Source organism: Pteronotus mesoamericanus, unplaced genomic scaffold (assembly GCF_021234165.1).
Source record: "Pteronotus mesoamericanus isolate MK-2021 breed Mesoamerican mustached bat unplaced genomic scaffold, CSHL_Meso_final contig_25, whole genome shotgun sequence".
Lineage (NCBI taxonomy): Eukaryota > Metazoa > Chordata > Mammalia > Chiroptera > Mormoopidae > Pteronotus > Pteronotus mesoamericanus.
The window spans coordinates 20,663,335-20,735,423 of NW_026555105.1; the positions used below are offsets into that span (position 1 = coordinate 20,663,335).

General features: G+C 38.4%; 1 protein-coding gene and 1 pseudogene across 1 annotated transcript; one reads left to right on the top strand and one right to left on the bottom strand.

Annotated features, from left to right (window-relative positions):
• The first annotated feature begins 21,964 nt into the window (after positions 1-21,964).
• Positions 21,965-26,466, top strand: LOC129070489 (beta-defensin 116-like). The gene is made up of 2 exons (XM_054573453.1): positions 21,965-22,031; positions 26,246-26,466. Exons 1-2 carry the CDS (start codon positions 21,965-21,967, stop codon positions 26,464-26,466), a joined length of 288 nt encoding a protein of 95 aa, XP_054429428.1.
• Positions 26,467-32,216: 5,750 nt separating this feature from the next.
• Positions 32,217-33,301, bottom strand: LOC129070490 (RAD51-associated protein 1-like; annotated as a pseudogene).
• Positions 33,302-72,089: the final 38,788 nt, after the last annotated feature.

Genomic DNA, 72,089 nt, shown 5'->3' on the forward strand with positions numbered 1-72,089 from the left:
GAATGTAACTGGGAGAGAAAGAGGAGACACAGGGGCCCGCAGCAGAGAACAAGGGACACAGACTCTGGGGAACAGTGTGAATACCACGCAGGAAGAAAGAGGGGAGAAAGGACTCTTGCTCGTGGGCCATGAGAAGGGGCCACATGGTTATGGATTAAGAGCTGGAGATCGGGGCGACGCAGTGGGTGGTGCTGAGACCCGCGAGAGGCCTGCCTAGCCGAGCCTCAGACTTCTGTTCTTTTTCTTCTGAAGGACGGTACCCTGACTGGCCTGACTGGGCAAAGCGGGGAAGGCAGGACGGTGTGTGGGCTGGTGATTGTTTTGAAGAGATTTTGAGGTTTAAGGGTGACATTTAGCCATTAATCAAACCTGTATAACTTTTGAATAAATAGCTCCTTTTCCTTTTCACCAAACTCTGCCATTCAGAGCCATAATTCCAAGGGCGGCGGGCAAAGGACCCACAACCGAGGGATCCTGGGGAAGGAGGGCGTCGTTGTTTTGGTAACAGCATCTGGGCATCCCCCCAACGGGTCCTTTTGTTCGGTAACAATCAGAGCAGTCAGTTGTGCTGATCCCCTCAGAGTTCTGGACTGGGTGAGAGAGAAGTGGACCTTTTGGGTAGTGCCCTGCACAGCTGGGGATGCGGGGCACTCGCAAGGCTCTCAGTTTCCCCAAGGGAGAAATTGCAGAGCCAGGTGGTTTCTTTCAGCACCGACCTATGTAGCCTTGGGGAAGGGGTAATGCAGGTAACTTAACTTTTTTACCCTTTTCATTGCATTTATTCTTTAAATAATTTTTTTAATCTTCACCTGAGGATATGTTTATTGATTTTAGAGACAAAAGGAGAGAGGGGAGGGAGGAAACAATGATGTGAGAGAGAAACATCAGTTTGTTGCCTCCCGTACGCGCCCCAACTGGGATCGAACCCACAACATTTTGATGCACAGGATGACGTGCCAGCCAACTGAATCACCTGTCCGGGCCACATCTACTCTTGTGTGTGTTTTTCCTTCAATGGGGTATTGGGACCCACCTGCTGACAGAGCAAAGAAATACATTTCTATACATACGAGGCGGGACAAAAAACTCCCAGAATTTATTTTTTTAAAATTGTGTATTTATTCTTACATATTTAAACATCAGTCACCTTCAAAGTACTCTCCATTTGATGCAATACACATACTGAGATCTTTTCTACTGCTCAAAACAGGTTTCGAGCTCATTGATTTTGATGCCTTTTCGTGCTTCTGCTGTCTTTCTTTTTTTTCCATCTCTTTCACACCAGCAAAACATTTCCCTTTGAGGACTTTTTTTATCTGGGAGAAAAAAAGTCACCTGGGACGAGATCAGGTGAATAGGAGGGTGGGGCACAGGGGTCATGCTGTTTTTGGTCAAAAACTGCTGAACATTCAGTGTAGTGTGGGTAGGTATGCTCGTACGTCAACTCATTATGAAACTGGCAAACACAAGGAAAGAGTCTTCAAAAAAAAAAAATCCACTTGAAGCACAATGCAGCCTCTCACAACACCACCAGCTGGCACACTGATACAGATGGGTTCCTAGAACACTCACCTAGTGGGGGAAGCCTCTACTACAAGGGGCCCATCTTCCAGAAGATAATTCCATTTTTGGGGTCCCCCCTCGTACCTCAGGTTTCTTCTTTTCTGAAGTGAGACTGTAAAATGTACATCCTGTGGTTGTTATAAGAGATCTAATAGGATAATGACTAAGCACTCTGTAGGAATGTTTTTGTTTCATTAACCACATCAAAAATACATATCCCCATGGGGAGTGACTTCATTAGCTAAACACAGTGCTTATGTGCAGTTCTTTTGCCTTTAAAGACTCCACTCATTTCCAAAGTTATTTAGGTTAGCCCTTACCCCCTCATCCCCTTTAATGAGGTTGTTTCACGCATTTGTAAAACAGATTAGATTCTTTGTCACAGTCTGCATTCCATCCTGGGATCTCTTATCTCCTAAACAATTTAAAAAGTTTGTACACATTTGTTTGCATACTGTCTAGAAAAATTCTATGGGTTTTGACAAAAGCATAATGTCATGTATCTACTGTTACAGTGTCATACAGAATAGTTTCACCACCCTGAATATCCTCAAAAATATGCTTCACCTGTTTAACCCTCCATACTCGCCCCCAATACTTGGCAACATCTAATCTTTTTATTGTCTCTAGTCTTTGCTTTTTCTAAAATGGCATATAATTAGAATCATACAGCTTGTAGCCTTTTCAGACTGACTTTCACTAAATAATATGCACTTAAACTTCACCCATGTCTATTTATGGATAATAGAGCATTTCTTTGGATTGCTGAATAATATTCCATTTATTGTTCTGCTACAATTTGTCTATTCACTTATTATAGGTCTAGTCGTTATTTCAAGCCCAGCAGCTGCCTGTGGGATTGAAATAACTGAGCTTTAGGGTGAAGCAGAAACTATGGGCACTGGCTTTTGTTCTGACTTAACTGAGGACAAGGTTGGACTTTTTCCATAGAGGGATGGATGGAGTTGGGACAGAGAGGACCCAGGGGCAGCCTTCCACACAAATAAACCGTGCCACATCACAACTTCCCACGCGTGGGTCCGTGGAATGCTTTCCTCACCATCCAGTGGAAGAGCCTAATTTCTGCCAACAACACAGAGACCCATTTTTCTGGGCCTCTGGTCGGAAAGACAGCTTCTTCCAATGGTTTTGCAGCCTATACCTGCTGATCAAAAGTTGGGGGAAGAAAGAGGGAAAAATCCTTGAGAAAATCACCCAGTTACAGGACATGCCTTAGATTTTGGTTCTCATCTCCAATCCACCTACTATTTTTAACTCTTTACTTTCTTCAGGTCATCACTTCCTGTTTTTTTTTTCCAGAGTCATAAGTTTTAATCAGTAGAAGGGATAGGCTGTAGTGGACTCACTTCAGCTTGATTAGTACCCAAAGACTCCATATTCTTTTTTCTTTTTTTGATGTTCAAATTATCATCACCTTGGCCAGTGGGTGCCCCTCAAACTGATTCCTTTGTTCTTTTAATCTGAGCCCACTAAATTTTGTAAGCTGCCCTGGCTGGTTCTCTGAGGAGGGAACTTTGTTGCTATTCTCTGGCCACAGATGTTTGCAGTTCTGAGTGTTGATTAGTGTAGAATTTTATCTGCTTCCAGGCAAATGAGTTTTCTTTGTGAGAATGTGCCTCTATTGTTTGGGAACAAGGATTGGAGTACAGAAGATCCCAGAAACAAAACCTTGAACTCAAAAAGTTACCCGTCCTCAGTATCCGGGAACTGCTGCCCCCTGGAGGTCAAGTTTTATTCACACAAATCTCAAAGCAGCTTAATGTGTTTCCTTTACCAAACAGATGTTCATTTTCCTTGAAAAATAAGGGTTGCTCTATAGTCTCCAGCTTGCCTAAGAATGTATAGTTTCTTCTGCTGTTTGTGAGGCTTTTCCTATGTTTGAATTTCAATTGAGAGACCAAGAGTGGAGGATCCTAGTGTATCTGCGCAGAAACTTCATTTCCTTAATACGAAATTTTCTTTCCTTGTGATTCATACTGGCCTCAGCCAGCTCTCAACTCACCAGCCTCCTTCTCTCACTTGCACGACCACTCCCTTAATCATTAAGCCCTCAGGGTAGAGGTTCTGCTTGGCAACAAATAATCTTAGGAGCAAAGCTTCAAGACCCTAGAGACAGGTTCAATCAAACTGAAGATAACACTTAGACCTCCTTTGTGTTTCAGCTCCAGGACCAGGGAAGCAGTGAAATCAGAGGAAGTGACACTACGGGCAGACATTAGGGCCAGATGCACTGATCAACCACTCCTACCCTAGTGCAGACCAATCAGTAGGGATCACGACCTTGACCACAATCCTAACTCCCGTAGTCAAGATGATTAATGATTTTCCCCTTTTGTTACCCACGCTCTGAAAGCCACTGGGGAATCAGGTCTTTGAGCATTAGCTCACTTGTGTCCCCGGGGCGGAGCGGAGGCGGGGGTGGGGTGGGGCGAGGCGGGGGGACGCGCAGCGTGAAGGAGGGGCGGGGAATGGGCCACTTCCTAAAAAAAAAACTTGTATTTTGGACTGTAAATGCCTATTTATGTCTTATTGGGCTTTGATACATGCAGGCAAATGAACCTCTTTAGTCCAGCAACACAAGAGGATTTTGTCCTTGAGCCTTTGTCTTCCTGATGCTTTCTGATGCGACCTAAGTACAGGACAGTTGCAGAAGTCACATACCTTGAATGTTGATGGAGACAGGCTATTGTAATGGGACACAGCAAGGGCCACCCAAAGGGTATTTGTAATGGGGTCCAGAAATTAGTATGTCCAAGAAAAATATATTCTCCCCACCCCAAGACAGGCCGCGATGGGAGACCTGGAGCAGGGCCTTTGAGAGTCACTTTGCATGTCAGTAACAGCTGTATAGCTTCATTCCTCTTATGCAAAGATGGTTATTTTGCATCTCGACAAGGATAACCCGGAACTTATAATACAGAATGTAACGGAGAGGGAGTGGGAGAGACAGGGGCCTGCAGGAGAGACAGGAACAAAGACTCTGGGGAACAATGGGAAGGCCACGCGGGAAGAAAAGGGGAGAAGGGACTCTTGCTCGTGGGCCATGAGAAGGTGCCATGTGGTTTTAGACTAAGAACTGGAGATCGCGGTGACGCAGGGGATGGTGCTGAGACCTGCGAGAGGCCTGCCTAGCCGAGCCCCGGACTTTTGTTCTTCTTCTTCTGAAGGGCGGCACCCCTGACTGGCCTGACTGGGCAAAAGCGGGGAAGGCAGGACGGTGTGTGTCGGTGAGTGTTTTAAATGGTGGGAGCTTTAAAGGGATTTTGAGATTTATGAGCAACATTTAACCATTAATCAAACCTGTATAACTTTTGAATAAATAGTTCTTTTCCTTTTCACCAAACTCTGCCATTCAGAGCCATAATGCCAAGTCGTAGGGCAAAGGACCTAGGACTGAGGGACCCCTGGGAAATGGGTCGTTGTTTTGGTAATAGCATCTGGGGACCCCACCATGGGCCCGCTGTTCTGTAACAATATGACTGAGAAAAAAAAAGGAGTTTCCTTTAAAAGGTATCTCTAGACTAAATAGGTGAGGCTGCCTATAGAGGTTATTGGAAAGTAAAGATTTTATAAAAGCCCAGGAAATAAAAATATGAACCCCAATTCTAATACTTTAGCCCTTCAGCCTAAGAGAAAGCAGGAAGCATTTGAAGAATTGAGCCTTAAATTGAACTTTGTAATATGTGCAAGTACATTATATAAGTTAAAGAAAGCTGTCTTCAGAAGACAATCTTATAATGGTTTTCTACTTGAAAAGGCTTTCTACAAATGAAATAATTAAAGTATTGAGTTGTTTAAAATCTTTTAGTCAAAAAGGATATTATACTCTTTCTGGGATAAAATAAAAATATATGCATAAGTAAAAATGTATTAAGAACCCTGCAAAATCATAAAATTCTTAAAAAAGATTTAAATGATGTTCTTGTGTTCTAAAATATATCCTTTTAATTGAGAATATTTTTGAATGAGAAAAAGGAAAATCTAATTTTACTTAAATGATCTATGTGTACCTGCTGTGTACAGTATGAAAAAAAGATATGCAAATTGACTTTAGACTAATAATGAGTTACCATAAACATACATTACAAAAGTTTGTTACGTAACTTGTTTAACAAAGAGATTTTATAGTTACATGTAGTTACCATCAATATTCCCAATCAAGAAAAACCTTTTCATTTTTATTTTTTGATGAAGTTTTGGTTAAAAGAACTCCATACTTATTCTCTTTGAATTTGCCCCAGTGGCAAGTAAAAATACAAATGTGACCTTTTTAGTTTATCCAAGATATTTTATGGTTAATTATTTTACAAAATAGTTAAATTAAATACTTAAATTCTCTATAATTTTTAGGTCTGATAAATTTTTAATTACAATAATAGTTAAGGATATAAAATGTAAACTTAGGTCTTCAGTTAAATAGGCCGTAAGTTAAAACATTTAGTGTTTATAAATTTGGTTCTTGTAAACTTCAGATAATCCATTTATGTGGCTTGATAGTTTCACCACTTATATCATCTGGGTCCAGTTTTTCTAATTTTTATTTTTTAAAAGACTTTATTTTTTTTTAGAGAGAGGAGAATGGAGGGGGAAAGAGATGGAGAATGTATGGTTGCATCTCATGCATTCCCAGGGGGGACCCGGCCTGGAACCCAGGCATAGGCCCTGATTGGGAATCGAACAGGCAACACTTTGGTTTGCAGGCCAGCACTCAATCCACTGAGCCACACCAGCCAGGGCATGGGTCCAGTTTTATGATGTCCTTGTTTCTCAGTCAAATTGCTATTATGAACTGTAATTTCATTGTCCCTTTAACTTTAAGGATCTATAGAACAATTTGCCATTATGGCACTTGAGTAGAAATCTTTATTTTGATACTTAAAAAAATTAAAATTTGGAGAGACAGGGAAAATAAAATCTATATTTGCCAGATAGCTCTCATTTTTGAAACTTATATTTTTTATTAACTTCAATTAATCTGATCTTCAAGTCATCCAGTTAAGGTAGTCATATCAATCAAACTGATATTCTTAAATATTTTCTTAAATATTTAGATTGTCTTAAATTATGCTTGATAAGATATTTTATGTTTTAAACATTAAAATTTACATCATCATCTAATCATTTGTGTAAGTACATACTGTATATGTACATGTGAGTACATATCAGGCTATTTTAAAACTAATGAAAATAATTTGAATTAAGTGGAGGAGAAAGGACTGGTATGTCAAAGGAAAGTTGAGCTCAAAAATTGTAGCCTGTTCATAGTATGAATAGGTGTATATTTTTTGCTCTCTTTGTGTTTTGTAAAGGTGGCAGACCTTTCTTCATTAAGTGTGTTTTCTCACTTGAAGAACATGATTCGCATTAGGCATTTAGGGTAGTTTTTAGACAATTATAAAACTAATAAGTATTCCTCCGCTTTTGGAGTAAGCTAAAACTTCTAATGACCCCTCTCTTACCATCCACAGTGATGATTCTAAAACATCATGACTCCAGATATTCACACAGGCAAGACTGTGGCCTTCTCTGATCTCATGCACCTGGGCTCTGATAATCAACCTCCCAACCTCCCAACCTCCCAGGACAGGGCTCACAGATACCACCCTTGTCCAAGGTCAGGGCTCCAATTTTGACCTTTCGGTACTGATGGTCATCTTTTGTACGTAGGCCAGCTTTAGTGTTCATGGGAACTGTTTACTTGCACCAAAGAATCATTCTCTCACTTCGCTTCTGCAGCCTACGGCATGACACACGGAAAGAAAGAACATTTTAGGATTAATTAGACTTGATTAGTATGTTTTAGATTCTTTCAGAATTGCTCACATAAAAGTGGTTTTATTTTCATGATGATTAGGCAAAGAAAGCAATTCATATGTACATTTGAAAACCTATTGTAAATCCCTGGAGAGATTTTTGTACATGTGCGGTGTGGTCTAGGTAAATGTTTTCTTTTTTGTTTTTAATTGGACCAAAGTCTCTTTATTAGAACAGCTTTCTTCCCCTCGCTTTTAAAATTAATCAACTAATTATCACAAGATATAAATAACACAGGGCATTATTTTGGGAATGGCAGCTTCTTTCAGCAGAGGGTGACTCCCAGACCCGCCCTCAGCCAGCACTCCGGACAGCTGGCGGAGTGAAGGCTGCGGCTCTGATGGGCCCCCTAGCTGGTGCTCCACAGCTATCCGATGAGGTGTAGCGTTGGCGGCCTTTCTGGACACCTGGTTGTTGACCAGTTAGGTCTAGTAGACCGTCTGAAAAAGCTGTGGGTAACCAGAGTGGTCAAAACTTGTGCTGGAAGAAGACCAAGGGCAGAAATTGATTCTCAAAGATTAAACTCTATTTTATTTTTAAATGCATGCAATGATTTATTAAGTAGTCATTTGTTGGCTGGGCTGAGGAGGTATCCATTTTGCAGATGAGAAGTAGCCTTGAAGCCCCAGTTTACAAATCCTCACCCAAAATGGGCATCTGGAAGGAGGGTGGAGGCTTGACATTAATTGGCCTCTTGTACAAATTCACATGTAAGTGAGAGATTTGCAGTGACCCTTATTACCTGATTAAGAGAGAATTAAGAAGTTTTCAGAAAAGTTTGAGTGTATCACAGGGAAAATGGAGGAGGAAAAGAAAAGTGCGAAATATCCCGAAGATGAAGTTCTGGTAAGAGAAAAGTGTATATAGGAGGTTCTGAGTATTTGGAGACTTTAAAGAAAAGAAAGGAACTTTAAAAATCCAACACTTAGCTTGTGTTTTCTTGACTTTAAAGTCTACAGAATAATAATGTTGCTGGAAGAAGCATTTTATATTTAACAGTGACACTTTTGTAATGTTGCCTAATTTGCTGCCTTAACTAATAAATAACAAATGTTCTCACGTGAATATTGTTAACAAAATTAAACGAGTAATTTTGAAGATCTAATTGGCTTTATTAAGTGATTCTTGAATTGGGCAGCATCTCACCTAACAACTAGAAGGGCTCTCTGAGGGGTTGTATAAAACCAAAGGTTTTTATAAGAAGAAGGGTGGGGCGAGGAAACTATTAACAAAAGAAAATAAAGGATTAGTTTTAGACCAGGACGTCTTTTGGAGGGGAGAGAACGGGCAAGGGTTTTTTTTTATCATGCAGATTACTTCTTTCTATGGGAGTAGGGTGGGGAAATGGGGAGAACCCAAGTAACAGATTGCTTCACGGGTGTTGACCAGAAAATTTCAGACTGGCTGGTTAGGATTATATTTTGGGGAGAGGTTGAACCAACAACTAGGTGAAATATTAAATCTAGGTTTGGTATCATGGGCTTTAGCACAAGTGATGCCATTTTGGGCCCCTGATTTTTCTCTTTAATAATATTAAAGAGTAGTACATTATAGAAAAAGAACTTGGGGAGAAAAGGAAGTTAAGGGTATTTTCTGCAAATTCAAGTCTAAGGTAAAGTGTCAATAGCAAAAGAGAAGGGAGTTGTGAACGTAAAACTTTACATTCTCTATGTTTTATTTGTTAAAAATTTGTTTCTGTCTGTTTTAAACTTGCTTCTCCACCCTCCTTGGTAATCATCAGATATCCAGCACTTGTCCTAGAAACCATAAATCCTACTCACTCTTGGCAAGATAAATTTCAACAAGATTAGGAGAAAATGTTCCCTTCTCTCAGGAAGTCCACTAACAAAGCAGAAAATATCCAGCTTGATACAACTATTCTCATGAAGATTAATGCTAACAAAGAAGTTTTGTAGATCATCCAGACTTCAAAGTTTGTTGCTATGTCCTGTGAAATTAACCTTAACCTCCATGACGTCTGTAATTCCAATTGGTTGCCACATTTATTATATTTGTAGTATTTATCTTTTCTTAAGATAAAAAGCCAGAAATGATCGCCAGATCTTCCAACTCCTCTCATAAAATGAAACAAACAAAATGACTCTACAAGTTTCTTATTGACACCAAAACTTAGATATATTTAAATTAATAATGGCCGTTAGGAAAAATGGATTCAATAGTATCATTTTATAAATATCGCTTCTACTGGATTCCACCTCATCCTGTCTCTGTGAACAAAAATGTACTTTGTTCAAGACTTCAGATAAATCTGCAATCCCATCCTTGTTTTCAGGAGCTTCCTGGCCTTGGGAAAGTGAACTCCTCTCTTTGAACTTCCGTTTCCTATTTGTATTGGCGCATGCTGTTGCTGAGAACAGAGCCTGGCACCAAATGGTGCTTGATAAATATTAATTGACCCTCCCACCTGCCCTCATTCCCTCTTTTCCTTTTTCCTTCAATTTTTATTCCACCTCTGTGCCTTCTTTGTTCTTACTGTGCCTAGCAGAAGCCTGAATGCATGAGAAGTGCTCTTTGACTCTTGACAGGAGGGTAGGGACAATTTATTAATTAATATTACTCTTTTTGCGAATGGAAGAGGCTATGTAATAAATTTGATAAGCCCAGTGACTAAAAGTAACCTTGCATCATAAATTCCTAACTGGGCAGGTCCTGGTGGGTACTCATGCCCCAGGCTTATAAAAGGCTTATCTTTGCCTTAAGCAAGCCCTGTTCATTGTCTTGTGCATCTAGGCTAATACCTTAAAATGACAATGTGATCCTTTTCCAGATCCCTCAGAGGTGTAACCAACCCCAGGGAGTCCAAATCTTGTTAATTATCCAGTAATCCAATCATATTTCCCACCTAGCTTTCTCCCACCTTCATGTAATCTTCTTTATGTGTCCTCCTTAATTCCAAATATATAAAAAGAACTGCGACTAATTTGAATAAATTAAGTATTTATCCTGACTCTCTAGTAGAAGCTGAATTTCTAGTAACCAAAAAGCTCTAGTTGATAAGGAAAAGTTCTATTGTACTGAGCTGTATCCAGAAACTCCTGAAAGAATTTATTGACTCAGGCAAGGCTTTAACTTGTGCTAAAACCACTAAGTGTATGATTGACATGGAATCAGACATTTGTATAGGCAAAAGTGGCACTATATACAATAATAGGTTGCTTTAAATATAGAAGGGGAAGACCAGCACCATTCAATAAAAAGAACAGGCAGTCATCACTTTAATTCAGTTGTGAATCTGAATATTAAGTGATGTCCACATATTAAGTGAATCCAGATGTGTTGCAATATAGAGACTACAGCGTCACCTCTGATGCAATTTTGTCAAAAATAATAACCAGAATTAATAAAATCATTCGAACTAACTTCCTATTTACATGGTATATTGATGAAAAAGCTAAAGAAAAACAAGAGAAAGGGGGCCACCGTTAAGAATAACCGGCCCAATGTCTTCCACAAGCCAGTGTTTGATGAGTCAGTATATGCTAGACTGACAGAGGTTGAAGTGTATAAAATCACAAAGTGGTTTGGGCATGCAGTGCTTTACAGAATATTTTATTCTAGTATGAGCACATATGCATAATACATTTGAAAAATACTTCAAAGCAAAACAACCCATCAAGAACAGCCCTGGAAGAAATCCAAACCTGAACAGATCAGTGAGCCATGAAGACAGGGAATGGTACTTGAGAGCCTCTCCCCCTCCCACGAAGTCCCAGGCACCAAGTACTGACATCGAGTTCTAGTTGTTCTGCTTAGAATTGTTCACGCTCTTTTGCGCCAGCATAATATTTAATAATGCTCTCCTTTATTCTCGACCGTGTCCTGTTTACATTAATTGCAGATGAATTACATGGTCACCACAGATCTTGCAAACTTTGAGGGAACGGTTAATTCCTGTCTTAAACAAGTTGTTCCAGAAGAAAGAGGAAATGTAAAAGCTGCCCAGATGATTTTAGGAGGTTAGTATTATCTTGATTTCAACAACAGATACAAACAATAAATAATAGAAAACAGTAGGCCACATCTCTGTATGTATGTGCCAAATTCCATATTAAATTGTAAAAAAACAAATTTAATGTGTTAAAAATATGCTATTATCAATTAAGATATATCTAAAAATGTGTAGATAATATAATATCAGAAAATCTAACAATGTAGTTCTCTACATTAATAGAAGAGGATTATAGAATTACTTTAAATAAACCAGAGAACCTATTTTATGAATTTTTAAAAAAATTAGTAAACTATCTTAAGAAATTCAGTTGAAAAGAGAACTTACTAAACATGCTAATTATTAAATGCCAGACTCTTGGGGGAAATGCTATATATTTTCAAGGAACTTGAGGTACACTCTCTTTAATATTGGAAGGAAAACAGGGATTCCCACTAATAAATGTTTATTATAACAGTGGAGGTCCTGGTCCATGCTATTAGGAAAAATAAGAATTAAGTGCAAGAACTGAAAAGGTGGAGATACAATTGTCATTATTTGCAGAAGATATAGTCACTTGTAGCAATCAGTCAAAGAACAAACTAATAAAATTCAAGAGAGAGTCCAAGAAGTTTTCTGGATATAAGATCAATTTACGAGAATCAATAGCATTTCTCTATGTTACCAATGACCAAGTGGAAAATATAATGTAAAATAAGGTATAATTTTCATTAGCCACAGTCTTTAGGTTTTATTTTGTCTGTACATATATATAAGACTTCTATAGAGAAAACTTTAACATGCTAATAAGGACAGAGGTGATGAGACTTCCGTGCTCCAAGATAAGATGACTTAAAACATCCACCTCACCCAGATAGATCTATGACTGCAATACATTTTTAATACAAATTCTGAGTTAGTTTATCTAAGCAAACTCAACATATTTTCTCCAAGATTTGATTGAATAGTTAAGATTCATGATTAGCTAAGTCAAACTTGAGAATGACTAGGAAAGATTGAGTCTGGCCTTGAGTATTGTTCCTCAAGCATATACATCTTACATATATATAAGTTTGTATATAATTACATATATTATCTTTTCATTATATCACAAGTATTATCAAGGTCTGTACCAAAGATTGATATTACAAATATTTAACTGTAAGTATAATATAAATTAATATGTAAATAAATATATGGAACAAATATTTTACATGCTCCCTTTTAGTTACTAAATAAACTCTACAATATTCAACAATTTACCATATAACTTAAGAGGAAGCAGAATCTTCTCATCTAATCATTCTAATAATTTCCAAATCATTCATTAATTTTTATAAACTGCTGATGTAGTGTTCTATAATATTTCATGTGGCTGTTACGGGATTAATGTTGTTTTGGTCTGAGCCATGGGTTGGAATAAGAAAGTGCACCCAACTCTTCTCAAAAGGCCCCTTTAAAAATGATAATCATTATGACCCTGGTGCTTCATTGTCGTCTGTGGTGTCTGGGTGGTACATTTCTGCTCCATAGATACATTCACTTGCTACAGGGCCCAGGCTTGAGAGCCCATACTAGTTCCCTGACAGACGCCATCATTGCCCATAACACATGATCAGCACTCTCCTCTACAGCCCCCAGAAACGAGGGTTTTCTTGGATCAGTTGGGGCAACTACTCATGCCCATGCAGCTGTGCTCACCACTTCCAGTAACTGCTGGATGGTCTTGTACCCCTTCCCCCGTATTTGCCTGCTCTGTCACTGATTTCAACTGATTCCACTGCGTGAAGCCATGTTGTAACATGGTATCTCAATAACTAGAGAATTTATTTTTGTCATTTAATTGGTACTGAGATATCTTAATATTTTACAACTGATGTGGCCAATCTGATGTGTGGCTGACTACTAGCCCTTCTAGAACCAGTACTGGCGTAAATCCCTATCCAGGTGCTTGCAAAAGTGCATAGCACTCACAAATATCTCAGAATTTTGTGGAGAGTTCAAATAAACCCTGAGTTTTTCACTTTGGACAGACTCTGCTTTTCTAAATGCATCTCCATCCGAAATACCGAGGCGAGCTATTCATCCTCCTGAGCTTCTCAGCCTTCTGGCTACATTTAGTGTTCTGAGGAGCCGAAGATAATCTACACCACAGTCTACATTTTAGTTCATTTTTGAAAATTTTCTTTTGAAGGGTGAACAGTTCTTGAGACGTAGAGGGTGCTCATTAATTGTCAGCAATTATCATCGTTGTCCTTATTATCCTCACAACAATCTGGGCAAGTAGGAATTAATTCTTACTTATGTGTCTTTGCAGAAATTAAGAAGAATCTACAAGTAAACTACTAGAACTAATAAGGAAGTTTATTAACTTTTCCGGATACCAAGTCAACAATCAAAAAATGAAGTTAGATCATACAGCAGGAACAGGAAGTAGAATGGTGGTTGCCTGCGGGTGGGGGAAAGGAGGAAATGTTGGTCAAAAGTTTACAAACTTTCAGTTATCAGATGAGTAAGTTCTTGGGACCTAATGTACAGCATGGGCATTATAGTTAATAACACTGTACTGTATCCTGGAAAGTTGCTAAGAGGATAGATCTTGTATGTTCTCACCATGAAAAAGAAACAGTAATGGTATGACATGATGGAGGCACGAGCTAATGCTACAGTGACAATCATTATGTGATATAAATGTAGCAAATTAACACATTGTACACTTAAAACTTTCACCATGTTATATGTCAATTATATCTCAATAGAGCTGTAAAAAACGTTATTAGGATTACCTAAGATATTTCCTCCCTTTTTAGTAAAAACGATTTACACAAATGCACCTGTGTACTTGTCTCCTTGAATGACAGGCACCTATCTAACATATTTATTCCATGTCAGTATAAGCAAAAGCTTACATACTTAGTTATATTCAGTAGTTTCAATGTGCAAATACCAACTTTCTGCTTTCATGCATATGATACGATCAAGCTTTTACACATCCTTAAATCTTTCCATAGGTAGTACCATGCCCAGTAATCGTTCCCATAAGTAGGTACAATCCTGTAGTTCAGCACTAGTCAGTATATCCTGTAGTTGTTGAATAGCTAGTTGTTTGGTTATACAGGGGTGGACTTGTGACATTTTTTTAGCTATATTTTTTTCTAGCGGTATTTTATTTCAAAGTTTCTAATTCCAAACCCTTAATTTCATTCTAATTTTGCTTCTACTGCTAAATCCTATATTAGACAATGATTCCATCTGTTTGCTTCTGAATTGCATGTTTCTGCAATTGCCTCGAGGTAGATTAAGTTGTTTTCAGTATTTCCATATAATAAGAGTTCGCATTTCCAATCCTGGTTCTGATTTAGTACTAAATGTCTTTTTTCAATTTGATCATGGCCCTTTTCACTCCTCTGTCAAAATTTTCCAAAATGGGTAGGTCTATTGTATACCATTAGTAAAATCAATGCTTATTAGCAGCAGTAGTATTAAGAGATATAGTTCATTTAATTCTCCTAGGAGCCTTAAATGTGAGAACTAAAAATTACAGGTTATTAAAAGGGTAAACTCATTTTTATGAAAGATATATTTTGGATGTTTTGGAGAAACCAGTCTCACCATTTGGGCTCAGATATTTTTTCTCATCTTTATATCCATCTTTAGTTTTGTTAAACTGGGCTTCAATGGCTAGAAAAGATAATGAGCAGATGGAATCCTGTGGAATATAATTGAGTATAATTATATTCAGCTTGATGAATTAACAGTTCCTTGCAATTGGTATATTAAGTAACACAATGGGAGGTGCTATTTAAGGTTATATAATTTAATATTTGGGTAATATCCATTTCAGTCTTTGGGAAGATATCAACATTTTAGATTTCCTTTACATTTAAACCACTCAATTAGTGGGTCTGATGTGTGACAAAGTGATTTCTTGAGGTTTTATTCCATATTCAGGAAAAATTTTAGTTGTTATAAAATTCACGAGGTTGAATACTTATTTTTAAGACAGGAGGAATAAAACTATACGCTCTATATTTAACTGGTACAAATAAAATATAATGATCAAGATAACTAAAAGAAAGTAACAACAGTCTGTTTCTCTTGAAGAGTCCATATAGACTGTTTTTTCTTCACTTTTCTTCAAATATACTTGTCAGTTACTTTCTGGAGACTATAACCTAAGGTCCTTAATGGGAGTTACGACCCATTTAGTCATAGGTGCTGGTCTCACGTGTGAAGCATGTACCCAGCTATGCTGCCTCTTCACTTTGGTAGCGGTGTGAGTTATTAACAATATCTGGTCGGCCCTCCCCCGCATGAAGACAGTCCAGCCTATCACTAGAAGACACTGATGTAGACTTTGTCTCCTGGGTTGGCCACACGATGGTGTAATGAGCCCAAAGAAAGAAGAAAACCCATTATAGCTATTTGATTATAAATGTTTTTTGCAAGGAAGGAGCTAGGCTTAACTCCTAAAACCACAGAGCTTCCAAACATTAACTCATGCTTGCTGACAGAAATTGACCTCAACCTTCATAGCACCAAGGCTAAGTCTGTCGGTCACTGTATACCAGTGGTTTAATATTATTTAGTCAAAGAATTCTTTAGGGTAAGGTTCATTCATGCCACTTGTCCAGAAATCTGGGGATGGTAAGGAATATGACGAGGTATCAGCATTTGTAAGGTTTTACAGAGCCCCTGATTTACTGTAGAACCAAAGTGACTTCCTCTATTAGCTTCTAGATGTTCAGGAATGACAAAGATTGGGGTGCTATAATTCAATAAGGCTTTGATCACTGTTTAAACACCTACATTAGCCAATGGGGATACCTCTGGCCTTGCAGGCATCATACATAACATTACTAAACAGCATTTCTTACCTCCTAGTGGCAGAAACTCTACAATGTGCATTTCCCACCAAGTCCTAGGTAACATGGGCCTCAGTGGGCTTCTCTGACGTACTTTGATGTATCCTGTAAGGAAATTTTCTGACAAACAGCACATATTTGTATTATTTGGTCCTTATATGGGAGTGGTATGATTCCAAGATTTTCAGTATGTTTATTTTGTCTGAATGATATTGCTGGTTAGATGGCATGAAAAGCCACGGATATGTACAAGTGGCATACAGGAATGATATCACTGGGTAATCCTCATGTTCCTACAGTGCTCTTTGTAGCTCTCCTGGGTTTACAGTTTTCCTGTCTGGGGGGAGTTATGTATTTCAGAAACTTAGAATAAGAGTCCCTGGATAGAAGTAATGGGACTTGGATTTACCCAGCCCAAATTTAAATTAACATTTTTAGGTAAATTCATTTCTTTTTAGTTATTTCGTCTTGTTCAGTAGGAGTTCTACAATAAATTACATAAATCTGTTTGGGAAATTGCAAGGACTCTAATAAATCAGTTTCCATGTGGTATTTTAGTTCTTTCTTGTATTTAATTTAATTTTTTTTAATGTGTTGTAAGGTTTCTTTAAAAATCATTTTCATTTTTCAGTTCCAGTTGCTATACAATAGTATATTGGTTTCAGGTGTACTGGGTTAGTTCATTGGTGTTAGAACGCGTCTGTCCATCCAAATTAGGTCTGTAGTATGCAGACCTCACACATGTATTTACTGTCAGTAGAGATACTCCCTTTAAGGCTGGTAGCTAATTTAAAGGCTCTCCTAGTAGTTATGAGTGTGGCTACCTGGCTGATTTTATATTTGGGAGAATATAAGACTCTAAACCCTCATGAGGACTATTATACTTTTATATAACAGAATATGCTTTTATATTTCTCTGTGTGCTCTCATACAAGATCCATTAGTGAACTATATTAAGTCAGCATTGGGAATTAAAATACCAGATATAGCAGACCCAGGTCAAGCATCTTCTATAACTGTGAGGCAGTTCACTGCTTACTTAGGATCTAACAGTTGAACAGTTGGATTCAAAAAGCTACACTTGACTGGGATAGCATTAGTATTAGACAGACCCTGTGACCACTGACCAATAACTTGCCATTCTCCCCTTCCTGCCCCCTCTCCAGACCCTGGCAACAATCGTTCTATTTTCTGTCTCTGTGAGTTTGACTATTCTAGGCACCTCCTATAAGTGAGAGTATACAATATTTGTACTGTTGTGCCTGGTTTATTTCACTTATCACAATATCTTCAAGATTTATTCATGTTGTAGCATGTGCTAGAATTTTTTCCTTTTAAGACCGAATAATATTTTATTCTATGTATAGATAACATTTTGTTTATCCCACCATTTGACTATTGTGAATAACATTACTATGAACATAAGAGTATAAACGTCTGTTTGGATCCTTGTTTTCTTTTTTTTTTTAGTATATAACCAGAAGTGGAATTGCTAGGTCACATAGTAATTCTATATTTAATTTTTTTGAGGCATGACCATATTGTTTTCCATAGGGCCGCACCATTTACACTACTATCAGCAGTGCACAAAGTTACTGTTTCAGCATTTGTCATTTATTTACTTATTTTTTAAATAAAACCATCCTAATGTGTATGAAGTGGTATCTTACTGTGATGTGCATTTCCCTAAAGATTTGTGATTTTGAGAATTTTTTCATGTGCTCCTGGCCATCTGTACATCTCTTTTGGAGATATATGCATTGAAGTTCTTTGCACATTCGGTTGTTATTTTCCTGGTGTTGAGTTGTAGTTCTGTATATGTTTTGGATATTAATTCCTTATGGCATATTATGATTTGCAAATATTTTCTCCCACTTCATGGGCGGCTAATTTAATCTTTTAATAATGTTTTTTTAATGCAAAAATTTTAATTTTGATCAAGGCCAGCTTATTTATTTTTTCTTTTGCTTTTCTGTGCTTTTGGTATCATGTCCAAAAAATTATTGCCAAATCTAATGTCATGAAACTTTCTTTCTATGCTTTCTTCTAAGAGTTTCATAATTTTCACTCTTAGACATTTTTTTTAAATCAAATTTAAGTTAATTTTTGCATATGGTATAAGGTAAGGATCCAATTTAATTTTTTTTGCATGTGGATATCCATTTTCCCCAACACCATTTATTAAAAAGACTGTTCTTTCTCCATTGAGGGGTCTTGACATCCTTGTTGAAAATTATTTGAATATATATGCAAGGATATATTTCTGGGCACTCTATTTTATTCAATTGGTCTATATGGAAGTCTTTTAAAATGTATTTTTAAATTAATTTTTAGTTATAGTTGACATACAATATTATATTAGTTTCAGTTGTACAACACAGTGATTTGACATTTAGATACCTCACGAAGTGATCACTACAATAAATCTAATAACCATCTGTCACAGTTATATGCTGGTCTTCATACTAGTATCATACTGTTTTGATTACTGTAACTATGTAGTAAGTTCTAAAATCAGAAAGTATGAGTCTTCCAATTTTGTTCTCTTTTGAGATTATTTGGCTATTAAGGATCCCTTGAGATTCCACATGACTTAGGATGAATTTTTCTTTTTTGCAAGCCGAGCTGCTGGGACTTCGATAGAGATTATATTGACATTTTTAAAATATTGTCTTCTAAAATAAACTGAAGAATAAGTGAAAGCTTATACTATGTTCATGGATAGGAAGAATTAACATTGTTAAAATGTCCATACTGCACAAAACAATCTATAGACTCAACTCAATTCCTATCAAAACTCCAATGATGTATTTCACAGAACTAGAACAAATGATTCAAAAATTTAAATGGAACCACAAAAGACCCCAAATAGCCATAGCAATCTTGAGGAAGAAGAAAAAAGTTGGAGGTATCACACTATCTGATATCAAACTGTATTACAAGATTATAATAATCAAAAAAGCATGGAACTGGCATAAAAACTGACACATAAATCAATGGAACAGAATAGAGAGGCCAGAAATAAACCCACACTCATGTGGACAATTAATATTTGACAAATGAGGCAAAAATATAAAATGGAGTAAAGATAGTCTCTTCAATAAATTATGTTGGTAAAATTGAACAGGTACATGCAAAAAAATTAAACTAGATCACCTTCTTACACCATATATAAGGATAAACTCAAAATGGATTAAAGATTTAAATGTGAGTTCTGAAGTCATAAAATTCCTAGAAGAAAACACAGGCAGTAAAATCTTGAACATTTCTCTTAGCTACATTTTTTTCTGATATATCTCCTTGGACAAGGGAAACAAAAGGAAAAATAAACAAATAGGACTACATCAACAGAAAAAGGGTTTGCCCAGCAAAAGAAAAACCGGCACAATGAAAAGACAAGCTACTGAATAAAAGAGGATATTCACCAATGATACATCTGTAAGGGGTTAATACCCAAAATTTTTAAAGAGCTCCTACAACTCAACACCCCAAAATCAAACAATCTGATTAAAAAGTGGGGGGGGGACCTAAATAGACACTTCCCCAAAGAGGACATACAGATGACCAACAGACATATAAGAAGATGCTCAATATCACTAATTATCAGAGAAATGCAAATTAAAACCAATGAGATACCACTTTCACATCTGTCAGAATGGCTATCCTCAATAAATCAGCAAATAACAAGTGATGGCAAAGATGTGGAGTAAAGGAACCCTCGTGCACTGTTGATGGGATTAAAAATTGGTGCAACTACTATGGAAAACAATATCACGTTTTCTCAAAGAAATAAAAATAAAACTGCTTTATGACCCAGTGATTCCACTTCTAGGTATATATTTGAAGAGACCCAAGACACTAATTCAAAAGAATGTATGCACCCTTATGTTTATTGCAGCATTATCTACAGGAGCCAAGATATGGCAGCAATCCAAGTGCCATAAATATATGAGTGGATAAAGAAGTGGAATATTACTCAACCATAAAACAGATTGAAATCTTACCTTTTGCAACAGCATGGTTGGACCTAAAGGGTATTATGCAAAGTGAAATGAGTCAGTCAGATAAAGACAAATACCATATATCATTCATCTGTGAAATCTAAAGAGCAATAAAAATGAACAAATAAAACAAAAACAGACTTGTAGATACAAAGAATAAGACTGATGGTTGCCAGGGAGGAGGAGGGTTGGGGGACTGGGTGAAAAGTGGAGGGATTGAGAAATAATTGATTGGTAGTTATAAAATAGTCCCAGGGATGTAAAGTACAATGTAGGGAATGTAGTCAATAATATTGTAATAATTATGTCTGGTGCCAGATGGGTACTAGAAGTATCAGGGAGACCACTTTGTAAAGTACATGGTTGCACACTTGCAATGACTACAAAATAATATTGAACATAAACTGTAATAGAAAAATAAGCAAAAATTCTTGTCAGAAAAATTTCAACATATGATTCATCTTATTATAGTGTCTATTCAGGCCCTTTATCCATTTTAAAGTTGCATTTTTTTGTTTTTGTTTTTGAATCGTATGACTTCCTTACATATTTGGGATATTAGCTTCCTATCAAATATGTAGTTTGCAAATATTCTCTTATATTTTTATAGGTTGCTTTTTCATTTCTGCTCTGCCTTTAATTCAATGTCTGAAATTCTTTCTTTATTGTTGCAGTGTTATAGTTGCTTACAGTGGAAAGACTAGTCCAGCGCCATTTGCCTTGTATGGCAAGATGTGGAAATCCTACCCTTGACTTTTGAAGAAACCTTTTCACTTATTTCTTAATGTTCAATCAAAACACTGAACAACACCCATCCATCTTCTAAATGATTCATTAGAGTAAAAAGTCACCGTGATATCCTCTTAAAAAAATCATTTTATTCCCATTTCTCAAGGGTTGTCTACTGGATTCCTCAGACAAAATTTATTATCTTGAATAATGATTAGTTTCTGATTTTTAGGTATTTGATTTTTTTTTTGTTATCTTTCATTTTCTGCCCCTCCACTCACAGGAAGAATAAAAAACCCAAAGGCATATGCTGTCAGGCAGATATCATTTCTAATCTAGGCCCTACGTCTTACTAGACGTGTGGTATAAGAATGTTACATCACATCACTCCTCCAAACTCTCTTGTGCTCATCTGTGAAAATGCCATTTAACTTCTCAGTGTAGTAGTCAATGTTTTTATCTATACCATAGCATTTAGTACGGAGCCTGACACATAATAAATTCATGGTAAATACGAATTTCCATTACTTTTGCCTCATGTCTTTCCCTTCCTCCATTTATAGTTCCACTTCAATTTTTCTTCCACATCTTTTCTTTCATCACTGTCTTCGTCTTTTTCTTAGTCTGTGATGCCTGGTATAGGATTACAGTCAGGGAGATAAAGACAGATGTTTTTAAAAATATTCGTTATTTCTTAAATTATGTCTTAGTTTTCTCATTGTTTGATTGATTAATTGACTGATTCATTCATTCAAATACGTCTCATACAATATGCCAACTGGCTCTGATTTGCTTCTTCCTGGAAGGAGGCCCGCCTTGACATGGTGCTGCTGGCAGTTCTCCCAGGTATGTGATACGTGTTATCCTTCTGCCTGGCTGACCCCAGGTGTGCCTCATCCTTTTTAGTTCACTGCGCTCAGCCCTGGCCAATTTCCAAAACCAATAAAGGCAGGGACAGCACTGTCCTGCTGCAATGATCTGTATTCGGTCCCCTGCTACACAGTCCTCCATCCTCTTGAGACATGTCAGTCATGAAGCCCTATTTAATGACCATTTCCATCCTTCTGATCCTGGTTCATAAGACTCCAGGTAATTCAGGCCTCTCTCAAAAGCTCTGGGGTCTTATGTGTGTTAATTGGTATCTTGGTGACTACACATAGTAAGCGCTACCTAAAGCCTTTCTTTTCTCAGATGAGTTGTGAATGGTAATCTCAAGGACCATCTCATGTAAAGATGTCCCTCGGTTCTGCTCTGCCAAGACCAATTTAAGAAATGCCTGGGATAGTGGAGTGTTGAAGCATGAAACATTTCAGGTAGTGCTGTTATTGGGATGGAAGCTTGACTCATGCATTAGATGTGAGAGTTACAGGAGAAATCAACAGTAGTTTGGAGTTTGGAGAGTGAGTTGTTGGGGGGTGGTATATAACCTTAGAGTAATATTGAAAAAGACATGAGAAGAGATGTGGAGGAGGTGAGCAATTCCATTTATAAAATTGGGCTAGACTAATGTTCTAAAGTAGTTTGGAGAGGGAATGGTATTTTTGTTGAATGGAAACGAAAGGAGGGTGGGTAGAACTGAGAGTTAGGGTAGAGTGAAGTTTGTAGTTGGTCTGTTTTGGCTGTGAATTAAGACTGAGTGGTTTGGCTTGTTTTATGGTTGTGTTAGGTTTTATAGTTGAACATTAGGTGGTTATCAGGAGGGAGAGGGCTGGGAGTTAGAGGTGGAAATTTGGTTCAAGTAGGAGTCTTATTGCAGCAGGATATATGTGGGGTTTATCTGGGAAGTGGTTGGTCAGCCTAGGTTTGGGGGTGACTAAATTAGAGTAAGACAGTCAAATTTATCACAGCAGAGCTGTGGCTGTTGAACTGGAGAGAACGATTACTGGATGAAAAATATCCAGTAATATTTTCAAATTCTTAAGCGTTTCTTTAATGTGATTTTCAAGGGCACTGAAAAACAATAGATATAACTATAAGAAGAGAGGGGAAAAAGACATCAAAAGTCTGGAATATCCTCAATGGCTCTGTCACACCTTGGCATGTACAGAGAGACATAGGCGTAGTCTCAACCCAGCCCTATGGGAAACCAAAGCTCTTTCCCCTTTTTGGGACTGAGTTCAGAGTTACTGCATCTAGTGGTTTCTCCTCCTCCCCTTCCTCCTCCCTCTCCTTTTCCTCCTTTTCCATCTTCTTCCTTCTTTACATTCTCCTACCCCTTATTTCTCACCCTGTTTTGTCTTCTTTTCTTGAGAGACAATTCTTATGTCCAAGAATGCTCAGTTCCCACATCAGAACAGTGGCAAAAACAGCAGGTGGGTTTGCTAAATAAATAAATAAATAAAACAAACAAACAAACAAATCCACACAAAAAGGAAGATAGCACTCAATGCTTCAAAAGTTGTGCGAAGTGTTGCTTCCTTAATAACTGCTTAATACTTACACCTGGCAGCATTTACGGGCAGGAAATATTCTGGACAGACTTTTCTGAAACAAAGTTATTTTTTCCTTTCATCATCCCAAACATATATATATGAAATTAAACTGTTTGAAAGCCAAGACTCTGCCTTTTAAGTTTATGTATTCCTGGTGTTTAGCTGAGTGTTTTGCACAGAGTAGGTTTTAGTAAATGTTTATTGAATGAATGAATTTATAAATGGCTTATGCCTAATAAATACACATAGGTAAGAATAACCTTAGATGTTAGATGGGAAAGGATCATGTTTGGGGTGCACAGATGGCAGAGAAATCATGTATCGCATTGTTTTTTGACTCCAGATGGAGCTGATGGAGTCTAGAGCATATGTTTTGGTTTTAAATTTATAATATTTTAATTTGCTCTTAAAACAAGTCCAATGTGGGGAAATGAGCTGGGCAGTGTCTGCGGGTGAACATGAGAAGGTCAGGCAGGACTGTGGCCCTCCCTTCCAGCAGGAGCCCATGAGTATGTTCTCAGACGTACTTGCAAAGCACCCTTGCTCTGGCCTCTCCCCAGACCTCTCAAATTAGATTCTCTAGAGATTAATGTGAGGATACTTAAAAATCCCCCAGGTTATTACAAAGTATGGCACACTTTATTAACCTCCTCCTTTGCAAACACAACTGAGATTTTTTGGATCTGGTGTAAACCGCCCCCCGCCTCATTCCCACTTCTCCCCCGGGGAGACTGGGCCCAGAGGATCCGAGGCACTGCTGGGATTCAAAGGCAAGTCCCCTCTGACTTCAAATGGGAGATAGATCATTAAAGGTGACATTGACTTGATGTAGGTGCTGTAGTGCGTTGTGACACAAGGCAGTATAAGGTTAGGACAGCTGCGGGAGTGTGAAGTCATAAATGTCAATGGCCTGGCTGGGTAGCTCAGTTGATTAGAACGTCGTCCCCATGACCAAGGTTGTAGGGCTAATCCCTGGACAGAGCACATACAAGACTCAACGAATGAGTGCATAAATAAGTGGAACAACAAATCCATGTTTCTCTTTCTTTCTCTCTCTCAAAATCAATTAATAAAAAAATTTTTTTGCGTTTATGACAAAACCCTTGTTTTGTTTTTTTGTATTTGTGTATTTAGCCCCCTTAAGCAGTATTCTCCTGGGTTTGTCCTGACCTGCTTTTCCATGTGGAAAGAGTGAGGAAAAGGCAGCCCGCTTGGTCCTTCTTCTCAGTATTTATGTTCCTATCCATCTTCTCGTGACTACAAAGAGGAAGTCTCGGGTGCCTCGGCTTCCATCCACGGTGCTCAGGAGAAAAGGAAAGTCCTCAAGTTCAGACGTTAACCAGAAGAGTGTGTGTGTCCCTCCGGGGAGGCCCCCTGAGGATCTCCCTGTCCTACAAGTAGACAGGTTCATAAGTGGCAGCTCTCGGATGAAAGACAGGTTCCCCGATGAGGGCGAGGATTAATGTAGGAAATGCAGTGGCTCCGTGATGTTGGAATGTGGGAGAAGGGGCACTGCTGTTGGCCAACCAGCAGGCTGGCTGATGTAGCAGCTGAGAGCCCCTCTGGACTGGAGGGCCAGTTTGAGGAGCAGTTCCTACATACACCAGCACTGAAACACTATAGGAGATCTGCAACTGAAGCATTTCTTCTTTCTTTTCTGTCCCATTCTCTCTCTAACTCCACTTAAACTTGAAAAATGCTATTAAGTCTTGTCAAAAAATTAACAAAGTGGGGTTTTTTTGCTATGCAGGAAATAACATCAAACGCACTTTGCCCACTGTTTACGAGTGTGGGTGGGCATTGAGACCTATCCATGCTTAGCACTGAGTACATGGCCTGGCACAGAGTGAGTGCTGGTAAATGGATGTGGAATAAGGGGATGGGTAGATGGTTGAAAAGCTTCTTGAATGCTAAACTATGAATTTTGGAATATCTATTGAAAATTGCAGAAGGCTCAGTGCCTACAGACATCATACAATATGTCACTTTCTCCTAGAAATTTCATCGTACGTGACATAGAGAGGCATGTGATATAGATAGGAACTGACACAAGCTTAATATCACGTAGACCAGAAATTGAATCCTAGCTTGGCTAAGCATGAGCTATGGGAATATGGACAGCACATGGTCTCTCTTTGAACCTCAGTGTCTTCATCTAATGAATGGAGATAACAGCAGGCTTTTGCAAGGATTCAGTGAGATATTATTTCTAAAATGCCTGATACATAGAAGATGCAGAATATATGGCAGTGATTGTTAGCATTATTTCCTTTCTAATGCCTCCTTTGTCTATGAAAGTTCCAATGGGTAGTTAATACTATTGATGACTAATATTTATAGAATGCTAAGTGTCAGGAACTTGTCACTGGTGTATTTTCGGCTGAAGAGCCTGTATATGCATGGACATATGTGGATGACTGATGCATAGCCATTAAGATCCTGGTTGTCTCTGAGTTGTGTGGGGAGCATGCATCTGTCAGGGGACTTGGGACATGTCCAATAAATGCTCACAATACCTTAAAGCCCTGGTAGCCCAGGAAAAGACTTTCATATCAACAACGCTGCCTAATATTTGTTTTTTTATTACTTTTCTGAGTATATTGTATATGCTAATTTTAGCATCACCAAAATGTTAAGAAGTGGATTAGTTACTGTGCTCCCCATGAAGATGATGCAATGGTGGGCAACGAACTGAAGCAATTTGCTTAAGGATGAAGAGCCAAAATGACAGAGCCCAGATTTGAACTGAGGTGGTTTGGACTCCAGATCCTATGCTCTTAGTGTTCTCAGGGTTTGTTTTCTTTAAATCATGCTTCCTCACTCCTGTTTTCGTTGCTGCATAGAAACTAAACATGGCTATGTTTTTTCCAGGTGGCCTGTTCAGATCCTACTATGGCAAGAGCCAGGAGCATTGGAATCCATGCCACCTCTACCATGGCATGTGCAGAAACACCTGCAGAAAAGAGGAAATTCAATACCTAACCTGCCGCAATGATCAAAAGTGCTGCCTGAAACTTCCTGTGAAAATAACCAGTTCTAACAATGTGAAAAAGAGCAACTCCAATTCCAACTTGTCAGCTACAAACACTTAAAACTACTCTGAAATTGACCTCCTGGAGAAATTCTTTGCCCATTTTGGGGCACCGTCCCCATAAAAATGCATTCCTTCTCACGTGTGTGTCTTTCCTCTGGGGAGAGTCATTGCTGGACAGGAGAAAGTTAGGCTGGGGGCTGGAGAGCTCCGGAGTTTAGGAAAGGGCACGGGCCACCAAAAAACAAAACAAAACAAAACAAAAAAAAAACGGACTCTAGGATAGCTCAGTAGATGGTGAAGGTGCCAAGGAAGGAAGGAGATGATGTTTCTGCTCTGCTTGGTGCATGAAGAGGGTTGTGATTTATTCTGGAATGTGCAGAGAAAAGGTGACATCTGGATTGAGTCTGGATGATCCAGTGAACGTGCAGAGGAGATCACTGAGTCTTTGGAGTAAATACCATAGGATCAGATCAGGGACACTAGGGTTACCTTTGATATCCAGAGACCTATCCTGTTCTGTTTGGTATGAGGTGGTATCCTCGGGAAGAGCCAGGACCAGGTAGATGGATAAAACAGAGTGGAAATCTGTTGGGCAGGTGAGGGCAACATTTTCTAAGTGGTAGCGCTGTTGGGAAGTGGAATAAACAGTCTTGTCCCTGGGCATTCTTCCCGTTTTGAGGCTGGAGGGCCATTTCTGGATGTGGGAGAGAGGTAATCGTGGTCATGGTGTCTGGGATTTGGAATAGAAGCTGGACATTGTACTTGATACCCTTTAAAATCCTTTCATTCCTGAGAATTGAGAATAGTATTTTCCCACACCAAACTTAGTCACAGCTAATATTTGACATGCTATGGAATTTTCATCGTGTTATGAATACTTCTCTTCCACTGCTAATATCTGCCTCCCTCTGGGTCCAAAGTAACAGAGCCAGTGCTCCCAGCTAAGTTCTGCAAGTGCTTATCACTTCACTAAAATGGCCCTGGTTTTGCTCACCAATGCCTTCATTGTTGAAAAACTTGAGTCTTCTTTAGTTTTTCCCATTTACTTTGCCTCAGCTACTGTTCCCTCTGCCCCCACATTGTTCTCAATCCTTGAAACCCTCATGTGCCTTTGCACCTGGTCTCTGGATGTTCTTTATTAGTCCCTTTTGGTGTTCCTTCTTCAGCCTACTCCATGGTATTTGTCATCTTCCCTATTTTCTTTTTCTCTTTTTCTCACCATAGACATTCTCCCTGCATTTCTCGTTATTAGACAAATAGTAATCCCAGGCCTAACCAATGGACCAGAGGCACTCAATGAAAAATTAATACAGTTGGATTTTTTCATGGAACTTAGAGGACTGATGGGAAATAATAATTATGTTTATATCTTTGTGACTCACTGACATTCAGATATGTTTGTCAGACAGGACAGGAACCTGGCAGAAGCCAGGTTTCAAGGAGAGTCACAGAGATTTGCTGGCCTAAGCAACATAATTAGACACACACTTTAGTACTTGGAAGAAAATGTTCAGCATTGTAGTTGAAATATATAATATTCCTAGACTTCCTACATCAGCAGTATTTGTGGAGCGAAAGTGGTTGTAGAATTCTAGAGTTGGAGCAGATCCCCACTTCCCTGGTTTCTACATGTCTTAGGAAGAAACATGACTATGGAGACAGAAGGGTTTGTCCCCTGCTTCTCACCATTGCTCAGAAGCTGTGTGATCTTCGGCAAGTTCTGTATTTATACATTCAGCTCAGACTAGGTCCACACTCACATATTAAATCACATATTCATTATGTCCTGGATTTCTTAGCCACTTCAGGCTCAAAATGTCCTAAATTGAATTCTAAATCATTTGCCTGCCTGGAAACCTTTGTCTTCCCGTTTCAGTAATTGATGTTTACAATTTGTTCTGTTGCTCAATTCAGAAACCTGGATCGAGTCATTCTTGATCCCCACCCCGACCCCCATTCATCTCGTCACTGTGTCTAAGCCACTAAAATGTGCTTTCTGGTCCCACTCTTAAACTGACTTCAATTTAACGACGAGATCAGCCTTTGCACAATCGTAGGTAGAGGATTCACTATTAAAGTGAAAAATCTCAACTAATTAAGAAATCCTTAATGTTTTTTTACTCCCTTGAATGTGCAGTTTGACTTCTTTCGTAATCTTCAATGCTATATTCCCTTCTCAAAAGCAATGTGATTTCCTTTGTCTTCAAATGCATATTTGTCTATATTTTGTTATTAGTACTCCCATTAAATAGTGCCTTTGAAGTTTGTTATTTTATAAGGTCCCTCTCATTTTTGCCAACATCAGTTTCTCTCATATTTTCCTTCTTGAGTTTCATTTTTTCCACTGTTTATGAACACAAATCTTATAGAAGTTTTTTTTGGATATATTAAGTTATAAACAAAGCATGTGATTTTGATGTTACACAGTGGGGTGAAGTGATTCCCATCCCTTAGCTGATGAACATTCTCCTTTGTGCATTGGGTCAGCCCACAGAATGGATGACTGTTAGGTCTGATCTCAACTACAGCGTATGAGCTGCTATGTGACTGCTGACCACATGAAGCAGAATTTGGCCTCAGCGGAATCTGGAGCCTGTCGAGAGCTCCCTTTGAATATACGACTCATGCTAATTAAATCCTGTTTTTGATGTTGTCTGAAGCTTGCCACTGGGTTTGTTGGTTCTGAGGCCTCTTAGGAGGGACTCTGGTATAAGTCAATGTCAGACACTACCTGTGACTGGCACTGGGCAATCTGTTTGGAGATACAAAGTGATCCACAGTTTGTGGCTGTCTCTGTTGGGCCTGAATGTGTAGAGGGAGGACCAGGCCATGCACCAAGGCCACCTTCCACCAGCACCAAGCCGGGGGTCAGGTCATCAAAAGGCCCAAGGCACCATGAGGTCCACCTCTGCTTGCCTCCATCTGCCTCCACATGCCAACTGCCTGTTCAGCTCAGTCACTGAAAAAACTTTTGGCAGTTCTCAAGTTGTGTGAGGTAAGTTCTCAGTGAGTCGGCAGGTAGGAGCAAGTGGTGTTTACCAGATTGGTACAGGTTCAAAGTTGGTGCCAGTGCTGGGTCTGAGGCTACTCAGCAAATGCTATAAGGCATTTTCTCATAAGGCAGGTCTAGTAGTAATGAATTTGCTCAGTTTTTCTTTATCTGGAAAAACTTTATCTTTCTTTCATTTGTAGAGGATAATTTTGCTGGGTATGTATTCTTGTAACAATGTGGACTCTGGACTCCTTTGTTACCTAGGGTTAATATGGGCAAAGATTGTAGGGGTCTTTAGTGGAGAAAGCTTCGTGTATTTTTGTCAGTGGTGAGGGCTCTTTGGTCCTTTGTTAGCAAAGACTTCTGGGTTTTTTTTCTCCTTTCCAGTGCAGACAGCAGTCACTGATGAGGGGATCCCTCTTGGTCCTAAGCTTTGCTAGGCTGAAGTGTGGTGATGCTGGTAAAATGCTCCCAATACTTTTAATACAGTCATACTTGGTTTTTGATCTCTACTGGGTTGTCTAGATTCTTCATTGTACTCTGAAGCTCCTCCAGAGCTATTTCCATCAGTGTATATTTTTAAAAAAAATTCTTTTTTGCAGGGAGAGATGAGTACTGGGATCTCTTAGTTTGCCATTTCACTGACATGGCTCCCTGACTTCTGTTTCTTCCCATATTTTTCTCCTTTTTCCACCCCCTCTCCCTCAATTCCCCCACATTGTTATTTTCTTTTCATTTATCCTGATGGCTAGTACATTGCTGTATATACAGTAAGTGCTACTGATTAATGTGATACACTCCTGACACAAATTTAAAGAAATATATTTTTAAAGTTTCTTTATTTCTCATAATAACTTACCAGCTTTTTTCATTGTTGAATTGATTAACTCTTTCATTTATTCCAATTTGTCTTACACAATATATAAACTGGCTTTAATTTCACTTTGTCTCTTACTGAAAGGAAGGCCCACCTTGATTCGGGTACTGGCAAAGCGCCTACATTCACATGCAGTTCCAGATGACATGTATAATACATGTTATCTTTCCGCCTGGATGACCTCAGGTATGTCCCATCTTTCCTAGTTCCCTGCCCACAACCCTAGCCTACTTCTGAAACTAAAGAAGCAGAGCATTGCCCTGCTGCAAAGATCTCTATTCTGTTCCCTGTGCGTGCCCTCTGTTCTCTCAGAACCTGTCAGTTATGAAGCCTTATTTAATCACCATTGTCATTTTTCTGATTCTGGTTCATAAGACTTGAGGTAACTCAAGGTACTCTCAGAGGTTCTGGGGTCCTGCATTTGGTTTTGCAGTTCTGGTAACCTAATGTTCAGTTCTTACTATGCCAGGATCCTACTGGCTTTATACTGCTATTATCCATTTAAAAGTTTGGCGCTCCTGGGTGGAGGAGTTGTAGAGAATACAGGGCATAGAGCATATTGGGGTAATAATGTCATTAGGATGAGAACTTTGGACACGGGTTATGTATGTGGAATTAAGTCCAAATTGAAGATTTATAAGATCAATCAAGGTGTTACTTTGAATTGGGAAATGAATTGTGGTGCAGAGAGGATAGGGCCTTTTGGTTGGAGTAATTACAGAAAAATAAATAGTAATTAGCTGGAAGTAAGTGATTGCATTTATGGAATTGGGTTGGTCTGGCAGTTTGGGGGAGGCTGGGTTGGGGATGATACTTATGGTTCAACGGATGTTGCAGTGAAGTTGGGTGAAACTAAGAATCGGAGTAGATGGGGTTTCTCTGTGGGGTTATTGTTGAGCCGAAGCTAGGTACTGGTGCTGGGTGGCTTGATTAATGTATTTGTCTTGAAATAGCATAGTATGGAGGTGAGGCTGAGATCTGGAGAGATTTTGTGAGGTGCTTGTTTCAAGGAGGGCAAATGTGAGATATGGATAGAGTTTGGATTAGCCTAAGTAGGACTGGCTGGACTTGAATGAAACACCTAAGTTTTTCTGCATCTGTGTGAATAATCTTGGTGATGAACTTCCTCAGCTTTTGCTTGGGATAGTCTTTATGTCTTCTCCATTCCTGAAAGAAACTTTGCTGGGTAAGGTATTCTTGGATGTCAGTTTGCTTTTTTTAAATTTCTGCACTTGGATGTATCATCAATGTTCCCTTGGCTTGCAATGTTTTTTGTCTGTTTTTATTTTTATTTTTTTTTAACTTTTTCATGTTTATTAAAGGCTTTGAAAATGAGGGCTTCATAAAATGTCATGAATTCTATCTGCTCTACAATAACCATGTATATCTAAGTAGGAGACATATGCCATATTGTAGCAACTGTTTTAATGTGTAAAATCATTCTGAATTCTTACTATAAAAATATTTGGCTAAAATAATAAACATCTTGGCAATAAAACTGACAATACAGTTTAACATATTTTAGAAATATCTCCTAGAAAAGATGGGAATGTTTTCTTTTGCCAGATAAACTCTGAACAAAGTTAAGGAGCCATAAACTAGTCAAAGCTAGAAAGAAACCTCATGTTACTAGAAAAAAACAACATGTAATGTGGACTTCCTCCATTTCAGAGACAACCACTTAATGACAATGACTTACTACACATAAGAATATAGAATATGCCCTTCAGAAGGAAATGACATTACGGGATAATTCTTATAAATAAACTTCTTATTGAATAGCTTGTCAGAGAACATAATCAAAAAAGGGGTAGAGAATTTATGTTCAAGGATTTAACACCCTTTATATTACAATACCCTCTTCAAATATAAATACAAATCAAATATATACACACTTGTCAAACTGTGATTCTTTTAATCAAACATTTCACCACCACACTCAGCTACTAGTGACATTTGGGTGCAGAGGTTTAACTCGTGCTAATCTGGACAAGCCAAGAAGACTCTGATTTGGAGACATAACAGCCACCCCTGCCAGTGGACCGCTGCTGGTGCTGCTACTTCCGGTTACCGCTGGTGGGACCCAGTTAGGTCTCTTGATTTCAGCTGAAGGACTGCATATTTGCAGTGGTTTCCTAGAAGCCTCTGAAGAACAAGAAACTTTTTTTGGTGAAGGCTGAGATTTTGATAGGACGGCAGCTGGAGCAGAATCTACTGAAGTCACTTAATGCATTACATTTGGATTTCGGTTTCTTCTCTTTTCTTTTCAACTGGGGATTTAACCTTCACTTCTTTCTTTTTTATTTCTTTACTTTTTCTCCCAGTGAAGTCTTCATCATTGTCTTCCCTCTCACGAAAGTCAGAATCCTCCTCAGAGGCTTCACCGGTTTCGAAGTCTGGTTCGGAGTGCTTAGCACTATCACCCTCATCGCCCTCCAGAAGAACCTTCCTCTGTTGTACCAGCGCTTTAGAGCCTGCTTTTCCTTTCCCTTGAGCACCACGGGAATCATCTTCCTCAGTATTCTTGTCCAGATCTAAATAATCCCTGGCTGCTCTGCAGTTGGACATATGGGGAGGCTTATCCATCATTTCTGTTTCACTGTTGCCACGTTGTTCATTGCCTTGAGATTCCTCCAAATCAATGTTACTGTTGGAAGTTCCTTCACTGATAATGCCAGCACAACCTCTACATCTCTCTGGCAGAGCTTGTCATCTAAAGCCATCCTTTTTTTAGGAGTTTTCTCTTGTAATGGGGTGTCTTCTTTCTGGATATTTTTAAATTTAATTTTAATTTAATTTAATTAATTTTAATAATAGGTTTTGGTCTTTCTAGTTTTAACTCCTTTGGTGTTGTTCTGGATTTCTTATTTAAAGATCCAGTTGCAGAAACAAAATCATCATCACTACCGGTGTCCTCGAACTGTGAGTAACTGACTGGTTTCTTATTCCTCACTGGCCGCACCATGGCTCCCTTCAAGGCTGGATATTTGGAGCAATCAAGTTTTTGTGGGCTGTCTGTTTGTTTTTAATACATTGCTATGAAAATTGCTTGTAACCTTATGGGGGTTTCTTTATATATCAACAAATTTTTTCTGTTGCTTTAAAATTTTTGTCTTCAATTATAGGCAGTTTTATTTTAATGTGCTTTTCAGGTTGAACTTTAGAGTGACTCATTAATTTCATGAACTTGCATGTTTAATTCTCCTTGTATTGGGGGAGTTCTTATCCACTACTCCTTTAAATAAGCTTTCTGCTCCTGTATCTCTCTTCCTTCTAGGACTACAATAATGCATAGTTGATTTCTCTTAATGAGAATCCATAATTGATGTAAGTGTCCCTCATTCTTTTTCATTCTTTTATCTTTTTGCTTCCCTGACCAAATGGTTTTAAATGATATATCTTATAGCTCACTATTTCTTCTGCTTCATCAAACCTGCTGTTGTAGGTCTCTACTGAATTCTTTTTGCAGTCATTGTATTCTTCGACTTTAGTAATTCTGCTTGTTTGTTTGTTTTTTTTTTATATTTCATTTATTTATTTTTAGAGAGGGGAAGGAGGCAGAAAGAGAAGGAGAGAAACATCAATGTGTGGCTGCATCTCGTGTGCTCCCTACCGGGGTCCTGGCCCACAACCCAGGTATGTCTCCAGCACTGGGACTTGAACTGGAGACCCTTTGGTTTGCAGGCCATCACTCAATCCACTGAGCCACATCAGCCAGGGTTGCCTGTATTTTTTTAATAGTTTATATTCTTTGTTGAACTTCTCATTTTGTTTATGCAGTGTTTTTCTAATTTAGTTATCTGTGTTTTCTTGTAGCTCTTTGAATTTTTAAAATAGGATTATTCTAAATTATTTGTCATACAGTTTACAGATCTCCATTTCTTTAGGGTCAACCATTGGAATTTTATTAGTTTCTTATTGTTATGTCATATTTCCTTGATGATTCATTGTCTTTGTGGGCTTTATTTGGTGTCTGTGCATTTGAGAAGTAGATACCTCTTCCAGTCTTTACAGATAGACCAACTTGGGAAAGCGAAGGCCTTCAAAAGTCAGACCATTCAGAGATTCTGGTTGGATCATATAGTGGCCTTCCCAGGAAGGTTTGATACTGGAATTTGGGGTGCTCAGTGTGTCAAAAGCCTGGCATGGCAATAGTCAGCCTGGTACTGGGTTCCCTCAGAATCCTGTGCTCACCCTATACCCTGGGTTTGCTGGTGTTATTGGGAGCTTGGGACCTCAGGAGGCACCCACACCTGCGGGAGGTAGCCAGTGCTGGGTTGTGCTGGAAGAATGCTGTTGCAAGGGTCATCTGGGCCCACTGGAGCCAATTGGTGCTCTGGTGAGAAACACAGGTTTACAGAAGCCCACCAGCACTCTGATTTGATGGAAGTGGCCAGTGCTGCGCTGAGCCAGGAGTCTGAGTTTGTCAGAGTCCATTGGATCTTGGGGCCGCAGGAGCTGTCAGGAGCCATGGGAGCCAGAAGGTGGTATGGTAGCTTAAGGGCCTGGGTTCACTGGGGACCCTGGAGCCAAGGATGCTTTCTGGAGCTGTGGAAGCCACCTGGGCCTGCTGATCTACCTGGGGTTGCTTGAGCTGACAGGCACCTAGATTCATAGGGACCTGCAGAGAACCTGGAACTGAGGAAGCCAGCTGGAGCCACTGGAGATGCCTGGGATCACTGGTGCTGGTAGATGCCAGGGTGAGTAGGGACCTGGGTTTTCGGGAGCCTTCTGGGAGCCTGGTGCTGCCAGAGCTGCCTCAGGCATGGGAGCCTCCTGGGACCACTAAATCCAACAGGCTTTAGGGTGAGCTGGTGGCCTCAATTTTGTGGGAACCTGATGCTGTGGATGCGCCCTGTAGCCACGGAACCTGTGGATGCTGGGGTTAGCTGGAGGCCTAGATTCATGGAAGCCCACTGGGAACTTAGTGTTGTGGATGCCACCTGATGCAGTAGGAGCCATCTGGGGCCATGAGAACAATCTGCTTTTCCCTTCAATTCTGTCAATGTTTGCTTCCTACATTTAAGAGTTCTTGTCCTGTGGCTCCCATAGGACCATAGTCCCCTGAAGCTCTCACAAGCTTCAGTGCCTACCACTGCTTTCAGCAGCTTCCAACCTGACATCCAAATTACACCCCATTTCTGTCAATTCTCTGAAGCAAACAAGGCAGAAACTAGTCCTTAAGGTGGTCCGAACTCATCCAGGATATTGTAAGCAAATTCCACTTTTTCTCTTCTATCCTGATGGACGTATTGAGAATTGAGTGGCTTTCTCATAACTGTGCCATGTTGCACCAAAGAGTGGATAGGGCAAAAGTGAGCAAAAGTGCCATAAATGTTCCTAACATTCTTTTTTAGGTATACTTTATTGATTATGCTATTACAGTTGTCCCATTTTTCGCCCTTTGCCCCCCTCAACCTTGTACCCCCCTTCCCTCCAGCAATCCCCCACCTTAGTTCATGTCCATGGGTTGTGCATATAAGTTCTTTGGCTTCTCCACCTCCTATACTTTTCTTAACATCCCCCTGTCTATTTTGTACCTACCAATTTTACTTCTTAATCTTTGTTCCTTTTCCCCATCCTCCCTCTTCCCCCTCCCCACTCACAACCCTCCAAATGATCTCAATATCTATGATGCTGTTCCTGTTCCAGTTTCTTGCTTAGTTTGTTTTTGTTTTGTTTTTTAGATTCAGTTGTTGACAGTTGTGAGTTTGTTATTTTAAAGTTCATAGTTTTGATCTTCTTTTTTCTTAAATAAGTCCATTTAACATTTCATATAGTAATGTTAAAGACTTGGTGATGCTGGACTCTTTTAGCTTTACCTTGTCCAGGAAGCACTTTTTCTGCCCTTCCATTCTAAATGATGGCTTTGCTGGATAGAGTAATCTTGGTGTGGGTCCTTGTTTTTCATCACTTTGAATACTTCTTGCCAGTCCCTTCTTGCCTGTAAAGTTCCTTTTGAGAAATCAGCTGACAGTCTTGTGGGAACTCCTTTGTATGTAACTCTCCTTTTCTCTTGCTACTTTTAAGGTTCTCTCTTTATTTTAATATTTGGCATTTTAATTATGATGTGCCTTGGTGTGGTTCTCTTTGAGTCCAACTTGTTTGGGACTCTATGCTTCCTGGACTTGTATGTCTATTTTCTTCATCAGAAAGTTTTCTTTCATTATTTTTTCAAATAACTTTTCAATTTCTTGCTCTTCTTCTTCTCCTTCTGGCATCCCTATGATTCAGATGTTGGCACTTTTGGAGATGTCCCAGAGTCTTCTTGTTCTCTCCTCATTTTTTTTTTAATTCTTGTTTCTTCATTCTGTTCTGGTTGATTGTTTATTTCTTCCTTATGTTCCAAATCGTTGATTTGAACCTTGGCTTCCTTCCCTTCACTGTTGGTTCCCTGTGAATTTTTCTTTATTTCACTTAATGTAGCCTTCATTTCTTCCCTTATGTTTTTGCCATATTCAATGAGTTCTCCAAGCATCCTGATCACCAGGGTTTTGAACTCTGCATCTGATAGGTTGGCTATCTCCCTTTCACGTAGTTCTTTTTCCAGGGTTTTGTTCTGTTCTTTCATTTGGGCCATATTTCTTTGTCTCCTCGATTTGGCAGGCTCCCTTTGTTTGTCTCAGTGTATTAGGTAGAGCTTCTTTGACTCCCTGTCTTAATGTACCTGGTGAGTTGTATGGGGTGGAGCCTTAGGTATTCACCAGAGCAGAGCAACCTGCTACACGCTTTGTGGTTCTGTATGTGGGGAAGGGGTCAGAGAGGGGACAATGCCCTGAGGCTTGCTCACATTCACACTGTTTCCCTGTATGTGAGTGGTGCCCCTCTAGCTGCTGCCCCAGTGCTGGTTCCCAGAGTGGGTGGGTTTGCCTTCATCCTAGAACTGTGTGGGCCCTTTAAGTGGACTCTTCCAAGAGACTGGCAGTTTCTTCCACTGCCCCAACCCCCACTGGTTTTTACAGCCAGAACTTATCAAGCTTTATTTTCCAGGCGCTAGAACCCTGGGCTGCAGAGCCTGGCCTGGCGCTGTCATCTCTTACTCTCAATGTGTTCTCCTGATTTTATCCTCCTGTGAATGTGGGACCACCCATTCCACTGGCTGCTTTGCCGCTGCCACCTAGCCGCTGCCACACCGCATCCTCTCCGCCTTGGCTCCCCACTCCAGCCCTACTACCCATCTGGATGAATACAGCTTCTTTAAATCCTTGGTTGTTGGGCTTCCACATAGTTTGATTTTTCTGGCAGTTCTGGGTGTTTCTGAGGTTAAATGTGATCCTTCTTATGGTTGTGCAAGGAAGCAAAGCATGTCTACTTATGTCCCCATCTTGGCTGGAAGTTCCCTAACATTCTTGAGTGTAGATTTTTTTTTTGGTTAGGTGTTTGCTTGGTTAATTCATGTTTTTAACTGGTCTAGAGTTCCTGCCACAAAGTTCCTTTGGTCCACAGGTTGTTTATTTGGTGTTTCTATGAGGGAGGTGAGGACCTGAAGCTTCCTTGTCTACCATCTTGCGGATGATGTCACTGTGGAGTTCTGAGTCGTGTAGACCAGAACTAAACCTTAGTTCTCTCGCATACCAAATTGAGGACCTCAGCAGAAACATCATATCTCTTTGTACTATAATTTTCTTACTTTGACAAATGGATATGGTGATAGTTTTCACTGAAGCAACATACAAAAATTCTTAACACAGGTGGTGTTTAACGTTTGCTAGTTGTTTTTATTTTCTTTCCAAAGGCCTTATTTTCTGAGAAACCCAACTATTACTCCTGATTAATGCTGATAGAATGCTAGCTACATATGTCAGGAAATGTAGCACTAAAGTATTTTCAGGCAAAGGTAGATAGAAAGATAGATAGATATAGATATAGATATAGATATAGATATAGATATAGATATAGATATGCTGGTTTGCTTGCCTGTACATTGATACATGGTTGTGAATGCACACATGTGGGTGTGTATTGCAAACACATATATCCATGTGCAGTTTGTGCAATTGTGGATCTGTGAATAAGTTGAAATGTCTATATGTGTCCATGCTATTGTGCCCATTGTTTATTATTTCAAAACACAGATGCACTGATAAAACATGTGTGTGCCCTAACTTGGAGTAGACCTTGGTATCTCAAAAGAATTGAGCATTGGGAACACAAGGTCAGGCAAATGGGAACTTGCCCAATTTTGTAGTCTTAAACTCTCAGGAAAATATCTTTATTTAATAATAATAACAACAAAGGCTAATGTTTAGTTATCTCTTAGTAAGGTTCTTATTCTAAGAACTTATATATATGAACTCATTTAATAATCACAACAACCAAAAGAAGTAGTCTCTTTTATTATTGTCATTATACACAGATGAGAGCAATGAAGGGAGGTGAAGTTACTTGTCCAAAGACCAAGATCTGGTAAATAACAGAGCCCACTTTGAATCTAGATGATTTTGATTCCAGTCCTGTGCACTTAACATTCCACATCTTCTATTATCATGGTTGCACAGAGTCTAACCATAGTCATATTTTTTTTCCAGGAGACACAAAAAAATTAACCCTCAAAAGTGAGACACAGAAATTTGTGAGGGAGATGAAGGAGTATGCAGAAAGAAATGCAAAGAATCTGAAACTGAAATACACTACTGTTTAAACAACAAAATATGCTGTGTGAAATCATCTTCATTCTTTCTTAATCGCGTCTTTGTAGAGAACACTGAGTGGTCAAAATTTATTACCACCACAAGCGAACCTTTTAACCGAAGATTCTCAACCTTTCTCCTTCTGGAAATCTTCCTGTCGACTATAAAATTGCATTCCAGCCTCGTGTCTGCCTTTTATTCTATGAAGATTCATAATCGGAGGAGGAAAGTTGGGTAGAAGCCATAAACTTTGGTAAAAAGCTCCAGTCCAGAAAACAAACAAAATACTAAGATAGTACAGAGGAAGGGAGATTATATTTTACCTTGTTTATCACAGACATAGTGAAAAAGACATAGGAGGCACTTCCCAAAACTGGGTACTTAAATGGCTACTAAACATGTGACTGGATGTCAGTACTCATTAGCTGTCAAGAAAAAACCAATTGGAACCCCAGTGAGCTGTTACTCAGCATATGCCAAAATGGCTGAGCTCATGGCAATTCCATACGGTGTCGAGGTTGGAGAGGAACTGGCACCCTTATCTTCTGCTGATAGGTATGCAAATGAAAACTTGAACATCTGCTTCACCATACTCATTTACTTTAAGCATATACATGTAGAAATGTCTACACATATACCATATCATCACATTGTATATCAAATCATCATGCCTTAAATGACACAATTTTTATTTCTAAAATAGAACAAAGTAAATAAAGAGATCTCTCTGGGAGGAAAAGGAATGAATATACAAGGCTTAGAGCAGATAAAGATACTGTTTAGCACAGAGAAGCATAGGTCTGGTTTGCAAGAAGAATCTTCCCAGCAAAAGGGGAAGCCTATAAAAAGTGAGGGGTGAGAACCATTAATTCCCAAGAGCTCAAGTTGCTTGTGAGGTCCGTGGTGGAAATTGAAAGGGAAACTACTAAAGTGGGCAGGAGATTATCATAAAGGGAGCTTAGAATTGATTCCTTTAGTTGTGCGTAGCTTTTGAAAGGTTTAAAAGGAAAAATTAAAACTGTCAGATGGGTTTTAGCTATAATCCCTTGGCAATTGTATAGGAAGAATAAAGCAAGTCAGAGTCCTAATGGGACACAAAGAGATCCATAGGATGCTAATGTTATAGTATGCATGCATTAATTTGGTAGCACCCCTATAACAAAGCACAACACACTGGGTGGCTTAAGCAACAGACATTTATTTTCTCACAATTCTACAGGCTGAGTGCAAGATCAAGGTACTGGCAGTGGGTTTCTTTGGAGGCCTCTCTCTTTAATCTGTACATGACCATCTCCTGTGTCTTCACATGATGTCCTTTCCACGTGTATGTGTGTCTTCTTCCCATGGGGATGCAAGTCCTAACGGATTAGGGCCCACCCTCATGCTTTATTTTAACATAATTACCTCTTTAAATTTGGACCCTATATCCAAATGCAGTCACATTCTTAGGCCTCGTTGGTTAGAACTTAAATATGAATTTTGAGGAGACACATTTTTAGCCAATAGCAATGAGCAAGGAAAAGTGACGGTTGAATTAGGATAGTAGAGGCAGAGGTGGAGAGCAGGTGCTATGGGGGGCAGACCTGAGAAGCCTTAGTGGCTGACATGATGGGGAGGCAGTGAGGGACAAGAAAGTAAGACATATTTTAGGATTATGGTTTAAATACTTAGATTGAAGCCGCGTTTCTGTTTCTCAGTCTCTCTTCATCTTCCGTGTCTTTGCTCTCTAAGGTGGCATCTCCTAAAGTCACCGTTACAGAGTGGATTTTCACCATCATTTCAAGAATGAAAAAGGCTTTAAGGTTTGAAAGGCATATGGAGTTTATAATCTTGTCCAACACTTCCATTTTGGGGATGGGCAAACTGAGACCCAGAGTCGTAAAGTGACTTAGTAACATCCTATTAGTGCATCTGGATTTTCCCTGCACTCTTCATTTCTCTAGGACTGAGAGCCTGGAGTCATACTTACTCAACTCTCTGAGACTCCCCGGTCCATTTGTGGGTATAATTTCTTTAACCAAAGATATTTAAAAATTCTTGGCACAAGAACAGGTGGCTTCTAAGGACTTTCTGCAGCCATTGGGGTGGTCTGGGTTGAAGTTGAAGTATTAACTGGAATCACGGTCTCTAGGTAATCTGAGATCTGGACTGATCCACTCTCTAGATATTCCAAGCACATCCTTTCAGGTTTGGAACAGAAATGTTACTTCACAGTATTGCAGTGGGGGGAATGAGAGAACTGATGTGAAAGTTCTTTGAGAAATGGGTTGAAGGGTAAGACGCTGCCATTATTGTGATGATTGTACCTTGTCTTCTGACTGTGTTGTCCAGATAATTGTGTCAACAGGGCCTAGGGATAATTTTCAACTTTAGACATGACTGGCATTGGCCTCTGAACTAAGACTGTCTGTTAAGTGGAAACAACTTCCCCCTTAACTGCAACTCAGGATAATTTATATTTGCGCCTGGATATACCAGTTAGATCTGGGTTTGTTACGTATTTTAACCACAAGGAGGCTCACAAAGCTTTCCCTTCCACCACACCTTCCACATTCAGGAAGTGGGTTCTGGGTAGGAAGAGTAAAGAGAAGCTTTTCTTACTGCAACAATCATTTTCCACTTTGAGGAAGCATAAGTCTGAACTCGGGCACAGTGGCTTCAAAGTCCTGCCACTGAACTAGATATCTGTGCCTTTTGGGGAGAGTCACTTAAACTCTATGAGACTTAGTTTCCTCTTCTGGAAAAGGGATCCAATATACTATATAGGCATAACTCATTTCACTATGCTTTGCTTTATTGTGTGTGACTCACAGATTTTTTTTTTATTTTATTTCTTTTATGACTTGAACGTTTGTAGTTGGTGTAGTTGAACGTTGGTGGTTTGTAGCAACCACCAGCAAAACAATTACGACTTGCTGAAGGTTCAGATAATGGATAGCTTTTTTTTTTTTTTTTTTGAGTAGTAAAGTGTTTTTAAATTAAGAGTTTTTTTAGACATACATATTGCACAATTGATAGACTACAGTATAGTGTAAACATAACTTTTTTATGCACTGGGAAACCAAAAAATCTGTATCACTTACTGCAGTATTCACCTTGTTTGGGGTGGTCTGTAACCGAACCTGCAGCATCTCTGAGGTGTGCCTGTAGTTCTAACCTCATGAAGAAGTTGTTAGGAAAAAATGAGCTTATGTATGTTATGTGCTTAGGACAAGGCCTTGTCCACACAAAGTTCTTGGAAAATGTTGAGGGTTTTGTTTCGTTTTTACTATTTTTCCCTTCCATTTGGATGGGGTGAGAATGGTTGCCTCCTGGTCAGAAGGCAGGCCAATCTTTGGACAGCAAAGTGTGATTAGGAGATTTGAGTAAGGAATAAATTCCAAGAGTGAGACCATGAGGCAGAGCCTTGAGCTAAACCTTGAGCTAAATGGGCAAAAGGGACGTCTGGATCACACTAGCCTATCTCAGCAATCCAGGATGAGAAATCAGATTCAACCGTGTGGCCGAGGTGGGATTTGCATTAGTGTGGAAAACTTCCACATTCAGGGACCTAGTAGCATATAGTCAGAGGCTTAGGAATTCAGGATCCAGATCCTATAAAATTGTCTTACCATGAGAACCAATATTATCAGTCATATCCTGGAACAATCTAGAGATATTTAGCTACATAGGACTACAGAGACAAGATATAATGATAGCTAGAATGAGCATATGTTTCTTTAATGAACTATGTGAATACCCAGCAGGTATCTAAAATCTAGGTGCCCTAGACAATCATTTCACTGACCCACTATAAATTCTGTTAACATTCTTTTGTCATGAGTCTTAAAGAGATAGTCAGATGTACTTGTCATAGTTTTATATGTCATCTCTTGTTTCTTGAGAGTGCTTAATGATTTAGGCTCTATTAAAGGAATGCAGCAAATTTTTTTCCCATATGTTTTTCTTTCTCCTTCCCATTTCCTTTGCAAGCTGTCCTGCATTGACCAGTTCTATAACTGCACTTGTGGACCCATCCATCTATCAAAATAAACAGAGGTGAATAAACAAATACATGAAAAAGAGTAAAGACTATTATACTAAGGATGTTGATCATTGTAGTGATGATGGTGCATGTAGAATGCCTACTGCTGGTCTTGATGGTCTAGTAGATAGGATTGGTTAACTCTCTTCCCCTAACTGAACTTTGTTTCTCTGCCTATGATGTTTTCAGCCCTATAATTGTTCATATGCTCATCAACATTGGTTTTTCCTTGTCCCTAAATCCAGGTGCTTGCCAAGGAGTGGATCTGTAACTTCAATTATCCATCCCCCCATCCATTATTCACTCAACAGGGATTTGTTGAGCACTTCTCAAGTGTCAGGCACTGTACTTGTGCTCCAAGTGATGCTTAGAACAGGACTTTGAACATTGAGTGATCAATTTATATTGCTGACCTGTAGGCTAATATTCTGGATGGTATAACACTGCCCTTATATGATTTATTATTTGTGACTTAGCTCTACCTAGGCCAGTAAAATACAGAGTGCAGAGCCCACTTCCCCAGCGCATTGGGTTCAGTTAAGAGATCATAGTATCTTGGTTTAAATTATACATTCCCTCTACTTGTTTCTTCCACAGACTCCCCTCCTGGTAGGGAATTTCCAGTTCCCTCTTTCTCACCAGAATGTTCACACTGGAAAAACTAGAGTCAAGATGACTCTGATTCCATGAGTCAATGTGCACATTCATTCTCCAAAGTGCCTCTTTCATCTGCAACTTCCTCCTCTATTTGAGTTGCCCTTGCCAGCATTTAAGGCGGGCTGAAATCAGCTCCAGGTTAGTCCAGGATTACCTTCTTTTGCTTCTAGAACAACTGAGTGATTGGCAAAGACTTTCAGTTTGAAAAGCTGATCCAAGAGAAGATTCAACTTCCAACAGCAATGACCAAAAACTATAGATTTAAATATCATAAACTTTATAATTACCAGGAAGCCCAAGTGGAAACATTGCCGTTAGAAAGTTATTCACCACTTGGTCATGAAACCTGTTATACTGTTGGTGACCTCCGGCCATGTGTAATTTGTAATCCAGCACCACCTTATAACTGTAGATATCCAACATCAACCTACATATTTTTCACTCCACAATCCCTCTTCTGATTGCTTTAAAGGAGCATTCAAAGCCAAACAACAATGGAGAGGTAAAATAATGGGACTGAATACTGCAAGAGGGGCTATCAACGAGGAGTGAAATTGAAGTGGAAGGTGCCTGGGGGGAGACTCTGTTAACATTTGGGCCAAGGATATTCAGGAGACTAGAGATGTGAGGGGTTGCTTCTGCATATAGAAGGGGCTTCACACAAGACTCCCTGGTTTCTGCTGATATGCACCAGGTTTTCTAATGAGAAGCACCATTGTGGTCAAGGGCAACAGACTGCCCTTAATAATGGAGCATATTCATAATAAGGTTTTTCACCAAATCTCAGCCATCCTTGTCAGCTGTCCTCACTCCCACACATGTTCAGTTTCCAGGGATTCTAGGAGTAAGACCCCATTCTTACTCCCTTCGCCCTCCTCTCCACAGTTGGGTTACCAGGGGAAGCCTGAGCCAGGACCACAAGGACAGCTAAAGCCAAGAACAAGAGTTTAATGTATCCCAAGAGGGGTGAGGAAAGAGCTGGCAGCATACTGATGCAGGCTTCACCCTGCCTTTTATTGACTTGGGTAGTGCTGAGTCATGGGCAATAAATCAGAGAAGAGCAGAATGTTCCACCACCCAGGACATCAGCCTGCAGGTCAGCAATATAAATTGGTCATCTAATGCTTAGGGTCCTTTTCTAGACATCATCTGGGACGGTGGACAGCATCAGCAGAGGATGTACAAGTCCCACACAAGTGACATTGGGGAGAGAATGGACTCACTTTCTTTGTTTTTTTCCTTTATTTTTATTGTTGACACTAATACAGATGTCTCCATTTTCTCCCACTTTACCTGCCTCCACCTATTCCCAACCCCCTGCCCTCTGGCAGTCACTACACTGTTGTCTGTATCTATGAATTATGTTTATATGTTTTTGGCTAATACCTTCACCTTCTTTCATCTGTCCCCCACCCGAGAGCTGTCAGTCTGTTCCATGTGTCCACGACTCTGTTTCTGTCATAATGTTTATCATGATGAGTTGGAACTAAGTATTTTCCTAGTTCATCTCCTCTACAGAACCAACACCATTGAGGGCAACCTTTAATAGACAATGAGACCCCTGATGGCGGAAACCCCCGAAGGCTGGGATTTCTGTAATCCAGGGTGTGCAGAGAACATTTGTTGAAAACAATGAATGGATGAATGCATGTACAGTATTCGCTCATATCTTGATAGATCTTAGAACTGGCATTTTTCAGTTGACAAAATGCAGGCCCAGGAAGTGAAAAGAATTGACTAGGGTCACACTCTTGGCAAGAAAAAAAACAAACTGAGAGCCCTCATAGACCAAGTCTTAGTCCAGCTCTTTCTAACTCTGCATTTTCCTCACTTTTTCCTACTCCAGCTCTTTAATATTAGCTGCTTCTGGGTCTTTCTTGGACTCCAGCCTCAAAGAACAGAGCAGAAACATTTCACATGGGTTCCCTAACAAAGGGCTATGGGAGGGGACACTGCTTGAGCCCCAACAGGAAGTCTGTGAGTCCTCTGGATTATTTGTTTCTGGGTCCTTGCTCTGTCTTGTAGTCATTTTATGCCTTTTGATGGGTCCAGTGCTCTTCTTTTCTACTCTCTTCTTCCTACATTCAGCAAGTATTAGGGAGAGCCTGACGGGATTGAGAAAATCTGTTTTGCCCTTGAGGTCCAGGTAGCACCTTCTCCAGAACAGCTGTGAGCATGTGGCCAGGCACTGAATGTTCACATACATGACCCCCAGAATCCTCACAGGGCCCCTGATAGGCAGATGTGATTTGCTCAGGGCGACACGGTGCTTAGGAACGAGGTCTGGATTCATATCTGGTTCACCTGCCCAGAGCACCTGTTCTATCATCCCAGAGAACTATGCCTGAGTAATGATGGAAAGGGAGACCTGTTTAACCTGAAAAGCAGTAATGGCCTGTAGAGAGTTATCGTCGCTATCTTCTGCAAGGGATGTTCTGTGCAGGCCTGGAGGGCAGAACGAAAAGTCTTGGATGGAAATTGCAGGAGGGCAGGTTTAAACTAATCAGAAAGAACGCTGATAATTGGAACCATCTGGAAATGGCTGGACTGTCTGAGAGAAGCGGTGGCTCACTGTGTCCAAACGCTACAAACTGAACTTGCATGATCACTTCTCTCAGATGCTTCTGGGAGGATCACTGAATCGTCCGGATATGATCTATGCTCTCAGGCACAGTTCTAGGCCCTGGGTCTAAGAGGAGGAGAAAGCAAAGTCCTGCTGTTCTGGTTAGGGAGAGAGACAGCACACACAAAATACCAGGCGGTAGCAGTGCTATAAAGAAAAATGAGCCCTGGCTGGCACGGCTCAGTGGATTGAGTGTCCGCCTGTGAACCAGGAGGCCACAGGGGCTGTGTGAGAGGCAACCAATGGATGTTTCTCTTGCACATGTTTCTCTCCTCTTTCTCTCTCACTTCACCTCTCTAAAATAAATAAATCAAATCTTTTTTTTTTAAAGGCAAGGTAAGGGATAGAGAATAATATGATGCGTGTGTGTTTGTGTGTGTGTGTATTTTGAATAGATTACTCAACATAGACTCTCTGAGGAAGTGGCATTGAGTAGAAACCTAAATGTACCAAGGAAGTTAGCCACATGGATATCCAGGCAGAGAGAGCCACAAGAGCAAAGGCTCTGAGGAAGGAAAGTTCTAGGAATCCTAGGAAGAGCAAAAAGTCAAGTATGTCTGGAATAGAAGGAGGGAATGAACAAAAGAAACTTAAATCACAAAGGCCGACAGAGCTACCTCATGTCAGATCTCACAGGGTCCTATCAAGGACTTTAAAATTTATTTGCTATGTAATAAGAAATTGTATTCTACAGCTTAACAGATCTTCAAATATGAGAGTTTGTTTTCATCTTTTTATCTATAAGGCATCATTTTCTTCATCTGTAAGATAAAGTATTTGGGCTAAAGTAGTGTTTCCTGAAACATATGACCCTCGTCACTGATGGTATGAGTGATAATTTAGGTGGCAAAATAAGTACATATTTTTAATAATTTTTATTTTCATGCTCATTTGAGAAAATATATCACTAGACCTTGGTCCGGGGAATTTATAGATAGCTCCACTTAGGATATGGTCAAATATGGATTAAAGTAAATGGAGTGTACTGTTTCTATAAAAATATTAAGCAAATGACACTATAGCTTATCCATGATTTGGTAAAAAGTTTGCAAGGTAATATACAAATGACTAAATTTTGTGCTAGAAAATTGATAAAGAGCATTCAGTGAAATAGAACACTGAAGCTCAGAAAGGTCAATTGACTTTCTTAAGGTCACACAACTGGCCCTGGCTGGTGTGGTTCAGTGGATTGAATGCTGGCCTGCAAATTAAAGGCTCACTGGTTCGATTCCCAGTCAAGGCACATGCCTGTGTTGCAGTCCAGGTCCCCAATAGGGGGAGCTCGAGAGGCAATCACATATCGATGTTCCTCTCCCTCTCTTCCTCTCTTTCTCTCTGTAAAAATAAATAAAATCTTTAAAAAAAAACAAGTCCCACAACTGGCAAGCCATGGCATCAGGAAAGGGATTTTAGTCCATCTGACTACAGATCCATAGCTCCTTGTATCAGGGAATACTATCTCACCAAACACATAAATCTTCTGCCAATAACTATGTCTTTGTTTATTTTGTTAACTTTTTATTTTAAAATTACTATAGACTAACAGGAAGTTGCAAAGATAATAAAGAAATCCTGTGTACACTTTACCCAGTTTCTCCAAATGTTAGGTTGTGAATAACTATAGTACAATACCAGAACAAGAAAAATGAGATTGGTACAATGTTCATGTATACTTCTATGTCATTGTACCATGGGTGTGGATTAGTGTAAGCAACCAGTACACAGAGCTCTTCAATCACCACAAAGATTTTCCTTGTGCTCTCCCTTTGCAGTCACGCCACCCGCTCCTTCCCAGCATCCCTACCCCTTGGCAACTAACAATTTGCTCTCTCTCTCTCTAATTTTGTTGTTTTGAGAATTTATATAAATTTAGTCTTACAGTGTATGGCCTTTTGAGATCACTGCATCTATCAGCACTATGTTCCTTTTCCTGCTGTGTAGCATTCCATGCTATGGACGAACTGAAGTTTATTTAACCATTAACATATCATAGAACCTTTTGGTTGTTTCCAGATTTGGGTTATTATAAATAAACCTGCTATGAACATTTGTGCACAGGTTTTTCTGTGATCATAAGTTTTCATTTCTCTGGATAAATGCCTAGGGGTGATATTGCTGAATGGGAAGATGTTCGTAAGTTTAAATTTTTTTAAAATTGTCAAATGATTTTCCAGAGTACCAGCACCCTATAACATTCTCACTAGGAATGTATGAGATATTCTACTCACCAGCATTTGGTATTGTCATGATTTTTAATTCTAGCTGTTCTAATAACTATGTAGTAGTATCTCATCCTGGTCTTCATTTGCATTTCCCTTATTGCTAGTGATTTTGAACATCGTTACATGTACATATATGCCATCGTGTATCCTCTTTGGTAAAATGTCTGTTCATTTGCCCATTTTCTTTTTTGAAAAGATTTTACTTATTTTTAGAGAGAGGGGAAGAGAGGGACAGAAACATCGGTGTGCAAGAGATGCATCAATAGGCTACCTTTCACACGCCCCCAACTGGGGACCTGGCTCAAAACCCAGGCATTTGCCCTGATCAGGAATCAAACCAGCGACCTTTCGGTTTACAGACCAGCACTTAACCCACTGAGCTACATCACTCAGGGCTTGCCTGTTTTCTAAGTGAATTCTTTGTTTTTAACTTTTGAATTTTGAGAGTCCTTTATATACTTTATATTTCAGTTCTTTGTTGGATATGTAGTTTACAAATAATATCTCTGTCTGTATTCTTTTAATCTTTTTCTTTTTTATTCATTACTTCTTTTTTTCTGGTGAAAGTGCTTTAGATCTATTCTTTCCACAAATTTGTAGTATACAACATTGCTAATTATAGTTACATTATTGCGCAATAGAGCTTCAGAACTTTTTCATCTTGCATAACAAACTTAACACCCCTTGACCAACATGTGCCCACTCCCTGCTCCACACAGCCCCTGGGAACCACTGTGTACTCCCCACTTCTATGAGTTTGATTACTGAGATTTTACACGTGAATGCGATCATGCAGTACTTTTCTTTCTTTCTCTGGCTATTTCCCTTAGCATAATGTCTTACAGGTTCAGACGTGTTGTCATAAATGGCAGGATTTCCTTTGTAAGATTCTCATTAATATTCTCCTGCATTTATATATCACATTTTCCTTACCCTTTCATCGGTTGACAGATATTTGGGGTGTTTGCATACCATGGCTGTTGTTATAAATACTGCAATGAACAGGGATACAAATACCTATTCAAGATAGAGTTTTCATTTGATGCAGATGAATACCCTGAAGTGGAATTGCTGGATCGTATATGGTAGTTGTCTTTTAAATTTTTTGAGGAACCTCCATACTGTTTTCCATAGTGGCTGCACAATATTTTCTTCTGTCTATGAATTTATTTGTGTCTTCTTCAATTTCTTTCATCAGTGTTTTCTAGTTTTCAGTGTACAGGTCTTTTATCTCTTTGGCTAAATTTATTCATATTTATTCTCTTTGTTGCAATTGTAAATGAGATAGTCACTCATCGACCTCTTCAACCATCAACTAATTTCTATACTAAATAGTTCTGCACACATTTATCACAAGGTAAAAATAATAAATCGAGGAGAACACAATGACTAACTGAAATAGTACAAAAATATGAAATATATGCAATGGCTTTATAGAATAGATTTGGCTTTTTTTGATCTTTCCCTACCCCACACTGCCTCCTTCAAATGTTAGGCATATTCATACTGATATTACTGTTAAACTTATTACATAAATATTATACTAAATGTAGACACTTGGATAAATAAGATCGTTTTGCTGTAAGAGAGCTTCGACCAAGGGCCATTAGTGTGGGCTATGAAATAAAGAATTAATTTAGCACTCTTGCATTTGCCCGAACTCCACATTTCCAAAATCAACAGATTGGTCCTTGAACAGCTTCTGGCACATGTTTAACCCCTGAGCCTTTAAAGCATCCTACCTGATAAAGTCTGAGGCTTGGGCCATGTCAGATAGTTTATGCTAACAATGTGGTTTATGATAAATAACTGTTTTTATATATGTGGGGCTTTAGTCCAAGCTGTATATCAGAAATGTAAAACCTTTTGGCGTCTCTGGGCCACACATTAAATACACAAACACTAACAAAAACTGATGAGCAAAAAAAAAGGTCCATGAATAATTTTCATGATATCTGCCACCACAGATAAGCAAAAAGTTCCTACGTAATAACCCTAATCATGCAGCGGCCCTTTCAATAATCTTTTAAAATTGTTCAGCAGGTCCCAAGTTTGTAATCTCTAGTATAGAAAATGTACATATCTAAGTAATAAAACTTAGTGATAAAACTAAGTAATGTTTTAAGTAAATTTACAATTTTGTGTTGGGCCACATTCATAGCCATTCTGGGCTGCATGTGGCCCACAGGTTGGACACCCCTGCTTTATGTTTGAAATCTGGGAGCAGGGCGTGAAGGCTGAATAGCTAATTTCAGTCATGTGGGTGTTCCATGCTTTCCCACAACAAAACTTGACCCCCAATAAAAGTTCTGGATACCAAGGCTCCAGTGAGCTTTCCGGGTTGGCAATGCTTTGCACAAATTGTCACACATTGTGCCTGGCAGAATTTACCTGTGTCCATATGACTCCACTAGAAAAACACAAGTGAAATTTCATACCTGGTTTCTTCTGGACTCACCATATGTGTGTTTTTACATTTTCTGATTTCAGTTTGTATCCTTTAACTGTAACAAACTGTACACATGAATATAACAGATCTTCTGGTTCTGGTGAGTCATTTTGATAAATCCTCAAACCAGAAGGGTCCATGGGAACCTCCCCAGGACCATTAAACATAGGCAGAAATGGAATAGAATTGAGACCTTAGAAATAAACCCTAAGATTTATGTCAATTGATATTCTACAAGGGTATCAAGACAATTCAACAGAGAAAGAACAGTCTTTTAAAAACAGTTTTGGGAAAACTGGAGAAACAACCTACAGAAAAATGAATTTGGACTTCACCTTATATCAGGCAAAAGTTAAATTAAGATGGATCAAATATCTAAATGTAAGGGCTAAAACTATAAAATTTTTAGAAGAAAACACAGAATAAATCTTCATTGAGTTAGGCAATGGTTTTTTGATATAATACCAAAAGCAAGAGTGATTTTTTATAAAAGGTAAATGCAACTTCATCAAAATTAAAAACTTACACTTTAAACCATATTTTCAATAAATGAAAAAGAAACCCAGGGAAAGGTTTGAATGGGAAGATGTTCATAAGTTTAAATTTTTTTAAACTTACAGAGAAAGGAGAAAATATGTATTGAAATGCCATGCCTCTGACTTATCAAATCATGTATCTAACATGGACAACATAGCTCAAGAGATGGGGAATTTCACACTGAAGCTGGAGACTATACAGAAATGAATCAAATGCAAAAACCACGTACATAACTTTATATATGAGGTAAGCAGCAATTTAGACATCAATTCCAATGTAGAGAAGTGATGGGTTACTGAGCTACAGGAAGTCCTGAAGTCAATGATAGAAAGAAAACAAAAGTCAGCAGGCTGCAGCCCTGGCCAGGTGGATCAGCGGGTTGGAGTGCCATCTCGTACACCGGAAACTTCCGGGTTCAATCCCTGGGCGGGGCGCATACAGGAGGCAACCAATGGATGATTCTCTCCCCCCTCCTCCCCACCCCCCATTCCTTAAATCAATTTTTATAAAAAGGCATATCCTCTGACAAGGATTAAAAAACTCTCCTATAAAAAGTCAGCATGCTGCACAAAGGAGAATGTCTTAATTTATGGAAAAGGAAAATCTAGGAATTGCAGAAAAACCGAATGATCAAACTAGTGGAAGAACCATTATCAGTAAGCAGCAAAGAGTGTTTGAAACCTTGTATCAGTTTAAGGAGTGATGGTCAAACATTTTGTTTTGGAAGATATGTTTTTCATACACAATTTTAAAATAGATAAAATATTTCACCATGAATTTAAATAATAAAAACATACAGTTATTAGGTGTATCATAAATATTTACATGTAAAAAATAGGCTTTAAATATACCTAATGGTGTCATTGTATAATAACTTGCTAATGACAATAATCTATTTAATACATATGCAAAGAAGCTTTTCTTTAGCAACTAGAAACATTACATAGCTTTTCCTCTTTAACCTTTTATTCTACTAGTTTAAGTTTTTATGCCACCTTCTCCATAAAGTTGGATCTTAATGTAATATATTTTTTATGTTTGAAAGTCTATTATTAGTAAATCTATTATATTTATCTGCAAAGTATGGATATAGTAACTTATTATTGTAAATCTCTGCAAATTTGAAGCTCTAAATGTTTAACAGCTTATTCAAGACTGAGTTATCATTGCACACTTGGAACAAAATTGCAATATTTAGAATTAAAATTAAAATCACATAAGTATATCAAACATGAAGTATAATTACTAACCAAAAATAACTTTTTTGTTTTACTATAAATGATTCCAGTTAGTAAATAAATGGTATCTTTTATTAGTTTATGCATACAAGATGAATATATTTTTTAACTGAAACAGATGAAGGTCAGTATCAATTTTCATTCTAGTTTTCATTTTGAAAAATGTAAGCACTGAGTGATCTTATTCACATCAATAGGTAGATGTGAAAGTTGGAAGATTAGGCAGTAGATAGATAGATAGATCTCACAGATTTTTTGTCTCCTTACAAGTTATATGGTAAAAATTCCATAGTAGGATATCATTATTTAGTAAAAAAAAAAATCTTAAAGTCATTTGAATTTCCAAAGGATTTGTTATCCAAAGTCTGTTACTCACATTCTGAACATCAATACCAATATTTTGATTATCCACTGATTTGACACCTGGAGGTTTTTCCACTCTGGGCAATCCATGCTTGTGAGGTAAAAGGTGGGTGAGAGGTAAGTTTTCTTTAGGGAGAAGGGGAAGAGACATTGAGAAAGTGAAGGTAGAAAAGAAGAGCCTGTTAAGAGTGCTCTGAGCATCATAAGAAGTTCAGAAATTAACAGTCTAAAAATTGATTCCCTTAAAATGTCGATGTGCATATCTTGGAAAAATTTTTTGTAACCAGTATCTCAGTTTCAATACTACTAATTTATGTTGTGTGACTTTCTTGTATTTATTGAGATGATTGCATAAACATCATGTTCTCAAATTTTTATTGAGCATTTATCATGTACAAGGCACCAGTCTAGCAGCTTGGAACACACCCAGCCATGAGCAAGATCAAGGACTAGATGTACATTACGGTGGTTATGATTGGCCATAAATAAACAACTCAATAATTCAGAAAGAGAACAAAAAATATGTAAAATAATTTCCAAGAGTTTAAGTGATACAATATAATACAGTAGAGTAAGGGGCAGTCTTGGCCAAGGATTATTTTTACTGTGATGACATTAGAGGCAAAGATATGGGGAAAGAGTTCTCTAGGATAAGGCAGACTGTTGGTCTAGGGAGGTCTGTATGATAAACTCTGTGAAGATTTGACATGTGACCTGTGTGACAAGGTGTCAGCCACACAAAGAAATGAAGAAGAGCAGTTTAGGCCGAGGTGCACAAAACAGGTGGCCAATTTATCCAGTTTGCTAAAGACTTTTGTGATTTTTGTTCTTTAATTTCCATGATCTGGAAGCACCCTCAGTTCCAGGCAAATTAGGGTGGTTTGTCAACCTGACAGGAGGTCTGAGATCTATTGAAATACGAGGTCTATTGAGACCTCAGTGGTCTTGTTACAGCCATGGTCACTGGAAGCTGGATTTAGACAAAACTAAAAAGAAGTAGAGAAATAAACCTTCTTGATTTTGAAATACTTAGCCATCTGAGATTCTGGTTCTTGGTAGCACTCCAGCCTTAGCCCAACACATTAATAATTAATGGACCTTATCATTAATAACTGCTTTTCTGTGATATCAGAAAGTAAACTTGCTGACCCATCAGTTGGCATACAAATGGCACTCACATGCATTTAGGCACACGACATAGATACCCTACACACAACTAGCATTCAGGGACAAATTGAAGATCTGGAGAGGCATGAGATTTTCATAGCCGGAAGTTGGACTTTTGAGTGGAAAGAACTTTGGAAAGATAAGTACAATTTGTGATAGAGCTTTTAATTTTTATATGATGTGCTCTCAAGGCAAACCCACTTTCATCTCTGTCTAGGTAAGTCAGTGTTTGTGCTGAATGAGGTAGTTTTTGACATTAACTGTGTTAGTTCCTAGTTGAAGCCTTAAACAAAATTTGACCTCATGATACAGACAGGGATTAAAGTCAGAGCTTATAATAAAAGTTGGGGCAATGGGGAAGGGAGGACTTGCCTGGAATGTTTTATGTGCCTTCATAGATTCTTTCATATATGATAGTGGTGGTGCAATCATTACTAAAATCAAAATCTCCATCTGGACCAAAAAGGCAGCTCGGCACTGTGGCCTTCATTGTGGCAGTGGGGGGTGGACATGGGTAAATACACAGACACACAAATGTGCACTTGAGACCAAATATTAGACCACGTATTTTAATACATGTGAGAAAGACAGACAAAGAATTTAAGCCCAGTAAAGAGAATCCTTGTATCTTCCATACACTTCTCTTTCCACCTTTCTAATTGTCAGGTAACTCTCTTGGCTCTTGTCTTTGCAGGTAGCATTATGTCCATTTCCATGTCATCCAATCCCCAGCAGAACTATCTCCGGTGAAATAACATCAGTAGAATTGGTTCCATGGATATTATTCCCACTGGTTATCTCCAGTGCCCCATACCCAGGAGGAAATGTTAGTTAGTTGTACCATCATTGCTCCTAGGAGAAGGTGCCGAAGCCTGTGTGGGAGTTTTGTTCTTTGAAGGTGTGGTCTTTGTTACTGAGGTATCTTCAGATGGTTCAATTTCTACCGCATCATCGAGTGTAGTTCTGGGGGAATTATCCCAACTAAAACTAACAGGAAAATTGTCTGTAGGGAATAGGGGAGGTAGTGGCCTTATAGGGTATTCATCAAATTTTATGGGAGTGCAGCAATTTAGCTTGTTCATACAAAGAATTTTGTACCTTTCAGAATGCAAACACCGTCTTCTGCAGTGTCCTACATTATTCTTCCAGCATCTTTTGACTTCCCAGCCAGCTGCAAGGAATGAGTAGGTGAGTTCTTAACGCTAGCAACAACATGATAAAGTATATATTCAAAATTGTGACATATGCCACCAAAGAACCAGGGAAATTGCAGGTGGAGAGAAGGGAAAGAAGAGGAGGAAGAAGAGACAGAGAGGGTAGATTTATTAGGAGCTGATATTTAAGCCAAGAAGACAAGAAGGATAAAAGGAGCCAGCAAGGTACACAGGAGGCAAAGATTATTTCAGGGAAGGACCAGCAAATATTCAGTCCCAGTGTTGAAAAACTGCATAGTGTCTTTCAGGTACATGGAGAAGGCTGGTGAGTCTGATGCATAAGGTATAAAGAGCGAAGGAGCAGGAGATAAAATGAGCTTGAAATAACAATGCCATCTCCCACTCACTTGAGGCCATTATTAAGCATTTTTATTTGTTTCAAAAGATAACATGAGCTAATTTACTTTACGCTTTAAACAACTGGTTAGGATTTCATGTGGAAATATGATTAGAGAAAGGAAAGAATAGAATCAGGGATACATGTCTGAGGCTTTGGCCAGTAGAGACATAATGGTGGCTGTACTGAGGCTGTGAGAGTTGTGGAAAGAAGAAGACAGATTTAAGACACCAACCGTTTGGATATAAGGTCAGAAGGAGATGGAAAAATCAAAGTGCATCACTACATTTCTGAACTGAGATAGGAGAGATTAGTGATATTTGCCATTAACATTAGTAAACTGAGAAAAGAACACGATTTGGAGGAAAGAGAAAAAGGTGAGCTGTCTAGGAAAGAGGGAAGATGAATTTACAAGAGAAATATAGTAGGATCTCTCAGCACTGTGATAATTCAGTTGCGGGGTGAATATTTGAATCTAGAATGAAACTCATCTGGTCCATTGTATGATCATTTATGAAGCAAATCACATGACCATATTTCTCAGCAAATTCCTTGAGAAGTACCAAGGTCAGTGTATTCTAGTCATGGGGACAGATTGCAGTTTCTTAAACAGGCGTTAGCATAGGTCTTGAAAGAAGGTGACAGCTAAACAATGACTTGAAGAAGGTAAAGGAATTAGCCATGCTGACATCTGAGGCGAGTGCATTCCAAGCAGAGGAAACAAAGAGGACTCTGTGGAGTGAGCAAGCCTGGCATGTTTGAGGGAGAACATTGAGGCCAGTGTGGCTCTAGTAAAGTGAACAAGGGTAGAATAGTAGGAGATGAAGTGAGAGAGGTTCTGGAGGGCCCTGGTTATTGCTCTGAGTGAAGAGGGGGCCATTGCAGAGTTTTGAGAAGAAAAGATACATAAACTGATTTCCAGTGTGAGAGGATCATGCTTTATGCTGTCTTAACAGCAGACTGCAGGAGGCAAGGATAGAACCGAGACCTGCGAGGAAGATATAGCAGTAACAGGTGAGAGGTGATAGTAACTTGAATCAGAGTGGTAGCAGTGGAGGTGGTGAGGTTGGTTGGTTTTGGATATAATTTGCAGGTAGATGTAACAGACTTCCTGAGAGCCAAAAATATTGAAGATGATTTCAAGAATATAGCTTAGGGGACTTCTGGCCCAGATGAAGACATAGGTAAATGGGGCTCACCTTCTCCCACAACCACAGCAAAAATTACAACTAAACCAGAAAACAATTATCACCCAGAATCATCAGAAATTTAACGTGTATGGAAGTCTGACAACTGAGGAATTAAAGAAGTCACATTCATCCAGACAGGTAGGAGGGATGGAGACGTGGAGATGCATGGACATGCAGAGACACAGAAGGAACGGTCCCATGCCCATGTGTAGTGGATAAAAATTGGGAGGGATACCTGGGGAGCGAGAGATCTCAACCCCATACCAGACCACCCAGCCCAGGGTTCCAGTGCCAGGATAATAATTTCCCTTAACTTTTGGCTATAAAAACCAGCAGAGGTTGGGACGGTGGAAGAAACTGTGGGATTGTCTCCTCTTAAAGGGCCCACAGCAGACTTAGAAATTACACAGATTTCCTCCCTCAGGGCTCCAGCATCAGGGCAGCAGTTAGAAGGACACTAGTGGTATACAGGGAGAAACTGAAGTGTCTGGCATCTGGGTGAGTGCTGGGGGACAGTTTCCTCCCAGACAAAACTCCGGAGGCCAAGCAGTGGCATCGTCCCTTTTCCTGAGCCCTGCCTCACACAGGGCCAAGAGCAGCAGCCTCATATTGGAGACTCCATCAACCTGGTTCACAAGGGTTGCCCCTTGCTGGCAATTACCTAAGGCTCTGCCCTATCCAACTCGCTGCTGTGCTTTTCTACAGTAGGCCACGCTACTAAGGCAGGGAGTCAAAGCAGCTCTACCTAGTACATAAAAATGAGGAGACAAAGAAATATGGCCAAATGAAAGAATAGAACAAAACTCCAGAAAAAGAACTAAACAAAATGGAAATAAACAATCTAGCAGATGTAGAATTCAAAACACTGGTTTTTATGATGTTCACTGGGTACTTCAACAGCATAAAAAAGACATAAGCGGAAATGAAGATTACACTAAGTGAAATAAAGAAAAATTTACGGGGTACCTACAGTAGAGTGGATGAAGCTGAGAGTCAAATCAATGATTTGGAACATAAGGAAGAAAAAAACATCAAATCATAACAGCAAGAAGAAAAACGAATCCAAAAAAACAAGAGCAGGCTAAATAGCCCATGGGACAACTTCAAATGTACCAACATTCGAATGATAGGGGTGCTGGAAGAAGAGAAAAGGCAAGAAACTGAATACTTATTAGAAAAAATAATGAAAGAAAACTTCACTAATTTGGTGAAGAAATGGACATACAAGTCCAGGAAGCAGAGAGAGTCCCAAACAAGATAGACACAAAAAGGATCACATCGATACAAATCATAATGAAAATGCCAAAGGTAAAAATAAAATGAGAATCTTAAAAGCAGAGAGTTACCTACAAAGGAGTTCCCATAAGATTGTTAGCTGTTTTCTCAAAAGAAACTTTTCAGTCTAGAAGAGACTGGCAAGAAGTATTCAGTGATGACAAGCAAGGACCTACACCAAGGTTACTCTATCCAGCAAAGCTATCATTTAGAATGGAAGGGCAGATAAAGTGCTTCCCAGACAAGGTAAAGCTGAAGGAGCGCATCATCACCAAGTCCTTATTATATGAAATGTTAAAGGGACTTATTTAAGAAAAAGAAGATCAAAACTATGACCAATTAAAATGGCAATAAATTGCCCTGGCTGGGGTGGTTCAGCGGTCTGAGCGCCAGCCTGTGAACCAAAGGGTTGCCGGTTTGATTCCCAGTCAGGGCACATGCCTGGGTTGTGGGCCAGGTCCCCAGTAGGGCACGCACAAGAGGCAACCACACATGATGTTTCTCTCTCTTTCTCCCTCCTTTTCCCTCTCTTTAAAAATAAATAAAATCTTTAAAAAAATAAAATGGCAATCAATTCATAGCTATCAACAATTGAATCTAAAAAACAAACTAAGCAAACAAGCAGAACAGGAACAGAGTCATAGATATGGAGGTCATTTGGAGGGTTATCAGTGGGGACAGGGAAGGGGAAGGATGAGGGGAAAAGTGCAGGGTAAGAAGTACAAACTGACAGGTACAAAACAGACAGGGGGATGTTAAGAACAATATAGGAAATGGAGAGGCCAAAGAACTTATATGCATGACCCATGGACATGACCTAAGGGTGGCATCGCCAGAGGGAATGGGGGTATCAGTTGGAGAGGGGCAAGAGGGGAAAAATGGGGACAACTGTAATAGCATAATCAATAAAATAAATTTTAAAATAGAATATAGCTTAAGCAATACAATGATGATAATTAGGAGCAGTCTATAACTTAATATATTTTTTTAATAATGACAGCAGTCATTTTTGTAAAACTCCTCAGCCTGGAATTACTATGTTGTTAGGACCTGTGGCTTCTGCCACCAATATGTCAAAATCATAAAACTAAAATATATGAATAACAACTGCATTATTTCAGACACATAAGCCACCTAGCCAAAACATTTTCCCTTATGTGAATTCTCTCTAAAACATAACAGATACAGAATGAGATAGCATCAACTTTAATAGTTATCGACAGCTTGGTTTGGTAAAAAGTTTCTTTACAAAACCACAAGATTCTGTCTAACTTGAAAATACAATAGTCAAATACATTACATAGTTAAATTTCAAAACAGGGCCTATAAGGGAAAAATCTGTAAATTAACAGAAATAAAAACTACCCCCAAAAAATAAAAGGGAAAAATAGGCCAAACCACATAATTTGTATAAAAATTAAAATACACAATAAATATATTTTTTAAGTTTGACTTCTCCATAGCAAAGAAATGAAAAAATTATACATTTAATTATTTTCCTTCATTTTTAAAGTTTGCAATACTCAGAAGTTGATATACCCTAAGCAGACACAAATAAGGTTCATTTCTAGGAATTTTATGTAACTATTTCTAGGAATGATATGTCTAAGAATAGTTATATAAAATAAATTGTATGTGAAACATAAATATACTTATTGGCAAAAATAATGACATAAGTGCCCAATTATAAAATTGGATAAATAATTTACACATCTATAAAATTTTATGCAATTACTGAATATTCATTTTTTGAAAAATATTTATTATGTGTGAAAATACTAATGATGTAATAGAAAATTTCAAGGTAGGCTACATATTTTTCTCTACCTGGTATCCAACAAATCTGATGGAAAGCAACAGAGATAAATCATATTTTTACTTCTTTACTATTTAAAAACTTTACAAAATTTCAGTAAAAATTAATAATCAGAGTTGAGTATAGATATTAATCTCTACCTCACTTACTAAATCAACATGTCTCCATGTAAACTAAGATAGAGGATCATAGGCATCTTATGTCCATTTCATGGAAGTAAATACCTTTCTAAGTAAAGTATAACATGCTCCAAGCTTTGAGTTAATTTTCTTAGTACATAATGAACTCAAAATCAAGAAAGAGTTCAGAAACCCAAAAGGGATAGATATTCAAACTCATTTATAGTTAGAGTGTGATAAATTTAAACAAAAAGAGACATTTTCATACATAAAAATGAAATAGTTGACAGAAGCATAAAAAATGTAATAATGACCATGTGAGAAGCTGACACACACGAGCGATAAAATAAGCAATGGTGCAGCCCACTGGGTGGGTTGTTTGAGGGTCTTGTGCATGTGCGTATTTGTGTGTATAGTCATGAATAAAAGACTTCTATTCACAAATTTCCCTTCCTGAATTGTTTCTGATAATGAAAAGTAGTTTTCCAGCAGCAGTGGATGGATTAAATTAAGAAAATTCACCCACACACACTCTTTAAGTTCTATGTATGCATCAGTAATAATAAAGTTAGTTAATATATTGGTAAGAAGTATCTAAGACACATTGCTAATACATTCCAGAAGAATCCACATGGCTTATTTATACTGGGTTTTTAACAAATCTAAGATATAGATATAGATATAGATATAGATATAGATATAGATAACATTTACATGTGTTATTATGCATATATTTATATTATATAAATATATTTATTTATTTATATAAATAAATATATATTAAATAAATATTATTATGCATATATTATATATTTATTTACTTATATAAATAAATATATATTAAATAAATATATAAATAAATATAAATAAGTATTAAATAAATTATATAAATATATGCATATAAATATATTATGCATATATTTATATCTCAGCTTGGTAAAAACTTTACAAAACCATCACATGCTGTCTCACATTAAAATGCATATATATACTTGTGTCTGCTAGTATATATAGGTATGTAATTGGTAAGAATGAATGATTCAGAGATTCTAATGGAAAATTAAAGATCTGTTTGTTATTCAATTGTAAGGGAGTACTTGTCCTTAAACTTGTAAAAACCTATCAATTGCTTGATACTTTTTAACAATTGCAAGTATTATTTTTCAATAAAAAGTAGATAATTTCCCAAAGCAGCATTATTAAGAAGAGGAACAAGCTCATTTACTTTAATCTACTATCAGAAGCTCCCTGCTGGTCAGTCTTTATATCTGTCTTAACTTACCCCCACTTATAACTCAAACTTATGTTGTCTCTTTCTCATGACAGCTCTGCAGAACCTACAGTGTAATGAACTTGCTCACCATATCTCAGAACATAAAAATGAGCAACTCCCTTGAACGTACTTTCATGAGAAAAGAAAATTCAAGATGGTAGTAAGAGTTCACTAATAGGGTACAATAATGAAATCATTCAAACAGAAGTGAGGTGAGGCTGAGTGAACACTAGTTACTTATATAAAGAAACATATAGAACTGCTAAGAAGGTTGAGGAAATTCTTGTCTTTGGAGAAATTTCTCAGAAGACACCCGAGCTTGACAGATGTCACTAGCAGATTCTTAGAGAGTAGGGTCATATAGTTGCCATAATAAGAGCATTTTTGCTGCTCTTTATTGGCCCAAGGCTTTTCAGTGGACCCTCTTTGCCCTTTGTGACCCCTGGGAACTCAATGTCAATAATTCATCCTAGTTCCTTCATCTCTGTATTCTAGGGTTCCGTTACCTTTGGTCACTGAAGTTAGTAGCCCACATGTAATGAAGGTCAGCATTAGGAGATTCATGGTTTCTGGGGGAGAGGAAGCTCTGTACCCTGAGGAATCCAGAACACTTTGGACAGCTAGTTATCTAAATGGTCAACTTTACTGGCCTATCATGGGTGACGAATCAGAGAGGGGGAGAATGTTACGCCCCTCAGAACACCAAACCATTAACTTGCACATTGAGTGCGCATGACAAAATAATGCTCTGTTCTAGAAACTGTAAGAGGAAACTGAGGCCTTATGAAATGAGTTATAAATCTGAGGAAGTGTAGGTAGGGTCTGATGGAGAGAACTCCCAAAGGAAGTCCTCCTTAACACTAGATGCGACCTTTCTTTTTGCAGCGCCATATATATTCAATGATAGCAGAATGCTTTGCAAACATGCCATCTGTTTCAGATCAATAGCTCACGACATCCAGTAGAGTATGCTCCTTTCCATTTGAGAGACTGCCCCAATCCATTGTGTATTCATTTTTGTATAAGGTATTAAGCTTTGTTGGAGATGGATTTTTATTTAACTGTGAATATCTAATTTTTGAAGTAACAATTTGTTGGATACTATTCTTCGTCCATTGAACTACCTTGGCACAATTGTCAAAAATTATCTGGCTGTACTTGGTTCTCTATTCTATTTCAAAGATTTTATGCCTTTTCTGCTGCCATTACAACACTCTGTTAATTACTATAGCTGTATTATATGTCTTGAGATAGTGTAGTGATTTCATCTGTTTTATTCTTCTTTTTAAAAATTTCAGAATAGTCTTGTGTATTTCTATGAAAGATCTTGCTGGGATTATGATGGCAATTGGGTTAAAACTGCATATTAGTTTGGGAAGAAATGACTCCTTCACTATGTTGAGTCTTTCAAGGTATGAACATGTATGTCTATGTCACTTCATTTAAGTCTTTTTAAAATTTCTTTCATGAGCATTTACAGCTTTTTAGTTTTTAGAATACAAGACCTAAAATTGTTTTCCAATTTATACCTAAGTACTTTAACTTATAAGTGATTTTGATTTTATATTTTTGATTTCAATATCCACATATCCATTCTAGTATACGGCAATACAACTCATTTTTTTATGTGTTGACCTTGTAGCCTGGACCTCGCTTAACTCACATTTTAGTTCCAAAGGCTTTTTGCAGATTCCTTCATCTTTTCTACGTAGACTAACATGTCAGCTGCAAATGGGGACAATTTTCTTTCTTCTTTTCCAATATATGCACCTTTTATTTCCTTTTCTTGTCTTATTTTGCTGGGTATCATTTTCCAAAAATGTTACATAAGAACAGTGAGAGTGAATATCTTTACATTTTTGATCTTCATCCATTAAGGATGAAGTTGACTGTATAATACTTCGTAGATTATTTTTTATCAAGTTGAGAAAGTTTCTCTCCAGTCTTAGTTTTCTACAAGTTTTTATCATGAATGCATATGGAACTTATTCAAATATTATTTATTCAGATTTATGATATGATTGCATGATTTCCCCCTTAGCCTGTTAACTTGGCAGGTGATACTGATGATTTTCAAATGCTTAACTGCCTTTCACCATGCAACAAATCCCATGTGGCCATTATTTTAATTCTTTTCATATATTTATCACTTCCATCAACTAATAGTTTTAATGAATATTTTAGATGAAATAATTGTAAATTCACATGCAATTGTAAGACATAACTTAAAGTGATCCTGCGTGTCCTTTATCTTGTGATTCCTAATGGTAATATATTGCAAATCTATATTACACTATCAATAACCAGGATATTAACATTGATACATCTCTCCAATCTTATTCTAATTATCTAGTTTTACTGGTGATCATTTGTGTATACATGTTTGTGTTGTGATAGTGTGTGTGTGTTTGCAGTAACCCACAATTTTGTCACATGGGTAGGTTTACGTATTCACCACCACACTCACTATACAAAGTTGTCCTGTCACCACAAGGGTCTGCCTTTAATTTTCTTTGGACTCTGTCAAAAATCAGTTGAGCATATTTTAACGGTCCATTTCTAGGCTAATTTCTTCCATTCAGATGCATTTATCATTCCACTAATACCACACAGCCTTGACTACTGTACCTAAGCCTTGATATTGGATAGAATGATACCTCCTGCTTTGTCCTTCTCTGTCAAAATGGTTTCATTACTCCAGAGCCCATGCCTTTCAATATAAATTTTATAATAACCTTGTGTTGGCATGGATTTCTTTTAGATTATTCCATGTGTGCTTTACTCAGCTTCTTGACCCTGTAGGTGATTTACTTATTAATTTATTTGCCACATTTGGGAGTATTTCTTCAAAGATTACATCAGCACAACTCTCTCTCTCCACTGCTTCTGGGCTCTGATGATGTAAATATTAACCCTTTTGTCAATGTCTCATAGGACAACATGCACAGAAAGGGACACCCTTCTCTGTTCTGGGCTGGAATATTTGTAGCACCCGTCCTGGTTATATGTGAGGCATTAAGGAAACCCAGGGAGCTCAGCCCCATGTAGTAGTTCAAGTCCTGGGGAGTATCAGCAGTCCACCTTCTTCTCTCCCTCCTGTTTAAGCCTAGAGCTTTTTTAGATGTAAGAGGGAGAACCTGGGAGAAGTGGGCTACTCAATTTTGATGAAATTGGAAGTCAGTTTTATTTATTTTTGGTTTGCTTTTTCCTACCATACTCTTACTGGGCACCTTCAATTAGAGAACTCATATCTATATCTTTAAATATTTCTCTTCTCTTTGGTTCCTTTAGTATTTCTTCTACTCTATTCCCCGTTAACTCTTATTAAGTAGATTTTAAAATTTTTATTCTTGGTCTGTTCCTCACATTTCTTAACATTTCCCTCACATTTTCTATCCCATTTTCTGGTTTTTATCTGCAGTCTAGAATTTTCTCTCCAGCTCTTCCAAACCACTAAGTTACTTTCTGGTAAGGCTCATTACACTATTAATATAAAGTGAAAAGATTACATATCAACAGTTATGTTTTTCACCATTGATATGTCCAGTTGTTCCTTTTCATAAACACCTGTTTCATTTTATGGATGTACTATCTTCTCACCCTTCTAAGTAGATTAATTACATGCTCGAGGGAGAGAGTGGGAGCTACTGTTGAGTCTTGCATTCTGTGGTGTTTTTAGTAAAAGGAGTTTAGAGACAAACCAGCTTGGTGATGTTCTCTGGGAACCATGTTTCTGGGCCTATCAACCACCCAAGGACAACGGTTCATGAAGACAGATGCTACCTTCCCTCTATCTAGAGTAGGGTCTACGAGAAGGTGCTATGTGCTCAACCCAACAACCAATGCTCCTACTGCAGCCCTCCAGCCATTTTCCTTGTTGGCTGTCCCAGGGCACCTCCCTCTCCAGGCCTGTAATCTCTGTGGGTAGAGTCCTTTCCCACTCTCCACGATGGCACTCTCTCACACACTTTGGAGGCTTCAGAATTTCTGTTCAATCTGATCTCCTCTTGAATTTTTCTTCTTGAAACACATTCTCTATTCCAATGAAGTTTCTTTCCTTTTCCATAAAGAAAAAAATCATAGAAGACAGATGAGGTAAAAGAAATTTAGGAATTGTTCCAAAGCATTGTTTTCATCTTAATGTAGAGCATTTTGAATGTGTGTATGTGTGTGTGCAGGTAGTTGTGCAGAAAATGATAAATCCATTCATGCATTTATTCTTCCAACAAATATTTATTGAGAACATGCTCTCTGCCTGTGTTTGTGAAGGAGCTAGAGACAGAGCATTGAGAAAAACAGAAACAACCCATGATTTCATCAAGGTTAAACACAAATGGGTTAAACTTCTAATCCATGACCTCACAAAATACACTCAGGGTAGGCTCTAGATATCTGATTTATGTTTTATGGGCAGGAGAGGAACTGCATGTTCATTTTCTTTACAAAAGGTACTTAAGCAGAAAGATGGAGTAATTTAAAAATAAGATGAAAACATGACATTCAAAAATATTTATGCCAACTCAGGAGTTATAACTCAAAATCTTGGATGACATAGCATTAGCCTGTATAGCAAGAAACTAATTCACATTGTAGAAGAAATAATAAGGTGCCAGGGATAAAGTATAAGTGAGATACACCCTCATCAACCACAGAAGAATAATATTGTATAAGTGGTGTCGAAAGTAGACCAATCATTGTCATTATTTATTAAATAATAATAGCTATCCAATATATCATTCTACTTTGTTGCATTTGTTTTCTGGAATGTATGTTAGATGATCTGCTTATGGCATGTATTTTTTTTTACATTTTTCTTCAAGTATCAAGGTAATCACTTTCTGATTGTGAAACTTTGGTAGCTGGCTAGCCTAACTATATGAATTATTTGCCAAATCAAAAACAAGTTGGTAATTGGTTCAAAGCAGTGAGCATGGAAACAGGCAACTTGCATGAAAATATTTTAACATTGAACATCATCTCCCCAACACTAAGAGTGCCGCCTGGCCATGTATTGTATCCTACTAGTAAGACGGGCTTTTTGAGAAGCCCCTCAGGTTTCCAGGAGCTGTAGTTTGACACCAAAATTTGCTGGCTGACTTGAGTAATCCATAATGGCGCTGATCACCTGTCAACGGAACTCTTCTACCTGCCCCATCTCTAGCCTGCTCCTTTCATGGATGGCAGTGTGAACGTGCAGTTCCTCTCCTGCCCCCGGTGATGGTCCACAGAACTCAGGGTGTGGGTACGCCCACAGGCTGCCAGCACAGCTAGATCTTGATGTTCTAAGAAAGGGATCATTAGCTATCCCTGTGGGGCCTGCCCCCTTTCTTAAGGAAATCAGTGTGCACCTTGATCTCTGCCAAGGGGAAAGTGTGCTCTGGCAATTTCCATTTATTTGCTCCTTATTACATCATATTGTGTCTAACTGTTAGTTTAGGTGCAGCAATATGCCCATGTAAAGAATTTTCCCAAATTTCACAAATATACAGTGGTGACATGTGATACAATTATGGCCAATGGCATTAAACAGAATATATTTTTTTGGTAGAGTATCTGGGAAAGGGCAGAGATTCAAGTGGCACATAGTCATTTGCTTTTTCCTAGCCTCTTTCTTTTTCATGTAGCATAGTCATAATGCTGGATGCAGAGGCACAGGCTAGGAATGTGGGAAAAGAAGGGAAGACGTTGCTTGGTGCCTGATATTATTGTGAATCTCTCATAGCATCCCTTGACTTTATGTCACATGAGAATAATAAAACCCTAATTTGTGTAAGACACCTGTTTGCATAATGTTTTACATTATAACCTATTATACTTCCTAATTAATAGGTCATGTGTTATAGGTTGAATGTGATTGAGGGGCATAGCCCTCTCTTGATGTTATAAAGATGTAGTTTTCTCCCTTATTTTTCTTTCTCTTTACTGCCTTCAGTTGAATATGACAACAATTAATTATATTTCCTTTTTCTGGAAAGTTACAACATATTGTAGACTGGAGAAATGTAGCTTAATAACTCTAAGAAGACTATTATTCCATTTTTTAAAACAAACCAAAAAAACATAAAACATAAATCAGGTGTCTGTTTCTATTTTTCTCACTGCTCTGTCCCTAGCTCCTTCACCAGTACAAGCAGAGAGCTAATAAATATTTGCTGGAGGAGTAAATGTATGCATGTACCCATTATTATCTACACAAACACCCACATGTACACATACACACACCCAAAAAACTTTATTATGGTGAAAACAACACTTTGGGAGAAGTTCCTAAATTTCTTTTAGCTTTTTTTAATTCTCAAAGAATAGAAAAATATATTTGAAGTGAATGAAAAATAAAACACAACCTATCAAAATATGCGGGCTGCTTCTAAAGTGGTAATTAGAAGGAAGCTCATAGCACTTTATGCTTACAGTTAAAAAAAGGAAAGGAAGACCTCAATAATCTAAAATCCTACCTCAAAACTAGAAAGCAAGCAAAATACACCAAAAGCAAGCAAAATAAACCCAAATCAAGCAAAATGAAGGAAATAGTAAATATAAATTTATTGCTTATTTTAATTTGTCTACAAGTTGTGTAGTTCTATTTTTTCCCCTTTATGCTTTGGAAGGGTAGTTTTTAATTCTGTTGATTTATAGATTTTCTCTTATAGGTTTTGTCTTCAAATTTGACTATCTAATGTATTTGAGTTTATTTCTGTGTGTTTTCAAGTGAGGTAGCATCTGGTGGTTTTATAACAAAACTTTTTATCAAGCCAAAGTGTCCATCAATGCGCTGCTGTCAGGAGTTGTACTGAAGTTGATGCTATCTGATTCTATATATCTGGTATGTTTTAGAGAGAACTCACACATGGGATAATGTTTTGGCTAGATGGCTTCTCTCAATGATATAAAATCAGTTATTCATATTTTTTAGTTTTATGATTTTGAGATATTGGTGATGAAGGTCACAAGACCCTCTTGTGGTAGAATTCTTTTTTTAATAAAATAAAATAAAATAAAATAAAATAAAATAAAATAAAATAAAATAAAATATAGATTAACAACTGAAGGAGACAGCCGCAGGCAGTAGGTTCCTGGAAGTCTCAAACAGACTGCCTAAGGTCAGACAGGGTCAACATCTAACATCATCAAAGGCAGAGCCAGAAAGGAAAAACAACAGTCTCCTACCATACAAGTTCACACCACAAAGCCAGGACATCAAGACAGATCAATTTAAGAAGCAGAAGCAAAAAAGAAGAGTCTCACAAAATGGGAAGACAAAGAAACACCCCCCAGTTGAAGGGGAAGAAGGAATCCCCAGAAAGAGAACTCAATGAAATAGAGGCAAGTAAACTACCAAATATTGAGTTCAAAACAATGGTTCTAAGGAAGCTCAATGAGCTCAGTGAGCTCAGAGAGAATTACAAAAGACTACCGGGAAACTACAAGGAACTTACTGCAAACTATATCAGCATGAAAATGGACATAGAAACTATCGGCAAGAGTCAAGTGGAAATGAAGAATACAATTTCTGAATTGAAGAAAAAACAGGCTAGATGGAGCAGAGGATAGAAGCAGTGAGCTGGAGGATAAGGTAGAAAAAAGCTCCCAGAAAAAGCAAGAAAATGAAAAAAGACTCAAAAAGAATGAAGAGGCATTTAGGGAAATGCAGGACAACCTGAAATGTAATAATATCCATATAATAGGGATACCAGAAGGAGAAGAGGATGAGGAAGGGATAGAGAACCTGTTTGAAAAAGTAATGATGGAAAACTTCCCTAACTGGAGGAGAGAAAAAGGCACACAAGTCCAGGAAGCACAGGGGGTCCCATTCAAGAGGAACCCAATGAGGCCCACTCCAAGACACATCATCATTAGAATGGCAAATATCAAAGACAAGCAGAGAATCCTAAAGGAAGCAAGGGAGAAAGAGGAAGTAACATATAAGGGAGCCCCGGTACAACTAGCAGCTGACCTCTCACAGAAACACTATAAGCCAGAAGGGAGTGGCAAGAAATATTCCAAGAAATGAAAAGCAAAGGCCTGCAAGCAAGACTGCTCTACCCAGCAAGGCTCTCAATTAAAAGGGAAGGTGAAATAAGGAGTTTCCCAGACAAAAAGAAGGCTAAAAGAATACACCTCCACGAAACTAGCTCTGCAAGATATGGTAAAGGGACTGCTTTAAGAAGATGAAGAAAAAGAGTCTATGAATATCCAGTTCCTTTCACAGTCACCAATACTTGATATCAATATTTTTAATACTTATTAATCTGATTGTGACAATGATGTGTTATTTTAATTGTTGTTTTATTATTTGTTGAAACTAAACCTGTTTGTGTATATTTCTTGCCTATTTCTATTATTTTAAAAAAGCTTTAAATGACTTTTTGGTATTCTTTATCCATTTTTTGGTTAAGTGTTTGCAAAATTTTTTCCCTAAAAAACCCCAAAAAACTATTAACCCTTTTTTAGATGTGTTGCAAATATTTTCCTATTCTATTACTTGTCCTTGAACTTTTTTATGTGTATGTTACTGTATAGTCTTAAATGTTTAACATAGTCATATTGTCAATGTTTTACTTTATAGCTACTAGATTTGAGTATTTGACTTCATGGTAAGAAAAATCTTATTTTGTATTTTCTCCTAAAACTCCTTACATTTGACATATTGATTTTTAACTCACCTGAATATTTTTTGTGTAATGTGTGAAATAGGGTTCTGTATTTGTTTTATTTCAAGTAATAGTGGTCGCTGCACCTAATTTGTTGAATAAGCTTTATTTTCCCCATTGATTTGAAATATCAATTTAATCTTATATTACATTGTTAGATATATACATTTATTTCTAGAATGCTCATTTTATTTCATTGATCTACTTAATTATTTTTGTGCTAGTGTCATGTTGTTTTAATTGCTGAGACTTTATAATGGATTTAAATTTTTTAATATTTTATAGTGGATTTTGACATTTATAAATGAATGACTGACTGAATGAATGAATAAATAAATAAATAAATAAAATCTACATTTAGGGGGAAAAAAAGAAAGAAGGATGAAACTCCTACCTTTTGCAACAACAGGGATGGAACTGGAGAATATTGTGCTAAGTGAAATAAGCCAGTCAGTGAAAGACAAATACCATATGATTTCACCTATAAGTAGAATCCATTCAACAAAATAAACCACAGGCATGGAAACATGGAGCAGATTGAAAGTGACCAGAGGGGATGGGAAAGGAGGAATGAATGAATGAATGAATGAATGAATGAAAGAATAAAATAATGTGATGTTGCTTTTAACTTATGAGATCAATAAAGATGAAAAATCTCAATAATATACTGGTGCTACTGTGAGGAAACAGGTGCTTTTTGTTCCTTTTAATTCACCAGGCCGGCTAGAGATCTCCCATTGGTTTCCAGAAGGTAGCGTTACAGCTCCAGTCTGCGGGTTCTCCCTGGCCCCCAGACCCCATCCCCTTCTCTGAGAGCACGCTCATCACCGGAGCTGCTGTGGCTGCTGCCCTGGAGAGCCCACACGGGGATCCCTGCACAGAATGGAAAGAGGTGTGTGTTTAGCGCTGGGGGTTGCGGATGCCTGCGGACCTGGCGGGAGATCCTAGAGTGAGCTGATTTCCTGCTGAAGTCCTGCCGCAATCAGCAGAAAACGCCTTATTTTAATGCCCCTTGTTATTCTTATGCTTCCTTCCCTTTCTCTTCCCTCCTCGCAGTTATGGGAGTCCCGCCTTAGTTTTCTGGTTTCTTTTGGAGAGAAAGCGTTCTCCAACCGCAACCCTGGACAGCTTTGCCACCTCCGACCCCTGCAGTTTCCGAACTTTAGGAGTAGGGGGCCTGGGGGCTGTGGCGGAATTCCTCCCTCTCCACTCAGTCCAAACTCATTTCCTTCCTGCTCCAATGGAGTGTTGGAATCTCCTTCAGGCAGGCTGGACTTCTACAAATTCTCCATAGATTAGTTTGCAATTTCTATAATATGAGATACACGACATTGGTCTTGGCAGTGATTTTTTGGCTATGACACCAAAAGCACAAGCAACAAAAACAAAACTACAAGTGGCACTTCATCAAACTTCAAAGCTTCTGAGAAGAAAGTATCAAAATTAAAAAGGCAACCTACAGAATGGGAGAAAATATTTGCTAACCACATATTGGATAGGGTTAATATCTAAAATATATGAAGAACTCATACAACTCATTAACAAAAAAATCTGATATAAAACTGGGAAGAAGACTTGAATATACATTTCTCCAGAAAAGACATCCAAATGACCCACAAGGATATAAAAAGATGCACAACATCACTATCTGAGAAATGCAAATCAAAACCACAATGAGATATTTCCTCACACCTGTTAGAATGACTATCATCAAGAAAACAAGAAATAATAAATGTTGGTGAGGATGTGGAGAAAAAGAGAACCCTGTGCACTACTGGTGGCGATATAAATTGGTAAAGCCAGTATGGAAAACAATATGGAAGTTCCTCAAAAGATTAAAAATAGAACAACCATGTGATCCAGAAATTCCATCTGAGTATATACACAAAGGAAATGAAATAGGATATCAAAAAGATATCTGCACTCCCATGTTTATTACAGCATTATTCACAATAGCTAAGTATGGAAACAACCTAAGTGTCTGTTGATAGATGTATAAAGATGTGAGGTATATATATATTAAAAAA

Bases quoted from the DNA above. Each gene is read 5' to 3' on its own strand.
- LOC129070489 (XM_054573453.1), top strand. From the start codon at position 21,965: ATGTCAGTCATGAAGCCCTATTTAATGACCATTTCCATCCTTCTGATC. The intron at 22,032-26,245 runs GTAATTCAGGCC...TGTTTTTTCCAG, and splicing joins CCTGGTTCATAAGACTCCAG to GTGGCCTGTTCAGATCCTAC.